Below are 72,089 nucleotides of genomic sequence, written 5' to 3' on the forward strand. Positions count from 1 at the left end.
CATTTCATTTACATAGCAAAAAAAATACAAATCCCAGTGGTGAATAAATACCACCAAAATAAAGCTTTATCTATCTAAAAAAAATGGTAAAAAATTCATTTGGGTACAGTGTTGCATGACCGCGCAATTGTCATTCAAAGTGTGATAGCGCTAAAAGCTGAAAATTGCCCTGGTCAGGAAGGGGGTAAAAGTGTCCGGTCTGGAAGTGGTTAAGCACTGTGTGTGGTGACACATATTGCAGTTGATTGTGCTTGGTCACTTTCACACTTCCATCATTTATGATTGTACCCAAGGACATTTCACATTGAGTGGGGTGGAAAAGGCTGCACTTGGATATACAAGAACATTTTCTGTGATTGACGATAGTTATCACATTCAATGACTTTTGCACCACGTTTTTCTGCACCTGAATTTGAGTTTTTTTGTTGATTTATATAATTGTAGTTATTATTCACGTTGTAAGCGCTGCACTTTTTTAAAACTTATATTTTGGCTTCTTTTTATCGGAATATAGTGCTGACAGCTTTTGTTTCATTTGGACCAGTGCAGATTCTGATGCTACCTGATGCTGAGGAGAACTAACTGCCACTGATATCACCAGTGACATTAATACAGTGATCAGTGATAATATTGGGGCTTTTTTTCAGCTGGAATGTGGGTGAATGTAGTTCTGGCACCTCCAGCACTGAATGTATGTAATGGCAAGGGGTACTGAGGTGTACTGGAGGGTCTATTGGTACTGGTTACTGGGAGGGGTCTTATGTTGCTGCAGGATCAGTTGTTGCTCAGTGGGATCTCCTGTTGTGGGAGGAGTCTATTGTTGCTGGCTGCTGGGAGATCTGTTGCTGCTGCTGGGGTGGTATTTTGTTGTGGGGTATCCATTGTTGCTGGGGGGGGGGTGTCTATTGCGTGGGGGATCAGTTGTTGCTGGTTGCATGGGATCTACTGTATTTTGCTTCTTTTTTTGTTATCATTAACACATTACGTACAAATTACTTAGCACTACAAAATGATACTTAGTTCTGTATTCTCTAGGGGGTGGTACTGGGAGGTGGATAGGAGGTGGAACCAAGGGACGGTGCTTGGAGGTGTGTAGGGGCAAAGACAAGGGGTGACTCAAACGGTGGGGAGCTCCTGCACCTACTCTCTGAGAAAACAAGCCCTGGATAATACTATACACTGTCACTGTACTAATGACACTGGCTGGGAAGGGATTTAACATATAGGACAATCAAGGGGTTAATCGTGCTGCTTTTACTAAAGGTATCTCTTTGAATCTCATCCCTGCTTTGCAAGGATAAGAAACGGAGAGATTTTTCCCTCTGTACAGAACCCTGTGTTGATTGTCCACACAAGGGCTCTGGGCTGTGATTGGACACAGCTGTTCAGCAGGTCCTGGTCATGAATCATTGGCCGGGACCTGCTGACAGACTCCCACTGTGTACAATCACAGTAGGTGTAAGTTAATGGGTGTGCTCTAAACAAGGAAACAGGTACCAGTATGTTGCTTTGCCTGCACAGGCCTCCCTTCTGCAGTACATTGCAAGTGGATAGTCCAGAAGTGGCTAAACACTTTATGTTCTAATGCAAGTGTAATGTTTAAAGTGGGCACACTTTCATGGGATTGTAGCTGCCGCTTTATACCTGTTCTACTAGTTATTAAAAAATATTTTTTGGCATATTCAGTGTTCTTTATAATTTGGTATACTGTCTCTTTAAATTTCTGGAATACCGGGCTGAGGCAAAGAAATTATCCAATAGGAATTATTGGAACTTTCTGGAAGTCTGGAATCCTTATATAAGGATTGGCGGGAACATCATTCTGGCCATTTGGTCAGCTTTCCAAAAGAGCTCTGTCCTTGCTGACCATGAAAACTTTACAGATGAAAGTCCTGAAGAAGGCTGAGAGTAGCGGTGGAGAGAACTGGCTACGGCACTGCTTAGCCCTTGCTTTAGAGGATGAAGCCGGTGCCCGGCGTGTACAGGACAGTGACACTGTGGGAACCATGATGGAGGACTCACCTGACATACAGGCGCCGTTAGCTGCGGCACCAGACCGGACAGCTTACCGCTGCCATCTTCAGCGCAGCCAGCCCCCTGCAGTGGATTTTCATGGTTGGTCCTGAGAAGGATCTTCACCAGCAGGAGGTCAGGCACGATGGCGTCATGGAAGAGGCAGGAACAAGCAGCTGTCAAAGGAAGAAGAGAAGGTCCTTTTCTCCATCACCTGTGAGAAGAGGTAGGTGGGGGCCGCTCCCCCCCCATGGTTACTAAACAAAGGAGTCAAGCTCAAACTCCTGGACAATGGCTGCAGGAGCTGCTCTGTCCCTCCTCTCTGGCCAAGCACTCAGGCTCTGGCTTACTGGCTCCATATGTGTTGCAGCTCAGTCTTCTGAGAGCAGTGCTCAGCCTACAGATCATTCAGGTGCATTACAGCTGCCTCAGGGTGAGTTTGCTGAATTTTCAGTGTTGTCTGAATTAGTTGGCTCTTTGTCAAAATTTGTTCAATAAATGTCTAATCCTCCTGTGAATACTGTTTCCAATTCCAATGCTGTCTTCTCTACAGGGCTGTGCTGTTGTTTCTTTTGATGCTAATGTAACAGGTGTTTCTGCTGCTGTGATTCCTCCGGCATCTGTATCTAATCTTTCCTCTAGACCTAGCATACCTGAAATTTGTTTAAAAGAAACCATGCCCTGTGAAGTTTCTCCGCTAGGTTATCACTTACCTGCTTCCGTGAAAGAAAACATTTGAAGAGGTGATTTCATTAACATGTTATCTCTTCTCTCCTCTGCAAAGGAGTCCACTTCTAGGTTATACAAAAAAATCAAAGGATAAGTCAGAGGATGACAGGTGAAGGCCAATTCCTAGGTCATTTTGTAATTGGCTTCAGGCATATTGCATTTCTTCCAGCGTTTTGACTGAAAAACACCCTGAATTGTGTGTGTGTGTGTGTGGGGGGGGGGTATTTCAACACTTGGAACATATATTGGAGGCTTACAAAAGCTTTGGTGGGTTTGGGTGGTTCCAATATGATGAACCTTTTTGTCAAAAGCTGTCCATTCATTGAAATGGGGTATGAAAGATGTGGGCTCATGGCTTAATTTAATTTCACCTCAGAGACCTGTTTACAGTAGGCAACTTAATATTAATCCAGTTTCTTAAGCATATCATAAGAGTGTTTGTTTTGCTTACAATGATTCCCGATGCAAGTGGAATATATCATGCAAATACTGTATAGGCATGAATGTGCGTTTTGTACTGGTAATCATCCTGTTGACAAATGCTATAAAAAGAATAATTCTGTTCAAAATTGGAAGGATATTTTTCAGAAAAGCCTGCACACCAGTGAGGATGGAAAAAATGCGTCCATGGCTTGATCTGTTCCCCAACAGGGTAATGGCAACTTTACTAATTAATGGTTTTAGCAAAGGTTTTCCGCTCCCTTTGTTTTGCGGAACGGGCTGTGAGCTGGTTGATAACTTAAAATCTGTCATGCAATTTCCTGAAATGGTGAGAGACAAAATTGCTAAGCAAATTTTGGCAGACCATATTGTGGGTCCTTTTATTCACCCCCCCTTTTCCAATTTTAGGATTTCACCTTTGGGTGTGCTACCTAAAAAGGAACTGAATGCATTTAGTATTATACCCCATCTTTCCTTTCCCAGGGGGAGTTCATTGATTGATGTTATAGATGAGTCTTTATGTTCTGTATCTTATTCTACATTTTGCAGATTAAATCTTTTGGCAAAGGGACTTTATTAGCAAAAGCTGATATAAAGTCTGCCTTTTGCCAATTGACCCTTCGGCTTTCAAATTCTTTAGGTTTCTGTTTTGAAGGTTTTTATTTTTTTTGACAAGTGCCTTCCTATGGGCTGTTCTATATCCTGTGCTTATTTTGAAGCTTTTTCTTCATTTTTGAACTGAGTTGTCTGCCATGAGGCTGGTTGGGATGGAATTATTCACTACTTGGGTGATTTTTTTGTTTATAGGCCCACCTGATTCTAGTACTTGTTCTTATTTACTTCATTAGTTTTTTACATTGCTGCCTGCTTCGGCATTCCTTTAGTGGAGGATAAAACAATGTTTCTATCTGTGTGCCTAGAATTTTTAGGCATTCTCTTTGACTCGCCTGTTATGGAGTTCAGATTGCCTTTACAAAAAATTGAGAGATTACAGCATTTGATTGCTCTCTTTTTAAGACGAAAAAAAGTTTTGTTGAAAAAAATGCAATCATTGTTAGGTTTCTTAGCATTCACCTGCAGAGTTATGGGTCATATTTTCTGTAAGAGACTGTAAACATTTTTGAATTCTTCCAATAGTAGGTCCTTTTTTCAGGATGAATTTAAACTCTTTACAGAAGCAGCTGTTGCGTCATTTGGTCTTTTTGTGTTTATATTACAATATTTGGTTAAAAGCTAAAATTTACTCCAGGCAGCTCTAACATTATTGCTGACTCCCTATCTCGATTTCAGATGGATTATTTTCGTCAACATTTTCCCAGTGCGGATGTCAATGGTTAGGTGTCCAATTCACTTATGGGACCTAATCTGATGATTGCTTTACAGACTATCCAGAATTCAGTTTCTTCTCATACTTTAAATTGCATAATCTGACTGAGTATTGCATTTTTAGCTTTTTTAATGCAGCTTCGCCTTTCGCACAGTCATATCATTAAGATGTTGAAGGGAATTTCTTTCCCAGCCTGTTCTAGTTTTTTTGCAGTTAAACAAGCCCTAAAGGGATATAAGGGAGATCGCTTTGTTCCGGATGGTAGAAGGCCTATATCTAGGGATATCGTGGTTCAACTCTGTATTGCTACGACTTCAGTTTGTTTCTCTGCCTATGAAGCTATGTTATTTTGTTTATCATTCGTTATTGCCTTTTTTGGAGTATTACGAATCTCCAAGTTAATTTCTCCAAACGGGAATAGAAAGTCTGGTTTATTCTTCAACAATATTTCTCTTGAGGATTCAGTGCTCCATATTTTTATTCAACAATCTAAGGCTGACCAGTTAGGTAGAGGTTTTTGGATTACCCTTTTGTTAGCCCAGGACTTCAGTGTATGCCCAGTCAGGACCATGTAACAATACCTTTCACTTCGTCCTTACCAAGCAGATCTTTTGTTTCTACATGTTGATGGTTCCCCCTTGACTGTATACCAAATTAATTATGTTTTAAAGAAATGTTTTGCTTGACTTGGGTTGCAGCACTTGAAATGTACATCCCACTCTTGCCGAATTGGTGCTGCCTCTGAGGCTGTAAGACTGGGGATGTCCGCTGAATCTGTCAAAAAGTTGGGTGGGTGAGAATCCAAGTGTTTTCAGGTTTATGGTCGCCCTAACCTTTTTATTTAAATTCACAGGCAATGCATGCTGTATATGGATTGTGGGGCACTCATTTATTTATTAGGTGTGCAAGAGAGGGGCTCATAGAAGATATTCTGAGAATTTGTCAAGGAACCCTGTATCCTTTACTGTGTTCTGGAAAGGTATCAGAAGCCTCTAATGGTTCCAGCTTTATTTTACTTTAGCAAGGTTGTATCATTTTTGGCCTCCCCCGTCAGTCCTGATCATTTACCTTGGCAGTAATGACATTGGTAGGATGAGAACATTGGAGTTATCATTCAGAAATAAGCAGGATTTGTGCTGTTTTAAGTTGTCTTCCCCTAATAAAATGTTGGTATTTTCCAAAATAGTTTCCCATTTATCTTGATTGTGTTCTGCACAATACAAGGCTATGGAGAAGGTTTGTAAGAGAATCAACACAGCAATGGAAAAATGTTTGCCTCTATAGGTGTTTTTTCCTGTCACCACACAGATTTGGAGGGTGGACTTACAGACTTACAGATCTGTATAGAAAAGATGGGATTCACCTTTCTGATGTGGGTATTGATATTTTTAACTTAGGGCTTCAATCGTGCATAGAAATGGCCATGGGTATGAGGTAGGTCGGACTTGTTTCTTTCAAAAAAGTGTCGGCTGGTGGGGACATTTTGCTGAAAATTATGTTTAATTACTGCTCGAGTTCTAATAACTGAGCTGAATTTTGTTTTGTACGTTAATGGATTATTAATTTAAGTGAATAAAGAGATTATTCATGGTGTATTATATGATGATTTGTAAACCAAGAAAGTGCCCTGGCCATTTTCTTGCCATATTTGGTTTCTGTCCAAATATTTAGCTGAATTCGGGGAATAGTAATAATTGCTTGTGAGTGCGTGTGGTCTAAATGCCCATGTTTAAAGTGGGCACAACACTTTGGGCACACTTTCATGGGATTGTGGATGCCTCTTTACACCTGTTCTAGTTATTAAAACATGTTTTTTGGCATAATCAGTGTTCTTTGTAATTTGGTGTACTGTCTCTTTAAATTTCTTGAATACCGGGCTGAGGGAAAGAAATGGTCCAATAGGAATTATTGGAACATTCTGTATGTCAGGGATCCCTATATAAGGATTGGCTGGAACATCATTCCGGGCATTTGGTCAGCTTTCCAAAAGAGCTTCCCTCCCTCCTGCCTTGTCGCGGTTATTTTGTGTGGTTTTTTTATCACCCCAGATTCTGGGGGGGGGGGGCGTTTTGCTCAAAATTATATTTAATTATTGCTCAAGTTATGATAACTGAGCGGAATTTTGATTTGTACTTTAATGGATTATTAATTTAAGTGAATAAAGAGATTATTCATGGTGTATTATATGATAATTTGTAAACCAATAAAGTGCCCTGGCCATTTTCTTGCCATATTTGGTTTCTGTCCAAATATTTAGCTGAATTCGGGGAATAGTAATAATTGCTTGTGAGTGCGTGTGGTCTAAATGCCCATGTTTAAAGTGGGCACAACACTTTGGGCACACTTTCATGGGATTGTGGATGCCTCTTTACACCTGTTCTAGTTATTAAAACATGTTTTTTGGCATAATCAGTGTTCTTTGTAATTTGGTGTACTGTCTCTTTAAATTTCTGGAATTCCGGGCTGAGGGAAAGAAATGGTCCAATAGGAATTATTGGAACGTTCTGTATGTCAGGGATCCCTATATAAGGATTGGCTGGAACATCATTCTGGGCATTTGGTCAGCTTTCCAAAAGAGCTTCCCTCCCTCCTGCCTTGTCGCGGTTATTTTGTGTGGTTTTTTTATCACCCCAGATTCTGGGGGGGGGGGGGCATTTTGCTCAAAATTATATTTAATTATTGCTCAAGTTATGATAACTGAGCGGAATTTTGATTTGTACTTTAATGGATTATTAATTTAAGTGAATAAAGAGATTATTCATGGTTTATTATATGATAGTTTGTAAACCAATAAAGTCCTGAGTCCATTTTCTTGCCATTTTTGGTTTCTGTCTAATTATTTAGCTGAATTCGAGGAATAGTATTAATTGCTTGTGTGAGTGCGTGTGGCCTACAATCCCACGTATTTAGCTAATATAAAAGGAAAGTTCAACTAAAGTCAATTTAAGGCATTGTAAACATTCCTACTTGCACCTTTTGATTTTCACCTGCATAAGATGTGCATTGATCATGTAGTTTCATGGTTTCATTTGTTTCTGTGCATGCACAGCCCATAGAAGAGTAAATGCAAACATTCCTGTATCAGCAGCAGGGGCGGACTGACCATTTTGAAACTCGGGCACTGCCCGAGGGCCCGGGTCAGTAGGGGGGCCCCATGAGATGCCCCTGGTACCTTTTTCACAGGCTTTTTTTGAGTTTGGGCAAGGACACAGGGGCCCCATGATCCCCTATTGCCCGGGGGGCCCCATGAGTTGTCAGTCCGCCCTTGAACAGCAGTTTCTGTTTGTGTAGAAATATGAGGTATTCAGCATGGCTCTGCACAGGTTAGTGCATGACCTCTGTCTGTAGTCTGGGAATTAACATTTCCTGTGAAGAAACAACATATTCCATACTAACTGGGTCTTTCATGCTAGTGCTAGTGTAGATGAGAACTACATAGTAGCTACATTCAGCATGGGCATAAACAGGCAGAGTATTCACCAACACACAGATAGTTTACTTTGCAGCTGGAAGATTTTTTTTTTCTACTTGGCACTCCCACGTTTGTGATGTGACACAGAGCAGATGGCAAGGCATGCATTAGACACTCTGTGACCTGAAAAAGGACGTTATCCTGTCCCTCTGACGAACAGGGACAAACTAGCTGAATCAATACATGGACATGGGGTATCGATCAGACATGACTCTACATACTGCAGTGATCATTTCAAGGTAAGGCAAACAGCAATACAGGCAATATAACAACACTAGGACCTGGATAAAACAATGAAAACATTTGAAAGTGTAGAATACTTTTAAAGCAACCTCGCAGCTGACCTATTTTTCAAATCTTTTTTTCTCAATTTAAATTTTTATATTTTTTTTCATTTTTGTTTTTATTTGTGTTTGTCGTGCAGCAGTAATTTTTGTGACATTGTTAATTAGACGATTGGACAATAGTATTTACTCTCTCTATCTTATATTAAAGTATAAATAAAGGTAAAAATGTTAGGTTTGGATAGAGTGCAGGAGGATAAGAACACCTGTCTGATTTTATTGCTGCCTGTGCCCCCCATTAACTTCTTGCCGACCAGCCACTGTAGAAATACGGTGGCAGGTCAGCACGGCTGGGCAAAAGTACGTTTTAAAACGTGCATTTGCAAACCGGTAGGGGGCGCGCGCCCGCCCTACCCATCCCACCGATCGTGGCAACGGGTGTCCCGCCAATTAGCGGCAATCACTGACAGAGAGCAGGGCTGCAGTAGCTCTGCTTTCTGTCAGTTCCCTGACAGCTCCTGACACGCTGATCTGGAGAGAAGAGTTTATCTCTCCTGATCAGCGTGTCCCCAAGCAGTACACCCCCGTCCACTAGTAAAACACTCCCCTCACACAGTTAACCCTTTCAGTAAATAAAAAAGTTAACCCCTTCCTCCCCAGTGCCATTAGTAGTGTCAGTGTGTTTTTTTTTTTTTGCACTGATCACTGTATTGGTGTCACTGGCGATGTCAGTGACCAAGTCAGTTCCCCCCCCGTGTCAGAATGTCCGCTGCAGTCCCGCAGTCCTGCCATAAGTCGCTGATCGCCGCCATTAGTCGCTGATCGCCGCCATTATTAGTGTAAAAAAAATTAAAAATCCCAGTATCTTTCCCGCCATTTGTAAACGCTATAACTTTCACGTAAACCAATTAATTTACACGTATTGGGTTTTTTTTTTTTAGCAAAGACATGTCGCAGAATACATTTTGGCAGAAATCTATGACTAAATTTGATTTTTACATTTTTTTTTTTTACTGGACATGTTTTATAGCAAAAAGTCCAAAATATTGTTTTTTTTCCTCAAAATTGTCCGCCTTTTTTTTTATAGCACAAAAAATAAAAAGAAAGCACAGGCGATCAAATACCACCGAAAGAAAGCTCAATTTGTGGGAAAAAAGGATGTAAATTTCATTTATGTACCGTATTGCATGACTGTGAAATTGTCCGTTAAACTAGCGCAGCGCTGTATAGCAAAAAAAATGGCGGAAATTGCAGTATCTATACCATAATGAAACAAGTATAAAAAATGCCGCACTCCTCCAAGTGAAAAATATCAAACTAAAAATCAATTCATATTTCCAAAGAAACCATATCATAAACCAAAAATATATCAATATAGAAAAAAACATGTGATCAACAAAATAAGATATGACATCCCATGCTTATCATTTGCAAATAATAATAAGTCTCTGTGAATAAGTGGTGACAAATCCCAGTGATTCAAATCAATAAATAAATCCAAGTGACTTCCTTAGTGAGATTAAGTTGTGCGCTCACCTCCAAGATAGCCTATACTAGGCTAATAACGCTTGTGTTCACTATATGGAACAGTAGTGTGTTGCACCATATGAGGCATGATGGATCCCTCTCAGCCGGCTCTCCGTGTCCTATCCCTGCTTGGATCTTACTCTCTCGCTGCTTCTCCTCTGCTTTCCTCTCTTCTGCATATGCCCTCGGTGGAAAGAGAAAATTCTAGAGATAGTGCTTTATCCTTTATAAAAAACTTTAATAAGGTACCCAATTACACTCACATATAAAAAAGTAAAAAACCGCTTTTGTGTATACAGAGCTGCATCCTCAGCATGCCAAACACCGTATGCCTGATGTGAACCTGTCGTCCTCGAATGGCCAGTGACGTCATAGCCCCTCCCCTACGCGTTATGCCGCTGGTCACGCGGCTTCATCAGGGGGTTGTGATATCACAGGGGGTTGTGAGGAACCCTGCGATTTTGCAAGTTCTCCCACTTAGAAATCATGGAGGGGTCTGAAATTCACATTGTAGGTGCATTCCCACTCTGAGAGACAGAATTTAGCAGGAAAAAAAAAAATTCAGGAAATCACATTGTATGATTTTTAAAGAATTTATTTGTCTTGCACTGCTGAACATAAGTATTCGAACACCTAAGAAACAGAAAGAATTCTGGTTCTCAAAGACCTGTTAGTGTGCCTTTAAAAAGTCCACCTCTACTCCACTCATAAAATCTAACTTAGTAGCACCTGTCTGAGCTCTTTAAAGACACCTGTCCACCCCACAGTCAGTCAGACGCCAACTACTACCATGGACAAGACCAAAGAGCTGTCAAAAGACACCAGAGACAAAATTGTGGACCTCCACAAGGCTGGAAAAGGCTACGGGGCAATTGGAAAATGGAAGAGGCTAAAGACGACTGTCAGGCTCCCTCGGACTGGGGCTCCATGCAAGATCTCACCTCGTGGGATATCACTGGTGATAAGAAAGGTGAGGAATCAGCCCAGAACTACAAGGAAGGAGCTGTTCAATGACATGAAGAGGGCTGGGACCACAATTTCAAAGGTCACTGTCGGTATAACACTACACCGTCATGGTTTCAACTCATGCATTGCACGAAAGGTTCCCCTGCTCAAGTCATTACATGTCCAGGCCTGTCTGAAGTTTGCCAATGACCATCTGGATGATCCAGAGCAGGCATGGGAGAATGTCATGTGGTCAGATGAGACCAAAGTAGAACTTTTTGTCTAAACTTCACTGTCAGGAATGGACTCACCAATGGTGGTGGGACTCAACTGCCTTGTGGGCTGCAGTACCAGGGCTGGTCAGCGGGTGCTCTCAGCAGCCAGAAGCTCACTCCTGCAATCAAGCTATCACCTGAGGATGATTGCAGGAGGTGTATTTAAGGAATGGCCAGGCCTGCAGTCAGGGCCTTGGTGTATTGTTCCCATGAGCCCCTGTACCTGCATCCTGTCTGCTTCCTGCCTGATCCTGACTCTGCTTGATCCTGACTCTGCTTGAACTCTGCCTGCACCGACCTTGGCTACTCCTGACCAATCTTCTGCCTACTCCTTGTACCTTGTCTGCCCGTTAGCTTCCGACCCGGCCCGCCTGACTACGTTGTGCTCCATATTATTATATATATATCAGTTAAGGTTTGGGTTTGTTGTACCTTGTTGTACGTATTTGTGTTAGTTTTGGGTTTGGTTGTTGCACTGCATTTATGTTTGTGTTGCCCTTAATAAATTATATTGTTTTACACGCTATACCTGAAGTCTGTGTTTCCCTGTGTCGGTCCACACACCTCTGGTCATCCCCGGAGCCCTGACATTCACTCATCGTGTTTGGAGGAAAAAGAAGGATGAGTTGCATCAAAAGAACACCATCCCTACTGTGAAGCAAGGGGGTGGTAACATCATGCCTTGGGGGGTGCTTTTCTGCGAAGGGGACAGGGCGACTGCACTGTATTAAGGAGAGGATGAATGGGACCATTTATTGTGAGATTTTGAGCAATAACCTCCTTCCCTCAGTCAGAGCATTGAAGATGGGTCGTGGCTGGGTCTTCCAACATGACAACGACCCGAAGCACACAGCCAGGATAACCAAGGAGTGGCTCCGTAAGAAGCATATCAAGGTTCTAGAGTGGCCAAGCCAGTCTCCAGACCTAAATCCAATAGAACATTTTTGGAGGGAGCTGAAACTCCGTGTTGCTCAGCGACAGCCCCGAAACCTGACAGATCTAGAGGAGATCTGTGTGGAGGAGTGGGCCAAAATCCCTCTTGCAGTGTGTGCAAACCTGGTCAAGAACTACAGGAAACGTTTGACCTCTGTAATTGCAAGCAAAGGCTTCTGTACCAAATATTAACACTGATTTTCTCGGGTGTTCATATACTTATGTTCAGCAGTGCAAGACAAATAAATTCTTTAAAAATCATACAATGTGATTTCCTGAATTTTTTTTTTTTTAATTCTGTCTCTCAGAGTGGGAATGCACCTACAATGTGAATTTCAGACCCCTCCATGATTTCTAAGTGGGAGAACTTGCAAAATAGCAGGGTGTTTAAATACTTCTGTTCCTCACTGTGTATATTAATAGTTTGGGAGAAGGTGTGGCGATGTGACCACCATTTTTGAGGAAGGTTTCCTGTCTGTGGGCCAGACTGGGCTTTATCCCTTTTTGTGTGTAGTTGTGTGTTCCATAAGTCAGTCCTTTTGAACTTAGTTAGGAATACTTCAGTACCTCCTCTCATCATTGACTTTCTTATTGGTCATTCTGGGAATGATTTGATGCCCCTAGTACGTCTTTAGCTGCATACTTTGCAGACCATCGGCTGATTACACACACTTTGATGTTAGCAATTGATGTTATATATGCTTTATACAAAAAAAATCCTAACCAGAAGGTAAAGCCCCCCGGATAGGCAAAGAGGTTACATTACCGGCAAACAAGGCTTTTGAAAAACCTTGTTTGCTGGTAATGTAACTTCTTCGCCTACCCAGGGGGCTTTCACCTCTGGCTAGGACATTTTTTTGTATACTATTTTTGGTTGTTCTGACAACACTGAACAAGTGAGTAGGCTAAACTGATTATAAGTCACCCTCTTTTCTGTTCTCTTTAAATAAATATGTATGCTTTATTAACCACCTTGCTTTGTTCCCCTGTTAAAGATTGTTGATAAAATGAAACTCGTTGGGGCTTATTAATATCCTAACTGTGACTTCATATCTCCATGATATTGTGGAGCATGGTGTTTTTACTGTATTGAAATTGTCATCAGCCAATTGGTGGGGTTTTTTTTGACAGGTTGTCTGATCAGGCTGGATGGGCCCTTTAAAAACTAGCTCCCAGCTGTGTCTGGAGTCACCGGGTTGATGCACTGGGGCTAATAGCAGGGTTTTTTTTTTTCATTGGTGATAGATGTAAATGGTATGTAATAAATTGTATTAACTTACATTATGAGAAAGTAAATATGTTGTATATATTTTTGTGCCATTGTGCTTTTTGTGCTATTTCATCATTGCATTTACATTTGTACTTGTTGTTTATGTTTCATGATACAACTATTGTATTTCCTTTCAATGTTTTTGTTAAAGTCCTAGGCATTTTAGCAAATTTGTGAATATTGGTTTTTGAAACTTTAGAGGTGACGCAGAGTATGGCTAGATCTGGTGGAGTGATAGGGTTACACACAGGGAAGAATTGTGAAACAGGGGCAGAGCAATCTCACCCTATACAAATAAATACCTAAACAGAGAATTTAATGGCAGGATCATCAGCTATTTTTATATTAAAAGCTGCATATATAGAAAGTTCAAAAGGGACACTTGAAACTACCGTATTTTTTGCTCCATAAGACGCACCTGACCATAAGACGCACCTAGGTTTTAGAGGTGAAAAACAAGAAAAAAAATATTCTGAACCAATGAACACATTCTGGACATAGTACAGAAAATGACCATAGACTGCAAACACAGTACAGGAGATGACCAGAGACTGCAGACAGTACAGGGGATGACCAAGAGACTGCGGGCCTTTGGCAAGGGAGGGGGAGTGTGTACCTGAATTTGACAGGTACCTGCTCCCACTTCTGCGGAGTTGTCCTCCCTTTAGTGTGGTCACCCGGCTTACAGCCGGGTGCCCACTGCACATGCGCGAGAATCTCTGTCACAGCCGGGTGCCCACACTAAAGATGCCGGCGTGGGAAGACTGTACAGCGCTGGACCGAGGAACAGGTAAGGTCCTGGTGCAGTGAAGAGCTGAGCGACCGGCCTGGTATTCTGACACAGTGGAAATACCGGACCGGCCACTCCATATTCGCTCCATAAGACGCACTGACATTTTCCCTCCTTTTTTGGGGGGGGGGGGGAAAGTGCGTCTTATGGTGCGAAAAATACGGTAATTAAAAAGATGTCAACACAGAGTGAACAAAAACACTTCAACCACTACCCCATATTAAAGTGAAAAGGCAATTGTTATGCTGAAATTACAGTGTCATATTTTAGACACAATAGGTAGATACTGTATGTAGTGGCTGGAGAGTATGTAGGCACCATAATTGGGCTGCAATGTAAGAGGGAAAGACTAGGTTGGTTTTTATCATGAAAAAAAAAAATTAAGTGCACTATTTCAGAGAAAGCATCCAGAAATATTGTACAGACTTTCTGCCCATTATGTAAGAAATTGGTTGCAATGGAAGAGGGAGACATAAGGCAGGTTTTATTGTAAAATAAATATAAGAGTATGTCTGAGAGAACAGCCATAAATATTGCACAGACTCAATGCACATCATGTAATTGGGTTTACAAGACTACAATGTAAGAGAAGTATACAAGGCTGCTTTTTATTGTGAAATAAATATTAGAGTGTGTTATGTCTGAGACATCAGCCAGAAATATTGCTCAAATTCAGAGCACATCATGCAAATATTTTACGAGGTCGAAATGTAGGAGAGAGATGAGGCAAATTTTATTGTGAAATTAAAATGTGAGTGTATTATTTTGGAAAGAAACTGCAAGAAATATTGCACAAACTTGCTGCACATTATGTAAGAGGTTTTACTAGGCCATAATATGAGAGGGAGAAGCTAGGCAGGGATTGTTATATGTCAGAGACAACAGGCAGAAGTAATACACAGGCTTGCTGCATATCATGAAAGCATTTTAGTAAATCACAATGCAAGAGGGAGAGAAAAGGAAGGTTTTATAGTGAAATACAAAAGTATTATTTCTCAAAACAGTTTAACCACTTGCTGTCCAGTATATATAAACGGCCGGACGATGGCAGTCCAGGGGCGGGTTGCCGTTCATAAACGGTTCTCGCCATTTTGGACTGTGCGTGCTCCCTGGGAGCGCGCAGCACTGCGATCCGGTGCCCGCTGTGTCCTCCGAACACAGTGGAACACCGAATGTCATCCGGGACCTCTGTGCGAGGTCCTGATCATGTGATTACTGATTGGCCAATCAGTGATCACATACAGAGTAGTAAGCAAGATGTCACTTCTGACATCATTGCTTACTTCGTGTGAAATCTGTGAATGATCACAGAGGTCACATGGTACAAGGCTATTCACAACAGCCTTGTACCATGTGACAAGCTGTGACCAATCACAGCTCACACAGTATTTCTCAATGGCTGCAAGAATGCAGCCAGAGAGAAGGAGAAATGATTGCTTTTACAGCTTGTATGGGTGTAAAAGCAATCAGTGTACAAAAAAAAAAAATCTTCATCACCCCCCACAAGTAGTACAGTGTCACCATGGTGTCACTGTACTGCTAGGGTGACATATGTAAAAAAAAAAAAAAAAAAGTAATATTCTAAAAAAATAACTGAATACATTCTGGCCAAGATTTATGATGAAATATTATTTATTTGCAAAATTTTATAAGAAAAACACTTTTTTTTCAAACTTTTTGGACTTTTTCATTTATATAGCAAAAAAATAAAAAATCCCAGTGGTGAATAAATACCACCAAAATAAAGCTTTATCTGTCTCAAAAAAATGCTAAAAAATTCATATGGGTACAGTGTTGCATGACTGCGCAATTGTCATTCAAAGTGTGATAGCACTGAAAGCTGAAAATTGGCCTGGACAGTAAGGGGGTGTCCGGACTTGAAGTGGTTAAAAAAAAAACAATAAATACCTCTACAAAGATTATAAGTAATACAGAGTACACAATAATAATTCAATTCAATAATATTCACAATAATGTAGCATTTTACAGAACAGTATATACTAGGTAATAACCTTCACATTTTGTAGCCGACCACACTAAAATTCATTGTTATTTAGCACAATACAGCCTTGTAAAGCTTTGTATGCACTACTATGTATGAGTGTATAGAAGTAAATCTCTCCCTGAAAAAGCTCAACGTATGGTTGACACAAACGTGAAGTTCACCCCTTCTTATTCAGTATGTACATTTTAACTAGCCTGATGTGTTTGTTATCTAGATTTAAATTAAAGCATACATTTAAAAAAAAAGTAATTATATATCTAGCCCTATCTATAAAGGATACATGAATAACATCTGGATTGTATCTTCAGTAATTTATGTTGGCTTTAACCCAACACTTTTGTGGTTAAATGGATACACAAGGTTTCTAAATAGCTCTCTTTTTGAACTATTATCAGACACACAGTCCTTGATCCCACACCTCTGAGTTTCAAGTTACTAAGGTCATCGGGTGATTTTTCATTATTCACAAGTAATGCATTTCCTTGTTTAAGCAGTTTAGTCAAGTAATGTCGGGCAGAAGGGTCACACATATTCAGAAAGCTGACAGGATTTATAGCCTGAAGACAATTATCACAACATACACACCAGATGCTGTACCTAACCATCAAGATTAATCAAAACCACTGTCAGCAAGCTAAATTATAGTTGATTTTTATTTACATGTATTGTAATGAGTCAGTCTTTTAGTTAGTTCTCAGCCTTGACATTAAAAAAACTATACACTTGTAACTGGATCTGAATCTGCAAGACTTAAAAGATATTAACATAAGCCTATCCTGTCCTGTTGGAAACTATGCCTAGCTGTTGTGTGCTAGATATTTTTTTTAATTTACTCAATTATTACCTTTTTGGATTTAAAAGTCCACATTCCATGCCTGTCAAACATGCTCAACTTGGTGGCTTTCTGATACACATGGGTTCACCATACACATGGTTGCACCTCCATCTCTGATGGTGTCAATGTCCCATAATATCTTGTGCTCACTGTGAACACCAAGATTTAAGTGCTGGTGCATGATGTATCATTAGCTTGGAGTTCACAGGCCGTACACATTTTAGGGTGACAATGTTACTTCTGTTTAGGGAGCTACCAAGGAAATAGCCCTGAAGTCACCAGGTGGTTAATGAACCAAACCTTGCCCTGCCAGAAGACAGGACATGATGAAAGTGTTTTGTTAAGAAGAGGAACAAAAAGGAGACTTTAATTCTTACATGTACTGGCAGGCAGATTAGTTATCTTTTGCCTTACTGGGGACCTGTATGGAGTACCAAATGTCCAACAATATCACCTATCATTGGATGCCTACCCTTTAGAGGAGAAGGGAGTCCCACCACTACTGCTGAGGAGACCCTTTATCGTCCTGGAGGAATACTGTGTTGCTTGATAGGCTCATTGGTCCTGAGGGGCCTGGGCAGGAAGGTGTGGGGGCACCCCAGACACTGAGGATTGGCACGAATTTGCTCACACCTGCATGAGGAGTGTTTTTTCCATTTTATGGACATTTATTTATTATCTGGCTGCCCATGGTGTTTCCGCATATTTTATCCTTTAATACACCTAGTTGCATGCTATTTATTCCTGGCAAGGGATACACACACTGATTGCACTTATTGATCCCTCAATTGAGGATCCTCTTCACAAGGGGTCAGCTCTATGCAAGTGTATATTTTTTTCCTGTTGCACATTGATGTGTTATATCTGTGCTTTTCATGTATATTGTTTTCATTTTGTTTATGTTCTGTAGCGCTGCACTGCACTTATATCATATTGCATCCCCTATTGGTGCCGAGATTGTGGCATTTTAGTGCTAGCTGCTTATTAGCTCGTTATGCATAATAGCGCAGGAGGATTTTTACATTTTTTACCAAGGAAATGTGGTCATCCTAAACCCAAAAGTATGGAGGCTGGCATGATCACAAGGTAAAAAACAAAAATGAAATAAAGAAGATGGAAAGAATGACATTTGGATGGTTGTAGAAACAAGCTCATTATAAAATTTCGTCACAGCTTATATTTAGAAGTTTATTGAAGATGACAGTTCACAGGTGATAAGTAAAGCCAGTGCATTTTGGGGGAAATACCCCCCCCTTTCCTTCATTAGGGCTGTGATGGTAGAAGTGGTCAGAACAGACCTGGAACCAGGAATTGGCTAAGAGTATGGCTTGTTTGGTGCTGTCAGATTGTACCGGCATGGACAACACAGCCCTGATTACGTCTGTCAAACCCAGACCATACACTGGTCCAGCACTATCACACAAACATTCGAATGACACTGCTAGAATGAGTGTAAGGTAAGCTAATATGTTATTGGATTTTAAGGACAAGTTACACTTTGATAAGTATGTGTGAAATGAAAATGAATACTAAACAATAATAATGCAAGGTTTTACACCCTGCAGGTTGGTAATATTGTCTGGTAGCTAAATGCTGCTCATAGAAACTATGTTATAATTACTCCAGAAATCACCTCAAACCCTGGTTCTGTGTGAGCATGGAGGTGGAATCCATCACAGCCCAGACACTCCGGGGTTTATTTACTAAAGCTGGAGAGTCCAAAATCAGACTCCCTTCTGCATAGAAACCAATCAGCTTCTAACCTCAGCTTGTTCAATGAAGCTTTGGCAATGAACCTGGAAGCTGATTGGTTTCTATGCAGAAGGGAGTCTGATTTTGGACTCTCCAGCTTTAGTAAATAAACCCCTCCATGTCCAGGGGCGGACTGACAACTCATGAGGCCCCCGGGCAATATGGGATCATGGGGCCCCTGTGTCCTTGCCCAAACTCAAAAAAGCCTATGAAAAAGGTACTAGGGGCATCTCATGGGGCCCCCTACTGACAGTGGGCCCTCAGGCAGTGCCCGAGTTTCCAAATGGTCAGTCCGCCCCTGGCCATGCCTATGTGCTTATTAGGGTACCATAAGAGAGAAGAGATACCACCCAGTTCCACCTTGAACGGGTATTGAATTTTCCTTGGTATGGCTAGAATAGCTTTACATTTACCATGATCATTTCTTCATTTTGTAGATTTCAAAAATGCTTGTAGAACATTTTCTTTGTTCTCTTCATGGTATTTTGCACTGTGTAAACCCTATTATAATTATATTATAAGTATAATATTTTCACTGGAAGCAGTACTCAAAAGAATATTGTTCTATCCATATTGTTTGGAAACTGCAGTTTGGAGTCCTGCACACTTGTGCACTTTTTATATTTATTATATTTATATATATATATATATATATATATATAGTATATATACTGTATATATATATATATATATACACACACACACACACACACATATACACATACATACTGTACACAGTATATACTGCATATGTTTTTTATTGCTGTCAGTGAACTGGATAAAAAGATTTTTAGTTAAAAATGGGAAAGTATTGCTCAGGTGTAGAATAGGAGTGTACCTACACCATTGAGTGGATTACATCTATATTGATATTGTACATGGTGGACCTATGTTTCCCAAATTCTTAACTTTACATGCACCCAAGCAAGTTCTTAGTGGCAAAGTACTATATCTCTTACAATATTTCACTGCTCTTTGACTTTAGATTTTAATAAATCAAGCTTATTCTTTGTTTCTGTGGTTTCTAGAGATACTAGCTATTACACAAACTGCAAATAAGAATTGAAGGTTACCCCTGTACCGCTACCTCCGCAGGAGCCACTTGTATGATGCCCTGGTTTTCCCTTTCTTTGCCCTGCAGCCAGGCACAGTGTATTTCCGCAGCGTAATACACTCACACACACTTCAGCTCGTTGTCTTCAATGATCAGTCTAGGGAATGTTTTGGTTTTTTGGCTTTTATTGTAACTGGGGATAGGGAATTGTAGTAGGATACTCCAAAATTAGAACTATACACACTGAGGACATCTAGCTGATCTCTTAGTTGAACACTGCAGAAGTGTTGACTGACTGTAGATAACAGACTTCCCTTTGACATAGATAGCAGCAAGTAGTTTAGGAGTGAGCAAAGTCGCTTTAGCAGTAGTAGTAGTTAGTTGAGCTCCTCAACTAATAAGCCAGTTACAACAGACTGCGACAACCCAAAGGTAATGTAGCTAGGTAAAGTCCTTTTGCAGTAGTAGCACTTATACTAATCTCTTCAGGATACTAGCCAGTGTTCCCTTTTTGCAGACCCACACTGACTATCAAACACCAGGGGAGGTAACAAGCACATAACGTTCCCAGATTCCTCAATGTCAGTACTCAGAAGGTTCACAGACAGAATGGTTGCCTCTTACAATCGTCCAGGCAAAGCTTTGGTGGACAGCTCCTCTCAGTCAGCTTCCTGCAGATCAGGGTCTCTCTCTCTCTCTCTGGCTTCAAGCCCTCAGGTCGACCCACCTGAGGCCACATGGCAGCCTGCCTCCAGCCTGGCTAGTGCAATGCACTCCTGGGAAAGACACTGAACTCATGTGCTCTCAAAATATAAATAGCACTCCCAGCACTCAATGGGGCAACCTTCCTTTGTAATTGGCCAGGGCTGTCTCCATATTCATGTTGTTTGTTTGCCTAGCCCAGGGGTCTGCAACCTTTAAGACATAAAGAGCCACTTGGACCCGTTTCCGAGAGGGAAAAAAAGACTGGGAGCCGCAAAACCATTGCAACATTTAAAACAAATCCGACACTGCATATATTGCAAAAAGCGCTCTGGTCATGAAGGGGGTTTAAGGGCCCAGTAAGCAAAGGGTTAATCAGGGCCACAGTGTATCGTCATAATCACAATCATAGCCTTAGGTCAGTGGTGGGCAACCTTTTTTTTCAACTGAGCCAAATCTCACCAAAACCACGATTGAAATTTATTTTGAGAGAAACATTTTTAAAACTAAAAATACATCCCCCATATAGTAATTCATCCCCCATATAGTAATTCATCCCCCATAGTAATTCATCCCCCCTATAGTAATTCATCCCCCATATAGTAATTCATCCCCCATAGTAATTAATCCCCCATATAGTAATTCATCCCCCATATAGTAATTCATCCCCACTATAGTAATTCATCCCCCCTATAATAATTCATCCCCCATATAGTAATTCATCCCCCATAGTAATTCATCCCCCATATAGTAATTCATCCCCCATAGTAATTCATCCCCCATATAGTAATTCATCCCCCATAGTAATTAATCCCCCATATAGTAATTCATCCCCCATATAGTAATTCATCCCCCCTATAGTAATTCATTCCCCATATTGTGTCAATTCACTTACCTTTGCTCCGCGCGTTCCTCTCGCTGTGTTCCCGCGCCGTTCTGGTCTTCAGGGCGGACTGTGAGAGGAGAGGAGTTCGTCACGCTGCCCCGCCTACATCCTGACAGCCAATGTTTGCCAGCGGGCGCCCGGCACACAGAAGAGCTGCATTAAAAGAGCCACGGCTTGCCGACCCTATTGCCTGTCACCTGGTGGGCAGTGTGCTCCGGAGCCGCAGGAAAGGTGAAAAAGAGCCGCATGCGGCTCCGGAGCCACGGGTTGCCGTCACCCGGCCTAGCCCCTTCCCATCTACTGGAAGGCTGTCATCTCTTCCTAAAGGTGGGCAGAACTCAGACAGCACCAGAGCATCATCAGCAGACCTACCTAATTGATCACAGCACTCTGTTAAGCATAATACCACACTGAATTTATCTGATAGCCTCTCTGGTAAGCAGAGAAACACAGCTATGCCTAACCTAACTATACACATCCTAGCACTTAACTAGGAAGGTGCTGCACCCCTATTATGACATAGCTTCAAGAAGAATAACTTGTATATTGATTAGAGCCTTCAGTGAGCAGGTACTGCTGTGGCCCATGTGGCCCATAGTTACAAAAGGAAAGTCAGAAATATGAATCAATATTTTTTTAACTGGGTTATTGTAGTACTACCACCAGTGGAGTCTCTAGTTTGTTTGGGTCCTTATACCCTGTACCTGGACCCGAGTGACAAACACACTTGGAAATTTTGAATGGGCTTTAATGAAAAAGTGAAATTTAGTGATCCCACATAGCAAGGCAGAAAAACAGTCGCCCATGACAGATCTCCGCTGATGGTAGCAATGATGGCAACAACAGCCAAATAAACACACCTGGATGGCCCACAGAACTCTCACCACTCCAGTGTTCTAGTGAAGTTCTCTCAGGGGCTATCCTTTCCTAGATGGTCACTCCCACAGTCAGGATGGAATGGGACTTAAACTTATGTGCAGTTCCTGAGCCATCCTTCTTGTGGTTCTGCAATCTCTGCAGTCAGTCTCTATACAGCAGAACGTCTCATAATACAGCAGAAGCCTCGGTGTCTTGCAGCCTAATCTGCAGCCAGCAGCACCTCATGTGGCCCTAGGCTCATTGCACTCACGGCCCCAGGTGCAGCAGCAGCAGCAAAGTCCTGTGCTCTGTCTCCAGGCTCACTTAGCACCCTTGGGCACCCCTATCAGCTCATGGTTTCTGATCAATCTCCCCTTTGACTCAAGAGCTGTGGCCAGGCTTAACATGCAAGCCTCTTGACTCTGATGGTCAATAGGAATCCTCTCCTGCCCCATTGCAATACTCTGTAGGGGTTCTAAAAGGGGGGACCAACCAGGTGGGGGAGAGGAGGAAAGGGTACACTATTCAATCTAAATTTCTGTTAGAAATGTTCTCTTAAAAATTTTAATACACAAATATAAACATTGCATAGATTTGAATCTGATATTTTTCACATGAAATGAACATTTAACTTTTGAAATCCCTATCATCTCATTACATCATCGAATCATTATTTTATTTCATGAGGCATTATTTTATCATCATTCCACATGTTGCTTTCCTGCTTTCGTCAATAGACACCTCAGAGAAAATCAATGTTATTGCTAGTGTGAAGCTAGTGGCGTTTTAAGGAGCAAAAACTCTTGTGATGTTCATTATAAGTTGATTGTTGTACTGAAAAATAAGAGTTAACAAGTTCAACAAAGTTAAGAAAGTCAGCACTGCTATTTGCAGAAATTTTCTAGCAAGCTGGAAATTTCATGCATATTCAAGCACATGACCTTTTTATTTTTTTTTATTTTTGTTGAAGTAGATGCAACCCTTACTGAATGATGCTTAGCTTGCTACTGCACTGTTAGGGGGATTCAAAATGGCCATAACAACAGTTTTCTAGTGGTAGTTCCCTTAACAACTACATACTTAAGAACTGACACATATACCAAACTCAGGTTGTTCTTACTACCATAGGGACCAGGGGCGGACTGACAACTCATGGGGCCCCCGGGCAATAGGGGATCAAGGGGCCCCTGTGTCCTTGCCTAAACTCAAAAAAGCCTATGAAAAAGGTACCAGGGGTATCTCATGGGGCCCCCTACTGACCCTGGGCCCTCGGGCAGTGCCCGAGTTTCCAAATGGTCAGTCTGCCCCTGATAGGGACATAGAAGAGTGACAGAAGAAAAAAGAACACGTGGTCCATTGAGTCTCCCCATTTTTTTTCTTTGTATATTTTCTTTTTTTTCTTTTTTGCCTAAATATAGATCTTTGCCCCAAGCATGTTTTAACCAATTGTCAACAGTGCTATAGCCGAAAGACAGCTACAGTGTGGCCATCCAGTTCTGGGAGGGCATATATAGATGTCCTCCCAGAATCCCACCCCCTTGGTGCCTCTGGGGCACACTTTGTGATCACTTTGGACACAGCTGATCACAAATCGAAGTAAAGGGCCACTCACAGCGACCCTTTACCATGTGATCAGCTGTATCCAATCACAGCTGTTCACATGTAAACAAATGCCCAGTATCGGCTTTTCCTTTCCTCATCCTGATCATCAGTGTTCATCAATTTTCCTGGTCATCAGTGCCCTGATTAGTGCATCCCCATCAGTGCCAATCTGTGCCCATCAGTGCAACATAATAGTGTATATAAGTGCAGCTTAAGAGTGCCCATCAGTGCTGCCTATCAGTGCTGCCTTATCAGTGCAGTTTCATCAGTGTAGTCTCATCAGTGCCCATCAGTGCCACCTATCAGTGCTAGCCAGTGACGCCTATGAGTGCCAGTCAGTCCCACCTATCAGTGCCACATATCAGTGCCCATCAGTGCCACCTACCAGTGCAGCCTCATCAGCGCACATCAGTGAAAAAAAAATTACTTATTTGCTAAACTTTATAACACTTTTTTTTGTTTAGCAAAAATTAAAAAACCCTGTGGTGATTAAATACCACCAAAAACCTTGTGGTCATTAAATACCACTCTGTCTGTAAAAACACAGGGGGGAGCGCTGTGCACCTAAGCGAGCACAAAACCCTCCCCTCAGGATGATGCCTGCAGCTGCAGGCATCATCCTGGTATCTTTTTTTCCTAGTAGCTAACTAGCTACTAGATAGCTTTGACAAGCAGTGAAAACGGACTTCCCCCCCGCTGTCTTCCATGGTTTTCTTGGGCTCTCCTGTCCCACCGTGGAACCTGAGAATGCAGCTGGAAATTCTGCTGGCTGACCATAGAGCTGATCGGAGACTGAAATGCCTCCAGTCATCTCTATGGTCTAAGGGAATGGAAGCTACAAGCATTTCATCATTTCCGTTTCGCTGAATGCTTGGGAAAGCATCTGATTACACCGATTAGAGATGAGCGAATCGAACCAGGCGAAGTGGAATTCGTTTCGAATTTCAGGAAAAATTCGATTCGTGCCGAATCCGAATATTAGCCAACTTCGGGTGCGCGAATCGGATTTTTCCCGATCAGCCGGCAAAAAGTGTCCCTGCAGAGAGCTCCGCTATTTCTGACAGTTCTCTGACAGTTCCTTCACATTTACAGCGGTTGAAACATTGTATCTATTTGTTTCCATTTAGGATACAGATGTTTTTATTCGGAAACAGATACAATGTTTCAACCGCTGTAAATGTGAAGGAACTGTCAGAGAACTGTCAGAAATAGCGGAGCTCTCTGCAGATACACTTTTTGCTGTACTGGAATACTTCTTCTTTTCATTCTTCTTTTCATTCTTCTCATTCTTCTTTTCATTCTTCTTTTCATTCTTCTTCTCATTCTTCTTTTCATTCTTCTTCTTTTCATTCTTCTTTTCATTCTTCTCATTCTTCTTTTCATTCTTCTTTTCATTCTTCTTCTTTTTCTTTTCATTCTTCTTCTTCTTCTTTTCATTCTTCTTTTCATTCTTCTTCTTCTTCTTTTCATTCTTCTTTTCATTCTTCTTCTTCTTCTTTTCATTCTTCTCATTCTTCTTTTCATTCTTCTTCTTCTTCTTTTCATTCTTCTTCTTCTTCTTTTCATTCTTCTTTTCATTCTTCTTCTTCTTTTCATTCTTCTTCTTTTTCTTTTCATTCTTCTTTTCATTCTTCTTCTTCTTCTTTTCATTCTTCTTCTTCTTCTTTTCATTCTTCTTTTCATTCTTCTTCTTCTTTTCATTCTTCTCATTCTTCTTTTCATTCTTCTTTTCATTCCTCTTCTTCTTCTTCTTCTTCTTTTCATTCTTCTTCTTTTCATTCTTCTTCTTCTTCTTTTCATTCTTCTTTTCATTCTTCTTCTTCTTTTCATTCTTCTTCTTTTCATTCTTCTTTTCATTCTTCTCATTCTTCTTTTCATTCTTCTCATTCTTCTTTTCATTCTTCTTTTCATTCTTCTCATTCTTCTTTTCATTCTTCTTTTCATTCTTCTTCTTCTTCTTTTCATTCTTCTTTTCATTCTTCTTCTTTTCATTCTTCTCATTCTTCTTTTCATTCTTCTTCTTCTTCTTTTCATTCTTCTTTTCATTCTTCTTCTTCTTCTTTTCATTCTTCTCATTCTTCTTTTCATTCTTCTTTTCATTCTTCTTCTTCTTCTTTTCATTCTTCTTCTTCTTTTCATTCTTCTTTTCATTCTTCTTCTTCTTCTTCTTTTCATTCTTCTTTTCATTCTTCTCATTCTTCTTCTCATTCTTCTTTTCATTCTTCTTTTCATTCTTCTTCTTCTTTTCATTCTTCTTTTCATTCTTCTCATTCTTCTTTTCATTCTTCTTCTTCTTCTTTTCATTCTTCTTCTTCTTTTCATTCTTCTTTTCATTCTTCTTCATTCTTCTTTTCATTCTTCTCATTCTTCTTTTCATTCTTCTTCTTCTTCTTTTCATTCTTCTTCTTCTTCTTTTCATTCTTCTTTTCATTCTTCTTCTTCTTCTTTTCATTCTTCTCATTCTTCTTTTCATTCTTCTTTTCATTCTTCTTCTTCTTCTTTTCATTCTTCTTCTTCTTCTTTTCATTCTTCTTTTCATTCTTCTTCTTCTTTTCATTCTTCTTCTTTTCATTCTTCTTTTCATTCTTCTCATTCTTCTTTTCATTCTTCTCATTCTTCTTCTCATTCTTCTTTTCATTCTTCTTCTCATTCTTCTTTTCATTCTTCTTCTTCGTTTCATTCTTCTTTTCATTCTTCTTCTTCTTCTTCTTCTTCTTCTTTTCATTCTTCTTCTTCTTTTCATTCTTCTTTTCATTCTTCTTCTTCTTTTCATTCTTCTCATTCTTCTTTTCATTCTTCTTCTTCTTCTTTTCATTCTTCTTCTTTTCATTCTTCTTTTCATTCTTCTTCTTCTTATTTTCATTCTTCTTCTTTTCATCCTTCTTTTCATTCTTCTTCTTCTTCTTTTCATTCTTCTTCTTCTTCTTTTCATTCTTCTTCTTCTTCTTTTCTTCTTCTTCTTCTTCTGGCAACTCCACCACGCAGCTCATTTTTGTTCCAGTATTACTGTATTTTGCTCCTTCAAAATCCTGAAACTTTCTTTTGGCAGGTGTACAGACTCAGGTACTCAGTGCAGGAATGGTGGGAATCCCTCACAATGGACACAGCAGGTGTACATACAGACCCAGGAATTCAACACAGGGACAGTGGGAACCCCTAATAATGGGTAAAGCAGGTGGGCAGACCCGGAATCTCAGCACATGGATGGTAGGAACCCCTCATAATGGGCACAGCAGGTGTGCATACCCAGAACCTCAGCACAGGGATGGTGGGAACCCCTAGTAATGGGCGCAGCAGGTGTGCAGACCTGGGACCTCAGCACAGGGATGGTAGAAACCCCTCATAATGGGAACAGCAGGTGTACAGACCCAGGAATTTAGCACAGGGATGGTGGGAACTCCTCCTAATGGGCAGAGCAGGTGTACAGACCCAGGAACTCAGCACAGGGATGGTGGGAACTTCTCATAATGGGCGCAGCAGGTGTGCAGACCTGGAACCTCAGCACAGGGATGGTGGGAACCCCTCATAATGGGCACAGCAGGTGTGCATACCCAGAACCTCAGCACAGGGATGGTGGGAACCCCTAGTAATGGGCGCAGCAGGTGTGCAGACCTGGGACCTCAGCACAGGGATGGTAGAAACCCCTCATAATGGGAACAGCAGGTGTAGAGACCCAGGAATTTAGCACAGGGATGGTGGGAACTCCTCCTAATGGGCAGAGCAGGTGTACAGACCCAGGAACTCAGCACAGGGATGGTGGGAACTTCTCATAATGGGCGCAGCAGGTGTGCAGACCTGGAACCTCAGCACAGGGATGGTGGGAACCCCTCATAATGGGCACAGCAGGTGTGCATACCCAGAACCTCAGCACAGGGATGGTGGGAACCCCTCATAATGGGCACAGCAGGTGTTAGGGGGTTTAACTCTCCAGCATCCATTAGAGACTGATATAGTAATATAGTTCATTCTTCTTTTCATTCTTCTTTTCAATCTTCTTCTTCTTTTCATTCTTCTTCTTCTTTTCATTCTTCTTTTCATTCTTCTTCTTCTTTTCATTCTTCTTTTCATTCTTCTTCTTCTTCTTTTCATTCTTCTTCTTCTTTTCATTCTTCTTCTTCTTTTCATTCTTCTTCTTCTTCTTTTCATTCTTCTTTTCATTCTTCTCATTCTTCTTTTCATTCTTCTCATTCTTCTTTTCATTCTTCTCATTCTTCTTCTCATTCTTCTTTTCATTCTTCTTCTCATTCTTCTTTTCATTCTTCTTCTTCTTTTCATTCTTCTTTTCATTCTTCTCATTCTTCTTTTCATTCTTCTTTTCATTCTTCTTCTTCTTCTTTTCACTCTTCTTCTTCTTTCATTCTTCTTTTCATTCTTCTTCTTCTTTTCATTCTTCTCATTCTTCTTTTCATTCTTCTTCTTCTTCTTTTCATTCTTCTTTTCATTCTTCTTCTTCTTCTTTTCATTCTTCTTCTTCTTCTTTTCATTCTTCTTTTCATTCTTCTTCTTCTTCTTTTCATTCTTCTTCTTCTTTTCATTCTTCTTCTTCTTCTTTTCATTCTTCTTCTTCTTCTCAAAAAAGCCTATGAAAAAGGTACCAGGGGTATCTCATGGGGCCCCCTACTGACCCTGGGCCCTCGGGCAGTGCCCGAGTTTCCAAATGGTCAGTCTGCCCCTGATAGGGACATAGAAGAGTGACAGAAGAAAAAAGAACACGTGGTCCATTGAGTCTCCCCATTTTTTTTCTTTGTATATTTTCTTTTTTTTCTTTTTTGCCTAAATATAGATCTTTGCCCCAAGCATGTTTTAACCAATTGTCAACAGTGCTATAGCCGAAAGACAGCTACAGTGTGGCCATCCAGTTCTGGGAGGGCATATATAGATGTCCTCCCAGAATCCCACCCCCTTGGTGCCTCTGGGGCACACTTTGTGATCACTTTGGACACAGCTGATCACAAATCGAAGTAAAGGGCCACTCACAGCGACCCTTTACCATGTGATCAGCTGTATCCAATCACAGCTGTTCACATGTAAACAAATGCCCAGTATCGGCTTTTCCTTTCCTCATCCTGATCATCAGTGTTCATCAATTTTCCTGGTCATCAGTGCCCTGATTAGTGCATCCCCATCAGTGCCAATCTGTGCCCATCAGTGCAACATAATAGTGTATATAAGTGCAGCTTAAGAGTGCCCATCAGTGCTGCCTATCAGTGCTGCCTTATCAGTGCAGTTTCATCAGTGTAGTCTCATCAGTGCCCATCAGTGCCACCTATCAGTGCTAGCCAGTGACGCCTATGAGTGCCAGTCAGTCCCACCTATCAGTGCCACATATCAGTGCCCATCAGTGCCACCTACCAGTGCAGCCTCATCAGCGCACATCAGTGAAAAAAAAATTACTTATTTGCTAAACTTTATAACACTTTTTTTTGTTTAGCAAAAATTAAAAAACCCTGTGGTGATTAAATACCACCAAAAACCTTGTGGTCATTAAATACCACTCTGTCTGTAAAAACACAGGGGGGAGCGCTGTGCACCTAAGCGAGCACAAAACCCTCCCCTCAGGATGATGCCTGCAGCTGCAGGCATCATCCTGGTATCTTTTTTTCCTAGTAGCTAACTAGCTACTAGATAGCTTTGACAAGCAGTGAAAACGGACTTCCCCCCCGCTGTCTTCCATGGTTTTCTTGGGCTCTCCTGTCCCACCGTGGAACCTGAGAATGCAGCTGGAAATTCTGCTGGCTGACCATAGAGCTGATCGGAGACTGAAATGCCTCCAGTCATCTCTATGGTCTAAGGGAATGGAAGCTACAAGCATTTCATCATTTCCGTTTCGCTGAATGCTTGGGAAAGCATCTGATTACACCGATTAGAGATGAGCGAATCGAACCAGGCGAAGTGGAATTCGTTTCGAATTTCAGGAAAAATTCGATTCGTGCCGAATCCGAATATTAGCCAACTTCGGGTGCGCGAATCGGATTTTTCCCGATCAGCCGGCAAAAAGTGTCCCTGCAGAGAGCTCCGCTATTTCTGACAGTTCTCTGACAGTTCCTTCACATTTACAGCGGTTGAAACATTGTATCTATTTGTTTCCATTTAGGATACAGATGTTTTTATTCGGAAACAGATACAATGTTTCAACCGCTGTAAATGTGAAGGAACTGTCAGAGAACTGTCAGAAATAGCGGAGCTCTCTGCAGATACACTTTTTGCTGTACTGGAATACTTCTTCTTTTCATTCTTCTTTTCATTCTTCTCATTCTTCTTTTCATTCTTCTTTTCATTCTTCTTCTCATTCTTCTTTTCATTCTTCTTCTTTTCATTCTTCTTTTCATTCTTCTCATTCTTCTTTTCATTCTTCTTTTCATTCTTCTTCTTTTTCTTTTCATTCTTCTTCTTCTTCTTTTCATTCTTCTTCTTCTTCTTTTCATTCTTCTTTTCATTCTTCTTCTTCTTCTTTTCATTCTTCTCATTCTTCTTTTCATTCTTCTTCTTCTTCTTTTCATTCTTCTTCTTCTTCTTTTCATTCTTCTTTTCATTCTTCTTCTTCTTTTCATTCTTCTTCTTTTTCTTTTCATTCTTCTTTTCATTCTTCTTCTTCTTCTTTTCATTCTTCTTCTTCTTCTTTTCATTCTTCTTTTCATTCTTCTTCTTCTTTTCATTCTTCTCATTCTTCTTTTCATTCTTCTTTTCATTCTTCTTCTTCTTCTTCTTTTCATTCTTCTTCTTTTCATTCTTCTTCTTCTTCTTTTCATTCTTCTTTTCATTCTTCTTCTTCTTTTCATTCTTCTTCTTTTCATTCTTCTTTTCATTCTTCTCATTCTTCTTTTCATTCTTCTCATTCTTCTTTTCATTCTTCTTTTCATTCTTCTCATTCTTCTTTTCATTCTTCTTTTCATTCTTCTTCTTCTTCTTTTCATTCTTCTTTTCATTCTTCTTCTTTTCATTCTTCTCATTCTTCTTTTCATTCTTCTTCTTCTTCTTTTCATTCTTCTTTTCATTCTTCTTCTTCTTCTTTTCATTCTTCTCATTCTTCTTTTCATTCTTCTTTTCATTCTTCTTCTTCTTCTTTTCATTCTTCTTCTTCTTTTCATTCTTCTTTTCATTCTTCTTCTTCTTCTTCTTTTCATTCTTCTTTTCATTCTTCTCATTCTTCTTCTCATTCTTCTTTTCATTCTTCTTTTCATTCTTCTTCTTCTTTTCATTCTTCTTTTCATTCTTCTCATTCTTCTTTTCATTCTTCTTCTTCTTCTTTTCATTCTTCTTCTTCTTTTCATTCTTCTTTTCATTCTTCTTCATTCTTCTTTTCATTCTTCTCATTCTTCTTTTCATTCTTCTTCTTCTTCTTTTCATTCTTCTTCTTCTTCTTTTCATTCTTCTTTTCATTCTTCTTCTTCTTCTTTTCATTCTTCTCATTCTTCTTTTCATTCTTCTTTTCATTCTTCTTCTTCTTCTTTTCATTCTTCTTCTTCTTCTTTTCATTCTTCTTTTCATTCTTCTTCTTCTTTTCATTCTTCTTCTTTTCATTCTTCTTTTCATTCTTCTCATTCTTCTTTTCATTCTTCTCATTCTTCTTCTCATTCTTCTTTTCATTCTTCTTCTCATTCTTCTTTTCATTCTTCTTCTTCGTTTCATTCTTCTTTTCATTCTTCTTCTTCTTCTTCTTCTTCTTTTCATTCTTCTTCTTCTTTTCATTCTTCTTTTCATTCTTCTTCTTCTTTTCATTCTTCTCATTCTTCTTTTCATTCTTCTTCTTCTTCTTTTCATTCTTCTTCTTTTCATTCTTCTTTTCATTCTTCTTCTTCTTATTTTCATTCTTCTTCTTTTCATTCTTCTTTTCATTCTTCTTCTTCTTCTTTTCATTCTTCTTCTTCTTCTTTTCATTCTTCTTCTTCTTCTTTTCTTCTTCTTCTTCTTCTGGCAACTCCACCACGCAGCTCATTTTTGTTCCAGTATTACTGTATTTTGCTCCTTCAAAATCCTGAAACTTTCTTTTGGCAGGTGTACAGACTCAGGTACTCAGTGCAGGAATGGTGGGAATCCCTCACAATGGACACAGCAGGTGTACATACAGACCCAGGAATTCAACACAGGGACAGTGGGAACCCCTAATAATGGGTAAAGCAGGTGGGCAGACCCGGAATCTCAGCACATGGATGGTAGGAACCCCTCATAATGGGCACAGCAGGTGTGCATACCCAGAACCTCAGCACAGGGATGGTGGGAACCCCTAGTAATGGGCGCAGCAGGTGTGCAGACCTGGGACCTCAGCACAGGGATGGTAGAAACCCCTCATAATGGGAACAGCAGGTGTACAGACCCAGGAATTTAGCACAGGGATGGTGGGAACTCCTCCTAATGGGCAGAGCAGGTGTACAGACCCAGGAACTCAGCACAGGGATGGTGGGAACTTCTCATAATGGGCGCAGCAGGTGTGCAGACCTGGAACCTCAGCACAGGGATGGTGGGAACCCCTCATAATGGGCACAGCAGGTGTGCATACCCAGAACCTCAGCACAGGGATGGTGGGAACCCCTAGTAATGGGCGCAGCAGGTGTGCAGACCTGGGACCTCAGCACAGGGATGGTAGAAACCCCTCATAATGGGAACAGCAGGTGTAGAGACCCAGGAATTTAGCACAGGGATGGTGGGAACTCCTCCTAATGGGCAGAGCAGGTGTACAGACCCAGGAACTCAGCACAGGGATGGTGGGAACTTCTCATAATGGGCGCAGCAGGTGTGCAGACCTGGAACCTCAGCACAGGGATGGTGGGAACCCCTCATAATGGGCACAGCAGGTGTGCATACCCAGAACCTCAGCACAGGGATGGTGGGAACCCCTCATAATGGGCACAGCAGGTGTTAGGGGGTTTAACTCTCCAGCATCCATTAGAGACTGATATAGTAATATAGTTCATTCTTCTTTTCATTCTTCTTTTCAATCTTCTTCTTCTTTTCATTCTTCTTCTTCTTTTCATTCTTCTTTTCATTCTTCTTCTTCTTTTCATTCTTCTTTTCATTCTTCTTCTTCTTCTTTTCATTCTTCTTCTTCTTTTCATTCTTCTTCTTCTTTTCATTCTTCTTCTTCTTCTTTTCATTCTTCTTTTCATTCTTCTCATTCTTCTTTTCATTCTTCTCATTCTTCTTTTCATTCTTCTCATTCTTCTTCTCATTCTTCTTTTCATTCTTCTTCTCATTCTTCTTTTCATTCTTCTTCTTCTTTTCATTCTTCTTTTCATTCTTCTCATTCTTCTTTTCATTCTTCTTTTCATTCTTCTTCTTCTTCTTTTCACTCTTCTTCTTCTTTCATTCTTCTTTTCATTCTTCTTCTTCTTTTCATTCTTCTCATTCTTCTTTTCATTCTTCTTCTTCTTCTTTTCATTCTTCTTTTCATTCTTCTTCTTCTTCTTTTCATTCTTCTTCTTCTTCTTTTCATTCTTCTTTTCATTCTTCTTCTTCTTCTTTTCATTCTTCTTCTTCTTTTCATTCTTCTTCTTCTTCTTTTCATTCTTCTTCTTCTTCTTCTTCGTCGTGCCCCGTGACTGCCCAAATGAGTGAAGTGTGCGGTGATTCTAAGATCGACGGCACTCATCTGCATGTCATACTGACTGACAGTATTATTTCTCTTCCCCAGCAGACTCCAAGGGCATTTACAGTTGCAAGAAAAAGTATGTGAACCCCTTGGGATTCCGTGGAGTTTTGCATGAATTGGACATAAAATGTGCTCTGAACGTCACCTAAGTCACAACAATAGAAGAACACAGTCTGCTGAACATAATACTACACAAACATTAGATGTTGCCATGGTTTAATTGCACATAACATGTAAACATTCACAGTGCAGGGAGGAAAAAGTATGTGAACCTTTGGACTTAATAACTGGTTGACCCTCCTTTGGCAGCAATAACCTCAACCAAACGTTTCCTGTAGTTGCAGATCAGACCTGCACAACGATCTGGAGTCATTTTGGACCACTCCTCTTCACAAAACTGTTTCAGTGTAGCAATATTCTTGGGATGTCTGGTGTGAAGCGCTCTCTTAAGGTCATGCCACAGCATTTCAATCGGGTTGAGGTCAGGACTCTGACTGGGCCACTCCAGAAGGCGTATTCTGTGCTGTTGCAGCCATTGTTTTGTTGAATGACTTGTATGCTTTGGGTCATTGTCCTGTTGCATCACCCATCCTCTGCGGAGCTTCAGTTGGCGGACAGATGGTCATACGTTTTCCTGCAAAATGTCTTGATAAACTCTGGAATTCATTTTCCCATCAATGACAACAATCCGTCCAGGCCCTGAGGCAGCAAAGCAGCCCCAAACCATGATGCTCCCTCCGCCATGTTTCACAGTGGGGATGAGGTTTTGATGTTGGTGTGCTGTGCCTTTTTTTCTCCACACATAGTGTTGTGTGTTCTTCCCAAACAACTCAATCTTGGTTTCATCTGTCCACAGTATATTTTGCCAGTAGTGCTGTGGAACATCCAGGTGCTCTTTTGCAAACTTCAAACGTGCTGCAATCTTCTTTTTGGACAGCAATGGCTTCCTCCGTGGTGTCCTCCCATGTACTCCATTCTTGTTTAATGGTTTCCTTATTGTAGATGTGTCAACAAAAATGTTAGCATGTGCCAGAGATTTCTGTAGGTCTTTAGCTGACACTCTGGGATTCTTCTTTACCTCATGCAGCATTCTGCACTGTGCTCTTGCAGTCATTTTTACAGGACGACCACGCCTAGGGAGAGTAGCAACAGTGCTAAACTTTCTCCATTTGTAGACAGTCTGTCTTACCGTGGACACATGAACATCAAGGCTCAAGGAGATACTTTTGTAACCCTTTCCAGCTTCATGCAAGTCAACAATTCTTGATGGTAGGTCTTCTGAGAGCTCTTTTCTGCGAGGCATGGTTCACATCAGACAGTGCTTCTTGAAACCAGTAAACCCAAAACAGGTGTGTGTTTTTTAAGGGCAGGGCAGCTGTCAGCAACACATCCAATATCATCACACTGATTGGAGTCAAGGTTGGCTCACTCCTGGCTCCAATTAGCTCTGGGAGAAGTCATTAAGCTAGGGCCTCACATACTTTTTCCTCCCTGCACTGTGAATGTTTACATGTTATGTGCAATGAAACCACGGCAGCATCTAATGTTTGTGTAGTATTATGTTCAGCAGACCGTGTTCTTCTATTGTTGTGACTTAGATGACGTTCAGAGCACATTTTATGCCCAATTCATGCAAAACTCCACGTAATCCCAAGGGGTTCACATACTTTTTCTTGCAACTGTAAATTAAAGGTACAGTGTTCTGCACTAATATAAAGGCTCTCTGAAGCCTAGAAACCCTTTTAATTAGTTAAATTCGCAGCAAATAAATTCGCATCGAATCGAATTTCTCCCGCAAATTCGGCGAATCAGCCGAATCGAATTTTTGAATAATTCGCTCATCTCTAACACCGATCTTGGGAGGTGACATGGAGGAGGACTGTTAGCAAACAAAACAGTTCTCCTCCCCGTCAGAAATCCTCTGTAATCACCAGGCACCAGCGAGTAATCACTGGCCGGGACCCAGTGATTGACAGCCGCGGCCACGAATGTACGTGATTTTGCATTTCCAGGTAGGGGGCGCACGCGCTCCCTACCCGGAAATGCAAAATCACGTATATATACACATGTGATTTTGCACACCCGTTTCGCCCAGTAGCAGTATTTCTGCTATAGGGCAGTCGGGAAGCGGATGACAAAACCACTCCCATACAGATTCACTCTGCAAATGAACACAGACAAATAAAACATGTTTCTTCAGAACAACAAAAAGTAGGAATCTGCAACAAAGTTTGTTAATATCTTTGCAATGTACATACAGTAGATCTCCCACAGGGAAATATTTTTTTCTCAACAAAAGTGGAGTTATTTGATTTCAGTCGTGTCTCCATTTTCTCTTCTTTCCTCCAGACTAACCTTAATGGCAGAATCACTAGGTATTATTTGTATTTATTTATTACAAATATTTATATACTGTAACTCTGACAATTTACACTATGTTTTACATACTGTACATTTACAGCAATGAAAGAATGCTATAGATTTAAAGGGTTACTCCACTTTCATGAAAAAATAGCAAATAAAAAAGATATATAGCACAAACAATCTATACGCAAGCCATATTCTAATTTAACCCTTTCACTGCCAGAGCTATTTTTGCTTTTTTTGCTTTTTGCACACGTTTAAAAATATCAATTTTAGGCCTGAAGATTATACAAAACCCCCAAACATTATATATTTTCTGAAAGCACATACCCTAGAGAATAAAGTAGTGGTAGTTCCATATTTTTATGTAAGACGATATTATTGCAAAGGTCTAGGAAACTCAAGAATTCAGTAAAAATCACACGAAAGTGACTTTTAGGGCAAACAATCGCAATATATTACCCACATTTTTGGTAAAATACAAAATATGAGGTTGTGCTGAGTAAATAAATACCCAACATGCCAAACCTTAAATTTGTGTATGCCTGTGAAATGGCGACAAACTTCAGTATCCTATATTTTCTATAGGTAACATTTCAAAAGCCTCTACAGGGTAGCATTGTCATGTTGCCATTGTCATATGCCTTTAAGTGTTCTCTATAATTTGTCTCTGCTCCTCCCTTTCCTCTGGTTTAGTTATTGCTGTATAGATAGCCCACCCTTTCCCCCAGAAATGCATTGTGGCTTCCAGCCTCATGTCATGAAGCAGGTCACATTATGATCTTTTGACCTATCAGATGTTCATTGTTGTAAGATTCTCTCAGTTTATGGAATAAACTTCACAAGATCTACAAGATATCGTCTTGATTGAGTCACTGACTGTGGTATCCAACTGAGATTGGAGTTATCGTTATCTCATCACAACTATAAGTTACAGAGATCACACTTTCAATGCTTAGATTGGAGAGACAGAACAAGCATTAAGGATAAGGTCTGGAGGACTGAGGAGGATCTGTATTCATTTGAAAAACTGGTAAACGTAGCTACAGTTGCTAGACGAATTACCTCTAAGATATATAAGATTCTTATGGACATGGAGTGTATTGATCCTCCTCAGTTCTTGGGAAAATGGGAACAGGAGCTTGGAACAGAACTGAATGAACAGCAAATGAATAAAATATTCAAATTAACACATGGCGTGATGAATATGAGCACAGTTGAGATGGATTAAAAATGCTTGGCGAGATGGTATATCACACCGAGTAAGGCACATAAACAAGTAGATGTTTCACCATTGTGTTGGAGAGCTTGTGGGAAAAAGGGAATTATGGGACAAATATGGTGGCACTGCCCGAATATACAGGACTATTGGAAGGGAATAATATAACTCATTCAGGAAATATATGGGACTACGGTTCAGGGAGATCCATGGATGTGTTTGTTTTATAAACCAGACCTTCAATAAACTTGTGCAGTAATAGGGAACTGTATCATTTAGTCAATGCGGCTAAGGGCTTGATCCCCAAATTTTGGCAAGTTTCAGAGCCACCAAGAGTAAAAGACTGGATAAATAATGCGGAAAATATCCATAGGTTGGAGGAGTTACATCATACTGAGGTGGATAAATTAGATAAACTTAGGAAAACATGGAGTAGTTGGTTAAATTTTAAAACATCTAAAAAATATCTGGAATTAATTGCAGTCTAGGTGGAATATATTAGAGGAGGTCTAACTGATTTCCCAAGAGAAAGAAAGGATGTAAGATGGTATAGAAATGGATAGAGAACCATAAGGGAGGAAAATGGAAGTACGAGGATGTAGACAGGGGTATGAGGAGGGTAGGAGGGGGAAGAAGGGTGGGGAAGGGAAAATGTGTTGCAAAGGGAACTTAGGTATTGGGGATGTACTTGTGATGTGTATTTCTGTCTTATTTTGCTTTATGTATTAGATGTTTTTCTTTGTATCAGAAACATTTAATAAATACATTATTTAAAAAAAGATGGTCTGGTGCTAGAATTATTGCTTTTTTTCATTATATAAGGGACACTAAGTCCCCTATGTGATGATTTTTTGGTGACAAGCTCTCTTTATTAGGACACGTAGGGTCTAAAAGACCCTGCATGCCTCCCCTGTGATACATTAGATGTATTCCAATGCAAACTGCATTGCAATACATTTTTCTCCAGCAATTTTAGCCAGGAAAGTGACAGCCGTGACCCGGAATGGTTGCAGACGTTGCCTTCCAAGGCACACAAAGAAGGGAAGGCACCTGCCATGGCACTCCCCAGGCCCGCAGATAGGCAAGCAAGAGCACACCCGGAGCGGGGGGGGCACCGGAATCAGGGGATGTGAAAGCAATAGGCAGCAATGGAGCCATCTGATTGCTTCCGGCTCTCAAGCAGGAGTCTGCCTGTCAAATTTATACAGAATCCTGTTGGCTGCAGCCACTGGATTTGTGTATGAAACCCCCTGCTGTCAGGTTCATATGGTATACGGACCTGGCAGTGAAAGGGTCATGTTTAAAAAAAATACATTTCCTTTAAATATGTAGTCGCTGTAATTTTTTGTAAACTTCAATGCAAATACAGCCTGGAGGCAATACATTTGCTGTTGGTCTACAAATGCCCCCAGAAATGTCATTTCCTGCTTGTGTGATTGGCTCACTAATTTTCCCATGAAGTCTTCACTATGATACAAGCCAACTCTTAGGCATCCTCTGCAAAAATAATTTAAGTTTTGTGAGATACTCCTTAAGGGTTCAATAGTTTTGAAGGGACGCACGCTGTGCAAGTTTCTTAATAAAAACACAAAGAGTGCACTAGGTGATTAAAATGAATCAGGCCCTCCCATTCACAATCAGTCTGTTAAAGGCACGTTGAATCAAATTGCATTTTCTTCAGAAAAAAAAAAGGTAGGACTCTGCAACAAAGTTTATTAGAATCCCTGAAATGTCCATTGACTATCCAGAGGGGATTGTTTTCTTCTCAACAAAAACAGAGTTATACTTTAATAAATTGACATCAAACAAGTTAAAGCATATATGACATTTTAGCTTGGCTTTACATACACATAAAAAACAAATGCTAGAGCTGAGAGCAGAACTCACATTAGCTATAAATATTTAGGAGGATTTATGGTAAGAATGAGGGGAAGGGGGTTGAATTTTATGTTGTAAGAGGAATGTATATGAGAAGCCAAGAGCTAAGTGGTTGATTTGTGAAAGCATGCTAATTAACTACCCATGATATTAAAACACATGGCTCTTTATGTTGGCGCTGCTGGCAGTAATCGATTTCTGCAAAAAAATATTTTGCTTTTGTTTAAGAATTACTTCCCTTTTCTTAGTCTCAGTTTCTTCATTTGTAAAAATTAATGTGCACAACTCAAATTCCAAAATGATATTTAAAAACTGTGTTGATAAATGAATACACAAAATATTTCATTCTTGGTGAATAATATTTGCTGGAGAACAGCTGTAGCAAGAAATTCTCTGCATGAGTTTTATGCAGCACATGAGATGCTATCCTGCCAAATTGTGCATCTTATGGGAGTTGACTACCAGCTATCACTGTTACAAGTTATGTCTTAGTATCCAAGAATAATATTATTGTATTGTATATGAGTAGCATTGAGTCCATGGCAGGAATCATTCATGTAGGCCCTCGCTACTTTTGTAATACAAGTTTTATGGCCTAATTCAATAGAAAATGTGAGTATTTCGTTTATAAAATTATGTTTGCACTGACAAAAAGTACTGACATTAACTTACATTAAAGCTACAGTATGGCCAAAACTATTTTTGTACAGTATTGCTATTTGCCAAGAATAAAGAAAAAATAAGTTAGATCTAATGAAGTGTGACCCATCTCTGGATGCTGCAGTGTTTGGTAAATCCCTCAGCCCGCAGTCTTCTGTCGGCTCTGATTTACCAGCACTAGGACTTTTATTTCCAACTGCAGTACACAGGTCACAGTGGGTCACAAGCTCCATTCAGAAAAAGCCTTGTATTATTATTACAGAATGGAGGAGGTTTAACTGAATGTCATGGTCTCCCCTCCTCTATTTACAGAATGCCCGGCTTTTTATGAATGGAGAAGGTTCTGAGTGAGCAGCTCAGTGAGATCAGTGTATTGCAGCTAGAGCTATATTTCCCAATGCTGAGCAACTGCTGCAAACTGCAGGATGAATAAAAGTAAGAGATTTACCAGCAGCCAGAAATTGGGCATACTTTATTTTTGGACATACTTGAGCTTTATTTTAAAGTTACCCACGCAATGTTTGTAGAGCAAAAAATACAATAGAACAAAATATGTGCAAGATACAGTATATATATTATGGCTTGATGTATTAGTGGTATATTAGATGTACACTAGATGTTAAAGCGGGGTTCCACCCTTTTTTGTTTTTATTATATTAAAAGTCAGCAGCTGCAAAAACTGTAGCTGCTGACTTTTTAATAAACACATACTTACCTGGTCCAGCTGTGTACTCACCCGCGCTGTCCCTTCTCTCCTCCATGGCGCTGGCATCTCAACTGTAGCCACCAGGCTGTCACAGCTTGTGGGTTCACAGCCGGGTACCCACTGCACATGTGCAAGTTACACTGCATATCCTGATTGGTCCAGCAGTCTTCTGGGACCTGTGAAAGTTCCCAGGAGACTGCAGGGGGAAGGAGGGGCTGAATTTCCGGCTCACTTCACCGGAGCCAGAAGTGGGAGTGGGTACTTGTCAAAACCATGTACCCACTTCCCCCCCAAAAGGTGACAAATATGGCAGTGGAGAGGAGGAGGAGGCAAACAAGTGGAGCTTCCACTTTTGGGTGAAACTCTGCTTTAATAAAGTAAAAGTCTGTGCTCACCCTATAAACCTCCTAAATAAATTAAATTATAATTATAGTGCAAATCTCAACAACAATAAATTCATCATTGTACAATCAAAAGTCGAATGTCCTTTAGGGCCAGTTCACACCACAAAAACACTCCCGATGCGTTCCAGATATGTTATGCTTGCTGTTCACACCACAATCCATTCTGGTGCAATTTGCTGTGTTACAGTACAGTTCTGTGCAGAAAAAAATGCAGCATGTTCTACTTTTTTTGTGCTCTGGAAACTGACTGGAGCTGACTGCACTGGTGTGAACTAGGGCCATTGGAATACACAGAAAACACTGCATGCATTTTTGATGCAGAAAAAAAAACGCACTGGACTGCATATGGTGTGAACCAGCCTTTAAAGCCTCCTTATAAGTCCAAAAAAGTGCCAGTGCAATTAAAGTGCCACATTAAAGTGCAAGCATATGTGCCACAAATCTTCTTCAAAGTACAGTGATCCATGCTTGGTGCAAATTAACTCCACTCCTCCAACCTTGTGCAATCACCGTGTCCCCTGCAGGGACCGAACTCATCAGAGGTTGTTGACCTCTTAAGTACATACTAAGGAAAGGTCAATATGCACTTTCACACAGTCCCACTGTGTATAATATCCTTCTTCTTAGAGCCTGGTATCCCAAGTAGAGAGGAGAAGCCGGGAGCGAAGAGGAGCGCCAAGGAGGAGCTGGTCCTGACCCTGCTGGCTGTGCTGGAGGAGGACAAGGCCCTGCAGGAAGAGGTGTGTGCTGTGCTGAGTGGTAGTGACGCCGAGAGGTTGTCATACCCTCAGGTACTATCTTATTGCTATTCTGAAGTGATATTTCTAGGCCACATTATATGGAGTTTGGTGATCGGTCACTGGAGGTTTCTCAACTGACTGGGACAGATAAAACCATATGGAGCCAAGGTGTTCACTAATACATCAATCCATTATAACCACTCTATAATTTGAGGGTATTAACATCTTGTAAGCTGCTTGGCTCTATCACTGTGGTGCAGTATTTGAACATCTCCACGCGTTGGTTGGTGTTGGGACTTATTCTTTATCTTGGATAGAGATTTTCATACTATATGGACTTTCTTTAGTTATTGAGCGCTGCATATGTATATATATCATGTTTTATTTGTGATCAATCAAATTTATGCTGGCTGCTTTTAGGGATTTATCCAATACTCTTATACCATATAAGTAGAGAGGAAGCCAGATAAAACTTTGTAGAGTTTTACTGTTTAATTGAAACTTCAAAGAAAAAAAACAATAATACACTCACGTATTGTGGTGCCTTTTCTGGCACCCAGAACAATCTGCCCAAAGCTTTCTGTGGGGATGCCGCAGCTCCAAGCCGGCATGCGTTCCAAACAGCGGAAGTAACGTGACCGTCCCTACACGTTTCGTCACATTCGGGAAGTCACAGGAGCTTTTTCAACTGATATATTTTCAGAAGCTAGGGTAATTTTTAAGGACAACCTTTTTTTTATAAAAAATACAGTGTTCAAATGTTTAAAGAAGCAACACCAGTTAGAGTTCAACAAAGCAGCAGTGAAGAAAAAGAGGGTGTATACATGCCAAATGAATTAAGTGATGATGGATTGCCTAGAGTAACATGCACCTGAACAGTAGAAGCATACTTCTAGCTGCTGTAAAAAAAAGTTCTACCTAATGTAACAAAAAAAAACAACTGTGATTTCTCCTCACTTTAGAAAGATTTCTTCTCTCTGCATGTTCTGTCATGGCTTAGTATACAGCGTTTTTGTCATGCTGATCCTATAATAGTTTATTAATGTTGTTGAAACACTAGGTTAAGGGAGGGGGCCCGAAAGGCTCTCTGACACTCCTGGAAGTGTCTAATATATTGTAAGAATGCAGCATACTATAGCTCTACTGATCAGAGGCACATCACTGCAGCAGACAGGGATTCCGTAATTCCTGAGCACCAGGTGGTGACAGTTTCTTTTTAATTAATGCTAGTAAGTTCTAGAACTGCAATGTACACGCTATCAAATAATTTGTTGTAAAACAGTTTATTTATGTAATTAACCCCTTTCAAGTGTCCTGTTATATATTTTCCAATTGTAGAAAAAAGTGGCAACCACCCCAACCTATAACTAGCCTTTCTCAGCACACTTACCAGCTAGCCTGCCAAACAACCAACATCTAACAATTTGCATTAGAAATATGGTTTTGCTTGCACACATTTGCAAACATATGCCTAAGCTGCAGTGCCTATGTCAAGGCTCCTCTGTGTACTGCGGTCCTAACTCTATCATTTTCAAAGTCTCCCAAATTGGAGCACATATAGCAGTTGATAGATTAAGGGAAGATTTGCCTGGAGGGCATGCTCCTTGAAGGCACAGGGATCCACACAGGATACACAGCAAGAGCACAATGGCAGCTGAAGGCATCCATGGTGTCCCCACATCACATTTTGCCTAGGCTTCCTCCAGGCAAACTTGTCCTTAATCTAATCCATAGCTGTAAATATGCACAGGGCATAGATTAAAACAGCCCCTGTGAGCGAGGCCTAAGGGCTGATGCACTTATAATTACATATTGTGCCACATTATTATTTTTTAAAGAGGTCATAGTTCTACTCTTAAGCATATTTAATCCCCAAACCAAAACTGTATTATATTGCAGCTTACCAATCATTAGATGTGGTGGCTGCATTCATTTTCTTTTTTTTTTAGGCTTTTTTCCCCTCTGTTTTCACTTGATGATCTTGCCAGTAACACACTTTCAGTAGTATGCCTTCACTTTGGATAAAAGAGCAATAGAGGCACCTTTGGACAGCAGCATTCTCAGTCGGGGGAGGGTAGTGTTAGATGCAATAGTAGATTTAAATACACTAACACACTGAAGCTGAACTCCAGCTCACAATTTATAAGCAGTTACAACAACAGTTTTTTCCTTTTGTGATAAAGGTTTTACATAAATGAATACAGCTGATCATTGTAAGCACCCCTGTTCATAGTAAATGGTTTGTCTCAACGCTCTAAATGCTAAATCTGTAGGACAGCTTATTCTGTTGAAAAACAACAGACTTAATGGTAATGAATGTAGCCATCACATCTAAGAATTTGATAAGCTGCAATATAATAAATGTTTAGGATTATTTAATTTGCTGTACTTTATATTTGTTTTTGATGACTATTTTTTAATTCCCATGTAAAAAAAAAAATAATGAGGCTAACGTGGGACCATTATTTGGGCAAAGGGTCAGAATAAAAAAATTATTTATTTTTAAATAATTAAAAAACACCCAAAAAATCTTAAAGTGGTTCTAAAGGCTCAAGGTTTTTTGACTTCATACATTCTATACATTAGGGTAAAGGTCCCCCTCCCCAGCCTCCCCAAATCCTTACCTGAGCACCCTCTGATCCAGCAATATTCACAATAGCCTCGGCTGTATGGAGACTCTCCCTCCTCATTGGCTGAGACAGTTAATTACAGCCAGTGAGCCAATGAGGAAAGGGAAGGGTGGAGCCAAGCTGCTGCTCTATGTTTCTTATGGACGTATAGAGCAGCTGCTCGGGAAAGAGCACAACAGCAGTGCCCCAGGGAAAGCGGCTTTCTCTAGGTGCACTGCTCGAGGGGAGGAGTCCTGGCTATCAGTACCCCTCAGTTCTGGCTACTAGTGCCTGTCAGTGCTGGCTATCAGTGCCCATCAGTGCTGGCTGTCAATGCCCATAAGTGATGCCTGTCAGTGCCCATCAGTGATGCCTGTCAGTGCCCGTCAGTGCCGCCTATCAGTGCCCATTAGTGCCGCATACAATGCCCATCAGTGCCACCTATCAGTGCTATATATCGGTGCAGCCTCATCAATGCCTCCTCTTCAGTGCAGCCTATCATTGCCCATCAGTGCAGCCTATCAGTGCACATCAGTGAAGAAGAAAAATCACTTATTTACAAAACCTTATAACTAAAGAAACTACAAATTTTTTTCTAATTTTTTTTTGTCTTTTTTCATTTGTTTAGTGAAAAATAAAAACCCTTGTGGTGTTTAAATACCACCAAAAGAAAGCTCTGTTTGTCTAAAAAAAATTATAAAATCTTAGTTTGGGTGCAGTGTTGCATGACCGTGCAATTGTCATTCAAATTGCAACAGTGCTGAAAGCTGAAAATTGGCCTGGTCAGGAAGGGTAAGTGGTTTTCTTCATTGACTCAAATAAATCTTGCCAAAATTGCAGTTTCTTTTTTTTTTATAAGCAGTGTAGAGCAAGCCTATGGACAAAGCTCATAGACAAAGCCTTACCTCGAAAACAACACACTCTCTTAATGGTTTATCTTATAATTAATTCTTGCAACTATGCAACTTCTTCTAGCATATGGCCACAAAATGTTTCTGTATGTCAACTAAATGTGAATTCATACCATTGGGAGCCATATCCTCAACCAAGGTAAAGTGAAAAATAATGGATTTTTCTTTTCCTGAAGAATTTCCTTTTATCATAGGAAGCAGGTTGCATTGATTTAACCACAGTTCTCAGAGTGTTTGTACCATTATCAGAGTTAAATACAGTTAAGATAAAGTTGTTTTTGTGAGCAGAGACATTTTCCTGTACATTACTGACATCCTGTTCAGTAGCCCTTTGAGTGACACTCTAGACAGGAAGGTCTCTGAGTGGTGTGAAGTCTGGCCATGATCACCAATATTTAGCATTGCCGGAACATTTATTTTTTACCTAGTTGACTAAAGTTTGGATGCCTTGCTTTGCATAATATAGTGATTACTCCATTGTGTCCATTGAACAGTAGAACATAGAGCAGTCATTGATTGGTCTTGTTAGAAAATATACAGTATGTAAACTATACCAAGCACCTACTATTTTACTATTTTTTATTATTTGGTACATTACTTGACCAAATGATGATGTAAAGGGCTTAAAATTTCAAGTTCTGAGCTACTAGCCAAGCCTTAAGTGTTACTCGCCATCAGTTGCCCCACCCAACCCTTACCCTGCTACTCCCCTAATTCCGCCCCTAAACACGCCCTCGTAAATTATTTAATGAAATTACACTGTTAAATGTTACCCACATTACATCAGGGTCCCCAGAGTCCCCCCACATTACATCAGGGCCTCCAATGTCCCCCTAAATACTCCATCATACAACCATAACTCCCATAATTTTTCACTTACAAAACCATAACTCTACCAAGCATATCCTACCTACTATCCAACTCAGCAATACCTCAAATGTCCCATACTCTACCACCCATAATAACCACATAATCCTGAACCTGACCAAACCACCCATATATGTAGGTTTACATACAGACACATGTACATACACACACAGAAACAGGGACACGTGTACACACACATAGACATGTACATACACACACACACACAGAAACATTTACACACAAGCACAGAGACACATGTACACAAACACACATACAGACATGTATACACACACAGACACATGTACAGACAAACATACATGTACATACACAGAAATACACAGACACATGTACATACACACAGACACATGTACATACATACACAGACACATGTACATACACACACAGACACATGTACACAAAGACACATGTACGTACATACACACATGTACATGCACACATACATGTACACAGACACATGTACATACATGCAGACACATGTACAAATACACACATGTACATACACACAGACACATGTACATGCATACACAGACACACACACAGATACATGTACATACACACACATACAAATACACACACACAAATACACATACACACATACAAATATGTACACACTTACAAATACACAGACAGACACACACACAAATACACATACACACATACAAATACACACACACACATGTACACACTTACAAATACACAGCCCTATAACAAGTTGCAGTATTTCGTTACCTTCACTCACACAGCTGGGTACTGCACTCTAGGGGGAGGCAGAGAGCACAGCACATACTGCGTCCTTTGCTATTGAGCAGTCTGACGGCTCCCAGTGCGAGTGACAGATCCTGCCCTGAGTTCCAAACCTGCTCAGCAAGATGTTCCTGGGGACACACTCGCCCCCACCATAATTTCCACTTGCCAATGCGAGCTGGTGAGTGGAAATTTCAAGGCCTGGGTTATAATATTAGAGAGTTGTCATATGTTGATTTAAAGACTACGTTCACCTTTTTGTTCTCTAAATTCCAGCTTCCTTATGTACCAATATACCATTTATGTACCTGTTGCAGAAAATAAAAATCTTTTTCTGTATTCTAGGACAGGCATTACCTCAGGCTTCAGTTTCATCTATAGAAAACTCCTCTATGACTTCCCGGTGTCCGTCCTTTAAGACAGAAAAACGTCCATACTTCAGCAGCTGACCTCATTAAAAACACCCTGCACCTGTCCTCCTCCTCCAGGAGATTGCTCCCGCACACCACTGTGGTTCTATGCTTCCCCAAAGCAGGCACTGTCAGTGAACATCATTCTCCCTGACAACACAGCCAGTGTCTTCCTCTGCTTATTGATCATTTTGCATCTTACCTTCTTCTACCTTCATTTAGCAGCATGTACAGGAGCTGAGCAATAACGTACCCACCTATAAGGAGCAGAGCTGTAGTACTGAAAACAGGTGAAGTGTGTCTGTGAAGTCTGTGAAGCTCACCATACACTATACAATGTCATTGTACAATCTTTAGATCTATCATCCACTATGTAATGCAAGGAACTGTCTAACTGGATACAGAGTGATTGGATAGGTCCGTGTGCTGTAATCCAAGATTTAGTTTCGGCTATGGAGAGAGTAGGGCTTTTCCACACATGCCACAATTGTCTGTTTAGCAGCAGTGAGGACATGGATCATAAACTTAAACTGTACCTTGAGCAGGTCAGGGGGCTTTATGTAGAGGAGGCCATATTTACACTTAAGGAAAATATTCTGTCCCATTAGTGTAGTCGGAATGGGAATAAAAAGCTGACCAACTTTCTGAACTAGCAGGCAGGTCCATGATATATGGAAAACAAGTTCCTTGGCCAGTTGTTTTACCATACTTTTCTTTTCTCAAACTGCAGATGTAGCTATGAAAGCTAAGCAGCCTCATCTATCAGTAAGTGTACTGCTATATTTTAGGAGGAATTTCAAACAAAAGGTAAGTTTTTAGGGCAAAAATAACAACTAAATCCACGTTAAATTGGTCACATCTTTTTCAGAAATCAATAATGTACAGTATGTGATATTTCTGAAATACCTTGGCAATGCACTAAACATGTGAAAACATTCTGGGTTTTGTACTCTAACATACATAAAATACATATTTGTGAATGCCATTAGCAGCTCTTTTATCCCTAGACAGTTTTATTTAAAATAAGAATAATATGTAGCCTAGATCTGTTTCCTACCGGAACAGCAGATGCCCTTTCAGGTCTTTAGGATGAGTTATTTCCTTTGCTAAAAAAGGGAAAGCATCCTACTGTCCCATAAGACCAAACTTCCTCCACTAAATATTTATTATTAGAAAGTATTCATGTTGAGTAAAACTGCTCACATCAGTATATCCAAATGTTACTGTATGCATATTTCCCTTATGAGCTATATCAAGCAATATTGTTTGTGGTCTGCTTCAGCTCCAAGTAATCAGTATGGAATTATGTATAACATGTAATCTTTATGGCAGAAAAGTGCATAGAATTATGTTTCTAATGAAATGGTAATCTATGCTGAAAATTAAGGCCAAGTAAAGTGAGCTTTTATTCCTCACTTGAATGGAAGAATATGTTTGAATATTCATAGCTGCTGCATTACAAAACAGTTATAGGAACCAGGCAAACTTCGTTACAACACCATTAATATACAGCCATTCACATGAGAATTAGTAGTCTGGCGGTTTAATGTGCCAAAAGATGTAAACTAAATTTCTGCTGAAATATACAGCCTAGATCTTACATTCATTTGTTATTATATAAAGATGAGCAAATCAAACTACTCTAAACTAGGATTGTTCTGGAGAGAGCGGATTTGTGTCTGATGGATACTCACAAACATTTTTCAGTCTGCTTTTTTAAGATTTTTTGTTCATTTTTCTAGATTTTTTTTTTTTTTAAGTAAATGCATAACCACCTCCCATAACCATAGAACGATATATGTGACCCCCTAGGTTCACAGTAGCTCATAAACCCTTCAGTATGATTCAAGTGCTTCAATATGGGTCCAAGATAGAGCCTTCTTCTCACACACCATTATTTAGGAGAAATTTAAAGAATAATTATGCATTTAAATAACTTATTCATAACCGATCCCCCTCCCCATGCTAACTTTATACCTCCTTCCCTCCCTCCTATATCCAGGAGATGTAGCCTTTGCTGGGTCAAACAAAGCACAGGGTCCTTTTCTCAACTGGTGGCATTGTGCATGCACAGCCTATTCTCTGTAGGTCCCAAGTGAAGAACTGCCTCCTTGCAGTTCTGCATTACGTTCAAGAACAAAAAGGAAAACTAATATATAAAAACAATTATTTTACCTTTAGCCTGCGACCATGAAGCTCCAATCTGAGTGAGTCTCATGAAGATTCATCCTTAGATTCACTGAAGTACAGCATTCTGTGATGTTTCATTCTCCATTTTCCTTTTCGACAACCTTAACTCCTTGCTGTTACAATGTTTTCAGTACGAACACACTGATGTCACATAAAATATCATTCAGACAGGCTGAATTTGTTCATACACTATATTGTCAAAAGTATTGGAATGCCTGCCTTTAATGAAATCTCAGTCCAAGTCCATAAGGTTCAATATTAAGTTTACCTACCCTTTGCACCTATAACAGCTTCAACTCTTTTGGGAAGGGTGTCCACGAGATTTAGAAGTGTGTCTATGGGAATGTTTGACCATTCCTCCAGAAGCACATTTGTGCAGTCAGGCACTGATGTCAGACGAGAAGGCCTGGCTCGCAGTCTCCGCTTTAATTCATCCCAAAGGTGTTCTACTGGGTTGAGGTCAGGCCAGTCAAGTTCCTCCATCCCAAACTCACTCATCCATGTCTTTATGTACTTTGCGTTGTGCACTGGTGCTCAGTCATGTTGGCACAGGAAGGGGCCATCCCTAAACTGTTCCTACAAAGTTGGGAGCATAAAATTGTCCAAAATGTCTTGGTATACTGACACCTTAAGAGTTCCCTTCACTGGAACTAAGGAGCCAAGCCCGACCCCTGAAAAATAACCCCACGCCATAATCCCCCCTCCACCAAACTTTACACTTGGCACAATGCATCCAGGCAAGTACTGTTCTGGCAACTGCCAAACCTCGACACGTCCATCAGATTGCCAGACAGAGAAGCGTGATTCATCACTCCAGAGAACACATCTCCACTGATCTAGAGTCCAGTGGTGACGTGATTTACAACACTGCATCCAACACTTTGCATTGCACTTGGTGATGCTAATCTAAAGGCCACACAAAGTTTGGAGGTCTTCAGCTATTGGCTCTGCAGACATTTGGTGACTTCTGCGCACTGTGAGCTGTCATTTTACGTGGCCTACCACTTTGTGGCTGAGTTGCTGTTGTTTCCAGTTGCTTTCGTTTTGTTATAATACCAGTAACAGTTGACCGTGGAATATTTAGTAGCAAGGAAATTTCATGGAAGGACCTATTGCACAGGTGGCAACCTAAACAGTGCCACACTTGAATTCACTGAGCTCCTGAGAGCAAAACATTATTTCACAAATGTTTGTAGAAGCAGTCTGCATGCCTAGGTGCTTGATTTTATACACCTGTTGCCATGGAGGTGATTGGAACACCTGAATCCAATGATTTGGAGGAGTGTCCCAATACTTTTGGCAATGTAGTGTATGTCTGCTACTGTAGGAGAGCCTTTAATATTTAAAGAGTAACTCCACTTTTGTTGAGAAAAAAAACCCTCTGGGTGATCAATATAAACTGCAATGATTTTAACAAACTATGTTGCAGGGTCTTACCTGTTTCTGCTCTGAAAAAAAGCTGTTGTCTGCAGAGTGAATCTGAATGACAGTGACTTTTCACTATTAATCAGCTGATGCACTTGCAGGGTCCTAGTGAAGAAAGGTGTAGGTTCTGCATCACTTTATAAGTAATTAACCCTGTAGGAGCATCTCACAAAAAATTACATTTTTGTGGCAGAGGATTCCTAAAATCTGACTTGTATGAAACTTAGTGCAGGCTTTAGGGGAAATCAGTGAGCCAATCACACAAGCAGGAAATTAAATTTTTGGGAAAGTTCTGTATACCAACTGTATTCGGAACACCCCCAGGTTGCCACATTGCATTGAAGTTTACAGTAAATTACAGTGCTATTGTCACGTACCTGGTTGGGGAGCCTGATGTGGATAGAAGGTGTCCTCTTATGACTTCCGCTCGGAGCCCCTGATAGTGGGAACAGAGGGCGCAGAGCCAGGAGTCAGAGGCGACCAAGGACCTTCTGCACATGACCCCGGTGAAGCTCGATGGATGCAGAAAAGTTCAGGATGTCATCGAGATACATAATCACGAATATGTCTAGGAAATCCCTGAAGATGTAATTCACTAGATGCTGGAAGGTTGCAGGAGCATTGCATAGTCCGAAGGGCATAACTAAATATTCATACTGCCCAAACCTGGTACGGAAGGCTGTTTTCCACTCACCCCCTTCTCTGATTCTTACGAGGTTGTAGGCCCCTCTTAAATCTAGTTTAGTGAATATAGTCGTGGATCTGAGCCTCTGGAAGAGTTCTGGGACTAGTGGCAGAGGATATCTATTCTTCACCGTGATATTATTTAATTCCCAGTAGTCCACACATGGACGGAAGGAGTGATCCTTTTTTTTTACAAAGAAGATTCCTGCTCCTGCTGGTGAGGTGGAGGGGCAGATGAACCCCTTTTTGAGATTATCTTCAATGTAGTCCTTTAATACCTCCAACTCATGCTCTGATAGCGGGAAGATCCGACCAAAGGGAATCTCAGCTCTAGGTAGAAGGTCGATCGGGCAGTCGTCGGGCCTGTGAGGTGTCTGCACCACATTTACTGAAGACATCTAGGAAGTCATGGTATGCTGCCGGAACCATTTGGCCTACTTCGGTATCATCTTTCATGCACAACAGAGGCCCGGATGGAGCAGGACTTTCGGGAAAGCAGTGCTCATGGCAGTAGGCCGATTGAAAGTCCACTTCACCTGATACCCAATTTACACTGGGATTGTGGGCCTGTAACCATGGGATCCCCAAGATGACTGGAAACAGGGGTGATGCAATAACATCCAGGCATAATAATTCTTTGTGACCAGATGGAGATATTATCACAGGGAGTGGGATCGTTTCCTGTGTGACTGCCCCAGATTTAATGTTACATCCGTCAGCCAGATATACTGTCAGTCTCTGAGTTTTGGCTTTTAAGGGTATCTGGTGTTGCTGAGCGAAGGTTGCATCAATAAAGCAACTGCAGGCCCCAGAATCAATGATAGCGGGTACCGGCAAGGTTCTTCCCTAAAGCTGGAATGAGGCGGAAATGGTGAGATGAGCAGGGTTGACAGTTGGTATTTTATCAGGCAGGGTGATCAGAGACTTACGCGATTTTGCAGGGCAGTTCCGTACATAGTGACACGGTTCTCCACAGTAGAGGCATAGGTTGCCCTGTTGGCGGCGCTGTCGTTCTTCTGGGGTGAGTGAGGTTCGTAGCAAACCGATTTGCATGGGCTCAGATCCGTCAGAGTTGGGCTCAGCGGGACTGGTTGGTGCCGTGCTCGCTGGAGGTGGTACCCTGGGCAGCATCCACGTGGGGTGAACTTGGCCTGCGGACCTTTCCAATCTTCGTTCCCTAAGTCGGCTGTCAATTTGGATAGCCAGATTAATAAGCTGTTCCAATGTATTAGGCACTCCGACTCGAGCTAACTCATCTTTCAGGGGTTCGGCCAGACCTAAGCGAAACTAATATCGTAGGGCAGCATTGTTCCAATCAGTATTGGCGCTCCAACGCCAGAACTCTGTTACATAGTCCTCAGCTGCCCTGCGACCTTGCTGAAGAGAGTGCAGTGCGGCTTCTGCAGATGCAGATCGCTGGGGATCATCAAAGAGCTGCACCATAGCCTCAAAGAAACGATTCAAGGAAGACAGTTTGGCATCTTCCTTCTCCAGCAAATGGTGAGCCCATGCTTGCAGTTCCCCCTGGAGAAGTGAGATCACAAATCCCACCTTGGTTGCCTCTAAGGAAAAGGTGGGGTTGCAATGCAAAATAGAGTTCACAGGCATTGCTGAAGGCCCTGAATTTGTGGCAGTCGTCAGAAAATCTTTCAGGTGTAGGTACTCTAGGCTCAGGGGCCAACATCAACACAGTAGCGCTCGCCATGGCTCCTGGAGCAACAGTTGGAGTGGGTGTCGCTGTGGTGCTAGCAGAGGGTGCAGATAGGGCCTGGAAACGGTCCTCCAGATGCTTGTACCTCTCTTGCAGGCCTTTGACGGCTTGAGTCAATGCCGCAATATGCTGACAGCTTTCCTCCAGAGGAGAGGCCCCTCTCTCAGGCTCTGACATGGTCTTCTGGTACTGTCACATACCTGGTTGGGGAGCCTGATGTGGCGAGAAGGCATCCTCTTACGACTCTTGCTCGGAGCCCCTGATAGTGGGAACAGAGGGCGCAGAGCCAGGAGTGGCATGAGTGCTGGGTAGATCTGGAGCTGGCAGCAGGTAGCTGGGGACCCAGGAGATCCGGATGCAGGCCAGGTGCAGATGCAGGAACGTGGGTGCAGCAGCAGGCAGGTATGGCGGTAATCAGGATGCAGACTGGACTGGACACAGGAGCGGGGATGCGGCAGCAGACAGGTATGGCTGTGACCAGGATGCAGGCCGGATACTGGACCGTGGGTGCAGCAACAGGTAAGTGTGGCAGCCGTCAGGATGCAAGTCAGGTGCAGGTACAGGTAAGTAGGTGCAGCAGAGTCAGACAAGCTGGGTCAGTATTAAGCGAGCAGATCAAGTACAAGGGAGCAGGAAGGCGGATGGTCAGGGATAGCCGAGGTCGGTGCAGGCGGAGTTCTTTCTTAGTCAGGTTAGATCAGGATACAGGCAACAGAATCAGGTAATAAGTGCAGGGAACGTTGTAGACCAGAAGGCATTGATTTTACTGTTCTGCAGGTTTAAATAGCTCATCTAGCGGTGACGTGTACGCTACTGTGCATGCGCGAGCTTCTGCGCCTGCACGCTCCCGCACCTGCGCACTCACACCGCCATGGCCGAGGGGATCCGTCGCACGGATGCACGGTGACAGGATCCCAGACAGCTATAGATTGAAAAGGAAAGCTATTTTTAAATAACATTTACCTACATTACGTCTTGTATAACAATTGTATATCCTATTTTTATTTTTTGACATTTTTTACCTTTTATAATGTATGTAGGAAAATGTTAACATTTATTATTCGATAGCTTAGCTCAGGTTAAAATTATGTGCGAGGGCCTGCCACCATGTGAACCTGGGCCTTCTGCGGTGAGAGACAGTGTTTCTTCTCGCTGAGCCACCTGGAATGCTGGACAACTCCCTTGACAATTCTTTGGATGATCCTGCCTTTGCCCTGTTTTGTCTTGAACCTTGAACTCCTTGCTCCTCCCATGAACTTCCTATAAAAGCCATGTCTCTGCACTTCCTGGTTGCCAGAATATTGTGCCTTACCAGCCAATATCCCGCTCACTGTTCCTGCTGCCGTCTTCCTCTACGTTACCGACCTTTGGCTTGCTACTGACTACGATTCTGCCTCATCCTATCTACTACCATTGGTGACCGACCCTTGACTTGTGACTGACTCCGCTTTTGTTTGATCCCTGAACTGTTTGATCCGCTTTTTGTTTCCAGCCTACTCATTCCCTGGTGGGGTGATCCTGAGATCTGCAACCTGGCATTCACACGCAGCCAAATCCATCTCCACCATTAGGAGCTCTGGGGAAGACCGGTGGATGCTTAGACCCCGCACCTCAGGTGAGCCTGCATCATTCCCAGGGTGGGCCGCTGGTGTACCAATCCTGCTGGTTTCAGGTAAGCCTTACAACTGCTGTAGCAACTGGTCTCTGAACCTGACCCAGATTGTGACAGAATAATCTGGCCAAAACATGGAGGCCGCTATAGCAAATGCCATGGCTCCTGTCATGCAGCAAATTTCAGAGCTGCAAGAGTTTGGTGTTACCTACCAAGAAAAATTTTCTGAACTGCAAGGTATAGTAGAAAGGCAATAGGGAGAGATTCAGGCTCTGCAGAGACAACTGCTGAACCGAGATGATCCTAGCTCACATATGCCCCAACCATCTAAGTTTAATGGAGACCGCCGCCACTACAGGGGTTTCTTTAATCAATGTCGTGTATATTTCCAAATGTACCCTGCTGCGTTTCCTTCAGAGAAAAAGAAGGTAATGTTTATTATTGGGCTTCTGACTGGGGAAGCTCTAGCTTGGGCCTCCCCTTATATTGAGCCTGAACACATAAACTCTATAAGCCAGTCTGTCTCCCCACTGACTTCTGAAGAGAATAAAGTGAACTCACTACTTTCTCACTTTGTTATCCCTATTAAACTTGTATTTGAGGGCCGTGAAATCTCCTGCTCAGCTATGCTGGACTCCGGGGCGGGGGGGAACTTTATGGATATAGAGTTTGCCAACAGCAATAATAATGAAGCGAGAGACACATTTACCCCTATTGATACGGAGACAGTTGATGGGTCACCCTTATCTTCAGGACCTGTTACCCATAAAACGGTCCCCCTGAAACTGTTGTTTGAGGCTGACCATTGTGAGACCATCAGCTTTCAGCTGATTACATCACCCAAGTTTCCCATCATCCTGGGCATTCCTTGGTTCTCCACTCACAATCCTTCCATCAACTGGGGAGCACGGACTATAGATTTTACATCCTCCCACTGTGAAAAACATTGCAAAAAACCTTGCCGACCAAGTTCATCGCCGTCCAAGGAAGCGCAGGGTGATATAGTGGCTACCCAGTCATATGACAACTTGCCCACACATTACCATGAGTTCCGGGATCGAGGAATGGTAAGGCCGATGCCTTATCAAGGATGCTGTCCGAGCCTCCCCTGGAGGGCAACTCCGAATGTTCCATCCTAACACAAAAAAACTTCCTAGGGGCCACAAGTGCAAAGACATTCTTGAGTCTTCTCAAAGAGGGGTATGAGAATGACCCACTTCTCAATGATCCTCCTAGGGATATGAACCTGGTGTACAAAAATGGCTTTTGGATTCAAGGACATCATCCTTATGTACCTGAATCTGTTCGGGTGGAAGCTCTCAAGTTGGTTCATGATTCCAAACTTGCTGGGCATTTTGGAGTTACTAAGACCGAAGAACTGTTGTCACGTTCCTTTTGGTGGCCGGGGTACAAGAAGGATGTCAAACGCTATGTGGCCTCATGCTTGACCTGTGCACGCAATAAAACTCCCCGAGCCTCTCCTTTGGGGTTGCTTCAGCCACTCCCTGTTCCATCGAGACCATGGGGGTCTATTTCTATGGATTTTGTGGTAGATTTACCTCCCTCAAAAGAAATGACCACCATTTTGGTGGTGGTTGACCGTCTCACAAAGATGGCCCATTTTTATCCAGTGAGGGGGGTGCCCACTGCTGAACAGACTGCAGAACTAATGGTTCGAGAAGTATTTAAACTGCATGGAATCCCTGATGATGTGGTGTCTGACAGAGGTGTGCAGTTTACTTCGAAATTTTGGAAAAGCTTTTGCTCAGCCTTGGGTGTTACAATCAATCTGTCCTTTGCTTTTCATCCCCAGTCTAATGGTCAGACTGAGAGAACTAATCAAACAATGGAGCAGTATCTTCGATGCTTTGTCACTTATCTTCAGGATGACTGGGTGGACTGTCTTCCCACTGCAGAGTTTGCATACAACAATTCTAAACATAGTTCCACCTCTCAAAGTCCCTTTTACTTAAACAACGGTTACCATCCAGTTTTTATTCCTGATCTCCCTATCACAACTCCAATTCCTGCTGTTACCAACAGACTAACTATATTGCAGGAGATTCAGGAGAAATTGATTGAGACTTTGAGGGAAGCTCAGGAATATTACAAAAAGGCTGCTGACAGACACCGGAGAGCACTTCCTACGTTTCATGTGGGTGACAAAGTTTGGTTATCAACAAAGAATTTGAAGGTGCATGTGCCATCTGCTAAGTTGGGTCAAAAGTTTGTTGGTCCTTCAGAGAAAAAGAAGGTAATGTTTATTATTGGGCTTCTGACTGGGGAAGCTCTAGCTTGGGCCTCCCCTTATATCGAGCAGAACCATAACATTCTGAATAATTTTGATACCTTTTTGACCGCGATGAATCAGGTTTTTGATGATCCCAACCGTTGTGCTACTGCCGAAGCAAAATTGCATAGTCTGCGGCAGGGTAGACGCTCAGTCACTGAATATACAGCCGAATTCAGAAGTTGGATGGCAGATACCACTTGGAACCCTGCAGCACAAAAGAGCCAGTTCCGCCAAGGGCTTTCTGAACAGGTAAAGGATAAGCTTGCCAGAGTAGATATTCCTAATGATCTTGAGGAATTTATCCAATTGTGTATCCGAATCGATCAAAGGCTTACAGAAAGGAGGAAGGAGAGGTTGGGAATGTTTGGAAATAATAGGGGCATGCATTCCTCTACTAGTCCATTTGTTCAGCAGGATTCAAGAGTCTCTCTGGGTCCTAACACTCCTGAGCCTATGCAGGTTGATGCGATCAAGAGATCCATTTCCATCCAGGAGAAAGAGAGAAGACGTTCAGAGAACTTATGTCTTTATTGTGGGGATTCTGGTCATTATGCAATTAATTGTCCTAACAAGGTTAAAAGAACTATTGCTGTGACTGATGTGATTGAGCCTGAACACATAAACTCTATAAGCCAGTCTGTCTCCCCACTGACTTCTGAAGAGAATAAAGTGAACTCACTACTTTCTCACTTTGTTATCCCTATTAAACTTGTATTTGAGGGCTGTGAAATCTCCTGCTCAGCTATGCTGGACTCCGGGGCGGGGGGGAACTTTATGGATATAGAGTTTGCCAACAGCAATAATATTGAAGCGAGAGACACATTTACCCCTATTGATACGGAGACAGTTGATGGGTCACCCTTATCTTCAGGACCTGTTACCCATAAAACGGTCCCCCTGAAACTGTTGTTTGAGGCTGACCATTGTGAGACCATCAGCTTTCAGCTGATTACATCACCCAAGTTTCCCATCATCCTGGGCATATGACAACTTGCCCACACATTACCATGAGTTCCGGGATCGAGGAATGGTAAGGCCGATGCCTTATCAAGGATCCTGTCCGAGCCTCCCCTGGAGGGCAACTCCGAATGTTCCATCCTAACACAAAAAAACTTCCTAGGGGCCACAAGTGCAAAGACATTCTTGAGTCTTCTCAAAGAGGGGTATGAGAATGACCCACTTCTCAATGATCCTCCTAGGGATATGAACCTGGTGTACAAAAATGGCTTTTGGATTCAAGGACATCATCTTTATGTACCTGAATCTGTTTGGGTGGAAGCTCTCAAGTTGGTTCATGATTCCAAACTTGCTGGGCATTTTGGAGTTACTAAGACCGAAGAACTGTTGTCACGTTCCTTTTGGTGGCCGGGGTACAAGAAGGATGTCAAACGCTATGTGGCCTCATGCTTGACCTGTGCACGCAATAAAACTCCCCGAGCCTCTCCTTTGGGGTTGCTTCAGCCACTCCCTGTTCCATCGAGACCATGGGGGTCTATTTCTATGGATTTTGTGGTAGATTTACCTCCCTCAAAAGAAATGACCACCATTTTGGTGGTGGTTGACCGTCTCACAAAGATGGCCCATTTTTTTCCAGTGAGGGGGGTGCCCACTGCTGAACAGACTGCAGAACTAATGGTTCGAGAAGTATTTAAACTGCATGGAATCCCTGATGATTAGAGATGAGCGAATTATTCAAAAATTCGATTCGACTGATTCGGCGAATTCGTGAAAAAATTTTGATTCGAGTCGAATATATTCGCTGCGAATTTAACTTATAAAAGGGTGTTTCTAGGCTTCAGAGAGCCTTTATATTAGTGCAGAACACTGTACCTTTAATTTAAATGCCCTTGGAGTCTGCTGGGGAAGAGAAATAATACTGACAGTCAGTATGACATGCAGATGAGTGCCGTCGATCTTAGAATCACCGCACACTTCACTCATTTGGGCAGTCACGGGGCAAAAACCAGAGTGTGGAGCCACAGTGTGGCGGTGAAGGCAGCAGCAATGGGAGGCCATACAGCACCCTATGACAAAAATGGAAACCACCAGCAGTGTGAGGAGACCTGAAAGTGGCACATGGCAGAGTGTGGCGATGGAGACAGCAGCAATGGGAGGCCGTACAGGGACCCATGACACACTCTGGACCTGGCAGCAGCATGAGGAGGCGGTACAGGGGCCCATGACAGATTACGGGCCTGGCAGCAGCATGAGGAGTTGGTATGGGGGCCCATGGCAGATTACGGGCCTGGCAGCAGCAATGGGAGGCCGTACAGGGACCCATGACACACTCTGGACCTGGCAGCAGCATGAGGAGGCGGTACAGTGGCCCATGACAGATTACGGGCCTGGCAGCAGCATGAGGAGTCGGTACGGGGGCCCATGACACACTCTGGACCTGGCAGCAGCATGAGGAGGCGGTACAGGGGCGCATGACAGATTACGAGCCTGGCAGCAGCAACTTGGACAGGAGGACGTTCAGCTTCTGCACCGTCGGGTGCGTGCTCGCAAACTGTTGTCTCTTGGAAACGGATTCCAAGAAAGACTGCTGACGGAATCCGTGAAGAGGAGTAGCAGGAGAAGGAGCATCTGAACGAGCGGAATATGCCAACAAGCGACAACAGGGGCCCATGACAGATTACGGGCCTGGCAGCAGCATGAGGAGGCGGTACGGGGGCCCATGGCAGATTAGGGGCCTGGCAGCAGCTATGGGAGGCCCGTAATCTGCCAGCACCCTATGACAAAAAATGGAACACACCAGCAGTGTGAGGAGACCTGAAAGTGGCACGTGGCAGAGTGTGGCGATGGAGACAGCAGCAATGGGAGGCCGTACAGGGACCCATGAGAGACTCCGGACCTGGCAGCAGCATGAGGAGGCGGTATAGGGGCCCATGGCAGATTAGGGGCCTGGCAGCAGCTATGGGAGGCCCGTAATCTGCCAGCACCCTATGACAAAAAATGGAACACACCAGCAGTGTGAGGAGACCTGAAAGTGGCACATGGCATGAGACACTGTGGACCTGGCAGAAGCATGAGGAGGCGGTACAGGGGCCCATGGCAGATTAGGGGCCTGGCAGCAGCTATGGGAGGCCCGTAATCTGCCAGCACCCTATGACAAAAAATGGAACACACCAGCAGTGTGAGGAGACCTGAAAGTGGCACATGGCAGAGTGTGGCGATGGAGACAGCAGCAATGGGAGGCCGTACAGGGACCCATGAGAGACTCTGGACCTGGCAGCAGCATGAGGAGGCGGTATAGGGGCCCATGGCAGATTAGGGGCCTGGCAGCAGCTATAGGAGGCCCGTAATCTGCCAGCACCCTATGACAAAAAATGGAACACACCAGCAGTGTGAGGAAACCTGAAAGTGGCACATGGCAGAGTGTGGCGATGGTGACAGCAGCAATGGGAGGCCGTAAAGGGACCCATGAGAGACTCTGGACCTGGCAGCAGCATGAGGAGGCGGTATAGGGGCCTATGGCAGATTAGGGGCCTAGCAGCAGCTATGGGAGGCCCGTAATCTGCCAGCACCCTATGACAAAAAATGGAACACACCAGCAGTGTGAGGAGACCTGAAAGTGGCACATGGCAGAGTGTGGCGATGGAGACAGCAGCAATGGGAGGCCGTACAGGGACCCATGAGAGACTCTGGACCTGGCAGCAGCATGAGGAGGCGGTATAGGGGCCCATGGCAGATTAGGGGCCTGGCAGCAGCTATAGGAGGCCCGTAATCTGCCAGCACCCTATGACAAAAAATGGAACACACCAGCAGTGTGAGGAGACCTGAAAGTGGCACATGGCAGAGTGTGGCGATGGAGACAGCAGCAATGGGAGGCCGTACAGGGACCCATGAGAGACTCTGGACCTGGCAGCAGCATGAGGAGGCGGTATAGGGGCCCATGGCAGATTAGGGGCCTGGCAGCAGCTATGGGAGGCCCGTAATCTGCCAGCACCCTATGACAAAAAATGGAACACACCAGCAGTGTGAGGAGACCTGAAAGTGGCACATGGCAGAGTGTGGCGATGGAGACAGCAGCAATGGGAGGCCGTACAGGGACCCATGAGAGACTCTGGACCTGGCAGCAGCATGAGGAGGCGGTATAGGGGCCCATGGCAGATTAGGGGCCTGGCAGCAGCTATAGGAGGCCCGTAATCTGCCAGCACCCTATGACAAAAAATGGAACACACCAGCAGTGTGAGGAAACCTGAAAGTGGCACATGGCAGAGTGTGGCGATGGTGACAGCAGCAATGGGAGGCCGTACAGGGACCCATGAGAGACTCTGGACCTGGCAGCAGCATGAAGAGGCGGTATAGGGGCCCATGGCAGATTAGGGGCCTGGCAGCAGCTATGGGAGGCCCGTAATCTGCCAGCACCCTATGACAAAAAATGGAACACACCAGCAGTGTGAGGAGACCTGAAAGTGGCACATGGCATGAGACACTGTGGACCTGGCAGCAGCATGAGGAGGCGGTACAGGGGCCCATGGCAGATTATGGGCCTGGCAGCAGCTATGGGAGGCCCGTAATCTGCCAGCACCCTATGACAAAAAATGGAACACACCAGCAGTGTGAGGAGACCTGAAAGTGGCACATGGCAGAGTGTGGCGATGGAGACAGCAGCAATGGGAGGCCATACAGGGACCCATGAGAGACTGTGGACCTGGCAGCAGCATGAGGAGGCGGTATAGGGGCCCATGGCAGATTAGGGGCCTGGCAGCAGCTATAGGAGGCCCGTAATCTGCCAGCACCCTATGACAAAAAATGGAACACACCAGCAGTGTGAGGAGACCTGAAAGTGGCACATGGCAGAGTGTGGCGATGGAGACAGCAGCAATGGGAGGCCGTACAGGGACCCATGAGAGACTCTAGACCTGGCAGCAACATGAGGAGGCGGTATAGGGGCCTATGGCAGATTAGGGGCCTGCCAGCAGCTATGGGAGGCCCGTAATCTGCCAGCACCCTATGACAAAAAATGGAACACACCAGCAGTGTGAGGAGACCTGAAAGTGGCACATGGCATGAGACACTGTGGACCTGGCAGCAGCATGAGGAGGCGGTACAGGGGCCCATGGCAGATTAGGGGCCTGGCAGCAGCTATGGGAGGCCCGTAATCTGCCAGCACCCTATGACAAAAAATGGAACACACCAGCAGTGTGAGGAGACCTGAAAGTGGCACATGGCAGAGTGTGGCGATGGAGACAGCAGCAATGGGAGGCCGTACAGGGACCCATGAGAGACTCTGGACCTGGCAGCAGCATGAGGAGGCGGTATAGGGGCCCATGGCAGATTAGGGGCCTGGCAGCAGCTATAGGAGGCCCGTAATCTGCCAGCACCCTATGACAAAAAATGGAACACACCAGCAGTGTGAGGAGACCTGAAAGTGGCACATGGCAGAGTGTGGCGATGGAGACAGCAGCAATGGGAGGCCGTACAGGGACCCATGAGAGACTCTGGACCTGGCAGCAGCATGAGGATGCGGAATAGGGGCCCATTGCAGATTAGGGGCCTGGCAGCAGCAATGGGAGGCCCGTAATCTGCCAGCACCCTATGACAAAAAATGGAACACACCAGCAGTGTGTGAGGAGACCTGAAAGTGGCACATGGCATGAGACACTGTGGACCTGGCAGCAGCATGAGGAGGCGGTACAGGGGCCCATGGCAGATTAGGGGCCTGGCAGCAGCTATGAGAGGCCCGTAATCTGCCAGCACCCTATGACAAAAAATGGAACACACCAGCAGTGTGAGGAGACCTGAAAGTGGCACATGGCAGAGTGTGGCGATGGAGACAGCAGCAATGGGAGGCCGTACAGGGACCCATGAGAGACTCTGGACTTGGCAGCAGCATGAGGAGGCGGTATAGGGGCCCATGGCAGATTAGGGGCCTGGCAGCAGCTATAGGAGGCCCGTAATCTGCCAGCACCCTATGGCAAAAAATGGAACACACCAGCAGTGTGAGGAGACCTGAAAGTGGCACATGGCAGAGTGTGGCGATGGAGACAGCAGCAATGGGAGGCCGTACAGGGACCCATGAGAGACTCTGGACTTGGCAGCAGCATGAGGAGGCGGTATAGGGGCCCATGGCAGATTAGGGGCCTGGCAGCAGCTATAGGAGGCCCGTAATCTGCCAGCACCCTATGACAAAAAATGGAACACACCAGCAGTGTGAGGAGACCTGAAAGTGGCACATGGCATGAGACACTGTGGACCTGGCAGCAGCATGAGGAGGCGGTACAGGGGCCCATGGCAGATTAGGGGCCTGGCAGCAGCTATGGGAGGCCCGTAATCTGCCAGCACCCTATGACAAAAAATGGAACACACCAGCAGTGTGAGGAAACCTGAAAGTGGCACATGGCAGAGTGTGGCGATGGTGACAGCAGCAATGGGAGGCCGTACAGGGACCCATGAGAGACTCTGGACCTGGCAGCAGCATGAAGAGGCGGTATAGGGGCCCATGGCAGATTAGGGGCCTGGCAGCAGCTATGGGAGGCCCGTAATCTGCCAGCACCCTATGACAAAAAATGGAACACACCAGCAGTGTGAGGAGACCTGAAAGTGGCACATGGCAGAGTGTGGCGATGGAGACAGCAGCAATGGGAGGCCGTACAGGGACCCATGAGAGACTCTGGACCTGGCAGCAGCATGAGGAGGCGGAATAGGGGCCCATTGCAGATTAGGGGCCTGGCAGCAGCAATGGGAGGCCCGTAATCTGCCAGCACCCTATGACAAAAAATGGAACACACCAGCAGTGTGTGAGGAGACCTGAAAGTGGCACATGGCATGAGACACTGTGGACCTGGCAGCAGCATGAGGAGGCGGTACAGGGGCCCATGGCAGATTAGGGGCCTGGCAGCAGCTATGAGAGGCCCGTAATCTGCCAGCACCCTATGACAAAAAATGGAACACACCAGCAGTGTGAGGAGACCTGAAAGTGGCACATGGCAGAGTGTGGCGATGGAGACAGCAGCAATGGGAGGCCGTACAGGGACCCATGAGAGACTCTGGACTTGGCAGCAGCATGAGGAGGCGGTATAGGGGCCCATGGCAGATTAGGGGCCTGGCAGCAGCTATAGGAGGCCCGTAATCTGCCAGCACCCTATGGCAAAAAATGGAACACACCAGCAGTGTGAGGAGACCTGAAAGTGGCACATGGCAGAGTGTGGCGATGGAGACAGCAGCAATGGGAGGCCGTACAGGGACCCATGAGAGACTCTGGACTTGGCAGCAGCATGAGGAGGCGGTATAGGGGCCCATGGCAGATTAGGGGCCTGGCAGCAGCTATAGGAGGCCCGTAATCTGCCAGCACCCTATGACAAAAAATGGAACACACCAGCAGTGTGAGGAGACCTGAAAGTGGCACATGGCATGAGACACTGTGGACCTGGCAGCAGCATGAGGAGGCGGTACAGGGGCCCATGGCAGATTAGGGGCCTGGCAGCAGCTATGGGAGGCCCGTAATCTGCCAGCACCCTATGACAAAAAATGGAACACACCAGCAGTGTGAGGAAACCTGAAAGTGGCACATGGCAGAGTGTGGCGATGGTGACAGCAGCAATGGGAGGCCGTACAGGGACCCATGAGAGACTCTGGACCTGGCAGCAGCATGAAGAGGCGGTATAGGGGCCCATGGCAGATTAGGGGCCTGGCAGCAGCTATGGGAGGCCCGTAATCTGCCAGCACCCTATGACAAAAAATGGAACACACCAGCAGTGTGAGGAGACCTGAAAGTGGCACATGGCATGAGACACTGTGGACCTGGCAGCAGCATGAGGAGGCGGTACAGGGGCCCATGGCAGATTATGGGCCTGGCAGCAGCTATGGGAGGCCCGTAATCTGCCAGCACCCTATGACAAAAAATGGAACACACCAGCAGTGTGAGGAGACCTGAAAGTGGCACATGGCAGAGTGTGGCGATGGAGACAGCAGCAATGGGAGGCCATACAGGGACCCATGAGAGACTCTGGACCTGGCAGCAGCATGAGGAGGCGGTATAGGGGCCCATGGCAGATTAGGGGCCTGGCAGCAGCTATAGGAGGCCCGTAATCTGCCAGCACCCTATGACAAAAAATGGAACACACCAGCAGTGTGAGGAGACCTGAAAGTGGCACATGGCAGAGTGTGGCGATGGAGACAGCAGCAATGGGAGGCCGTACAGGGACCCATGAGAGACTCTAGACCTGGCAGCAGCATGAGGAGGCGGTATAGGGGCCTATGGCAGATTAGGGGCCTGGCAGCAGCTATGGGAGGCCCGTAATCTGCCAGCACCCTATGACAAAAAATGGAACACACCAGCAGTGTGAGGAGACCTGAAAGTGGCACATGGCATGAGACACTGTGGACCTGGCAGCAGCATGAGGAGGCGGTACAGGGGCCCATGGCAGATTAGGGGCCTGGCAGCAGCTATGGGAGGCCCGTAATCTGCCAGCACCCTATGACAAAAAATGGAACACACCAGCAGTGTGAGGAGACCTGAAAGTGGCACATGGCAGAGTGTGGCGATGGAGACAGCAGCAATGGGAGGCCGTACAGGGACCCATGAGAGACTCTGGACCTGGCAGCAGCATGAGGAGGCGGTATAGGGGCCCATGGCAGATTAGGGGCCTGGCAGCAGCTATAGGAGGCCCATAATCTGCCAGCACCCTATGACAAAAAATGGAACACACCAGCAGTGTGAGGAGACCTGAAAGTGGCACATGGCAGAGTGTGGCGATGGAGACAGCTGCAATGGGAGGCCGTACAGGGACCCATGAGAGACTCTGGACCTGGCAGCAGCATGAGGAGGCGGAATAGGGGCCCATTGCAGATTAGGGGCCTGGCAGCAGCAATGGGAGGCCCGTAATCTGCCAGCACCCTATGACAAAAAATGGAACACACCAGCAGTGTGTGAGGAGACCTGAAAGTGGCACATGGCATGAGACACTGTGGACCTGGCAGCAGCATGAGGAGGCGGTACAGGGGCCCATGGCAGATTAGGGGCCTGGCAGCAGCTATGAGAGGCCCGTAATCTGCCAGCACCCTATGACAAAAAATGGAACACACCAGCAGTGTGAGGAGACCTGAAAGTGGCACATGGCAGAGTGTGGCGATGGAGACAGCAGCAATGGGAGGCCGTACAGGGACCCATGAGAGACTCTGGACTTGGCAGCAGCATGAGGAGGCGGTATAGGGGCCCATGGCAGATTAGGGGCCTGGCAGCAGCTATAGGAGGCCCGTAATCTGCCTGCACCCTATGGCAAAAAATGGAACACACCAGCAGTGTGAGGAGACCTGAAAGTGGCACATGGCAGAGTGTGGCGATGGAGACAGCAGCAATGGGAGGCCGTACAGGGACCCATGAGAGACTCTGGACTTGGCAGCAGCATGAGGAGGCGGTATAGGGGCCCATGGCAGATTAGGGGCCTGGCAGCAGCTATAGGAGGCCCGTAATCTGCCAGCACCCTATGACAAAAAATGGAACACACCAGCAGTGTGAGGAGACCTGAAAGTGGCACATGGCATGAGACACTGTGGACCTGGCAGCAGCATGAGGAGGCGGTACAGGGGCCCATGGCAGATTAGGGGCCTGGCAGCAGCTATGGGAGGCCCGTAATCTGCCAGCACCCTATGACAAAAAATGGAACACAACAGCAGTGTGAGGAGACCTGAAAGTGGCACATGGCAGAGTGTGGCGATGGAGACAGCAGCAATGGGAGGCCGTACAGGGACCCATGAGAGACTCTGGACCTGGCAGCAGCATGAGGAGGCGGTATAGGGGCCCATGGCAGATTAGGGGCCTGGCAGCAGCTATAGGAGGCCCGTAATCTGCCAGCACCCTATGACAAAAAATGGAACACACCAGCAGTGTGAGGAGACCTGAAAGTGGCACATGGCATGAGACACTGTGGACCTGGCAGCAGCATGAGGAGGCGGTACAGGGGCCCATGGCAGATTAGGGGCCTGGCAGCAGCTATGGGAGGCCCGTAATCTGCCAGCACCCTATGACAAAAAATGGAACACACCAGCAGTGTGAGGAGACCTAAAAGTGGCACATGTTTGGGGCATGATTCATGGAGAATTTAGTCAGTTGTGTCAGGAACTGGTGGTTTGAAATCCAGACTAATCCACGCCTGATTCATTTTCACAAACGTGAGTCTCTCCACACTTTGGGTGGACAGTCGTGTCCTCCGCGGAGTTACAATACCTCCTGCCGCACTAAACACGCGCTCCGATGCCACGCTACTGGCCAGGCATGACAGCCTTTCAAGGGCAAATTCAGCTAGTTGGGGCCAAAGGTCAAGTTTCGTTGCCCAGTAGTCAAGGGGATTGTCTACCTCGGTTGGCAGGGTGCTGTCCAAGTAGGCCCAAGCCTGTTGTTTGAGGTCCTGCTCTAGGTCCACCTGATGCTGCTGCTGCTGCTGCGGCTGGTTAGTAGTTTCCTCACTGTGCTGGTGAAGAAAGCTACTCATCATCGACTGCAGACTGAGGCAGCCGCTGCTGGTGGAGCTGCCACTGCTCCTACCACCCCACCCCTCCCCTGCTGCCATGGCAGCGGAACGCGAGCGCACAGGGCCCACAGTGTCTGAGGATGGACGTTGGCGCAGAAAGGCAGAGACCAACTGACTACATAGGTGGTTTTTATAGTACGTTATTTTGGCCTCCCTCTCAGCAGGTGTGAAAAAGGCTACCATTTTTGAACGGTAGCGAGGGTCCAACAAGGTGGACAGCCAAAAGTCATCCCTCTGTCTGATGGTTATTATTCAGCTGTCGCTACGCAAGCAACCGAGCATGCTATGGGCCATTTGTGCCAAGGAATGTGAGGGACTCCCTGCCTCCATCTCCACAGCATACTGCCACGGTGCATCTGGGTTCTCTGTCTCCTCCTCCTCCTCCTCTACCAGATGCTCCTGCTCCTCCACTCCTGTCCGCTGAGTGGAAAAACCACCCATTTCACTCAATAATTCCTGAGCACAAATGTCCTCCTCTACCTCCTCCTCTTCTTCCTGTCCGGCCCCCACAGGGGTCATGTGGCGTTGAGATCTGTGCGCCACGTCTACCGCACCCTGACCAGCCATTGTTAACAGCATTTGTTCCAGGACGTGCAACAGAGGAATGACGTCGTTCATCCCATAGTCCTGCCGACTCACGAATAGCGTGGCCTCCTCAAAGGGCCTGAGCAAGCGGCAGGTGTCACGCATGAGCTGCCAATGGCTGACATCTAAGTTACACGGGGGAGTACCTTTATCCGCTTGTAACACCAGGAAATCGGTGATGGCCTTTCGCTGTTCGTAAAGGCGGTATAACATGTGTAGGGTTGAATTCCACCTTGTTGCAACGTCGCAGATCAGGCGATGCTGTGGAATTCCGTTCTGCCGCTGCAGCTCAAGGAGGGTGTGCTTTGCAGTGTAGGAATGGCTGAAATGCATGCAAAGTTTACGTGACATTTTAAGGATGTCTTGCAGTGGGATGGTGGATTTTAGGAACCGCTTGACAACCAGATTGAACACGTGAGCCATGCATGGCGCATGGCACAACCTTCCTTGAAGCAGAGCAGACACCATGTTCTTTCCGTTGTCGGTCAACATGGTTCCGATTTTAAGTTTGCGCGGAGACAGCCATCTGTCGATTTCTCTGTTCATTACACTGAGAAGTTCCTCCCCTGTGTGACTACGTTCGCCAAGGCATACCAGGTGCAGCACAGCGTGACACCGTTGCGCCCTGCACATGTGATATGCCGGTCGGGTAATGGGACTTGGCACGGGGGTGGCAGCTGAGGACACGGCGGAAGAAGAGGTGGTAGAGGCGGACATCTTTGCCGGACCAAGGACATGCAAACGTGGAGGCAAAAGCGGCGTGACCTGTCCAAGTTGCTGGTGCGGCTGTGACAGCACCACGTTCACCCAGTGGGCCGTAAATGACATGTACTGTCCCTGACCGTAGTTACAGCTCCATACGTCGGCGCTGCCGTGCACTTTGGCAGAGACCGACATGCTCAAAGACTGGCCCACCATCTCTTCTACATGTGAATGCAGGGCTGGCACTGCCTTTTTGGCGAAGAAATGACGGCTTGGCACTCTCCACCGCGTCGCGGCACAAGCCATCATTTCTCGGAAAGGTGCTGAGTCCACCACTTGGAAAGGGAGGGACTGCAGCACCAGCAACTTGGACAGGAGGACGTTCAGCTTTTGCACCGTCGGGTGCGTGCTCGCAAACTGTTGTCTCTTGGAAACGGATTCCAAGAAAGACTGCTGACGGAATCCGTGAAGAGGAGTAGCAGGAGAAGGAGCATCAGAACGAGCGGAAGATGCCAACGAGCGACAACTCCCCTCAGCAGAGGTGTTGGAGCCTTGACTGGCTGATAGAGGGCGATTGACGTCGGGTGACGGAGCAAGTAACGGAGCGGGTGATGGAGCGGGGGCTGGGGCGGGCAGAACCGCCGTATCTTTATCACGGTTTTCCCAGGCCACCAAATGGCGACGCTGCATATGCTGCCGCAATGCTGTAGTCCCAACATGGGCCCCCTGGCCACGCTTGACTTTCTGGCCACATAGTCGACATACGGCTACGTTTACTTCCTCGGGCGGCTTGACAAAAAATTGCCACACCGCCGAGTAGGAAACTTTGCCCCCGATACTCCTCACTGGCTGACTGCTGCTTCCTCCGTGCACACCGGCACCACTACTGGCCGTGGTGGTAGGCTGCAGTGGAGCTGGTGCTGTACTTCATGGCCGTTTGCCTCCACTGACACTGCTGCGACCCTGCTGCCTCCTGGGCAACCCACCGACTGTTTTGCTCGCTGCCAAGCTGCCACCCTCTTCTCCTGATTATGCGGAAGCAATAGCCTGATGACGATGAGGCTGCCAAGTGCGATCAGCCTCATCATCATCAATTAGGGTCTCCGCCTCACTACTAGCCCCCTCGGCTGCGTGTGGGTCAGGAGACAGACCTGTCTCTAGACCGGCTACCGAGCCACTCTCCTCGCCACTACTTCTTCGCCTGGCTGCTGAAGAAGCGGATGTCTCCCCCCGTTCCTGACCGCCCTCTGTTAGCTCTTCCTCACTGTACAGTGGGGCTGAGCCCACAGCATACGATACTTCGCTTGGTGAGGGAACACCAAAGGACAGGGGCAGGTCGAGGACACGTGATTTCAGTGGGCTTGCTCCCGGGCCATGCCAACTAACGGTTGTGTCTGACGTACCCACCGACCGTTGGCTGTAGGTGTCAGAGGTGACCTGGGAAGAGGAAGACGACCGAGCCAACCAATCGATGACGGCAGGGTTGTCGGTGGAGACACGACCTCTGGATGACACCGGGAGCACTGGCCTCTGGCTGCGACTAGTGCTGCCTCGACCCCTTCCTCTGCTGCCACGTCTGCTCGCTCCTAAAACATTGCCTCCTCTGCCACTCCTATGCATGTTGTCTGACATACTCTTTAATTAAACGATTCTGTGTCCCTGAGTAACAATTCTATGTCTGTCCCTGAGTAACAATTCTGTGTCCCTCAGTAACAATTCTGTGTCCCTCAGTAACAATTCTGTGTCCCTCAGTAACAATTCTGTGTCTGTCCCTGAGTAACAATTCTGTGTCTGTCCCTGAGTAACAATTCTGTGTCCCTGAGTAACAATTCTGTGTCCCTGAGTAACAATTCTGTGTCCCTCAGTAAAAATTCTGTGTCCCTCAGTAACAATTCTGTGTCCCTCAGTAACAATTCTGTGTCCCTGAGTAACAATTCTGTGTCTGTCCCTGAGTAACAATTCTGTGTCTGTCCCTGAGTAACAATTCTGTGTCTGTCCCTGAGTAACAATTCTGTGTCCCTCAGTAACAATTCTGTGTCCCTGAGTAACAATTCTGTGTCCCTGAGTAACAATTCTGTGTCTGTCCCTGAGTAACAATTCTGTGTCCCTCAGTAACAATTCTGTGTCCCTCAGTAACAATTCTGTGTCCCTGAGTAACAATTATGTGTCCCTGAGTAACAATTCTGTGTCCCTCAGTAACAATTCTGTGTCCCTCAGTAACAATTCTGTGTCTGTCCCTGAGTAACAATTCTGTGTCTGTCGCTGAGTAACAATTCTGTGTCCCTGAGTAACAATTCTGTGTCCCTCAGTAACAATTCTGTGTCCCTCAGTAACAATTCTGTGTCTGTCCCTGAGTAACAATTCTGTGTCCCTCAGTAACAATTCTGTGTCCCTCAGTAACAATTCTGTGTCTGTCCCTGAGTAACAATTCTGTGTCTGTCCCTCAGTAACAATTCTGTGTCCCTCAGTAACAATTCTGTGTCTGTCCCTGAGTAACAATTCTGTGTCGTCAGTAACAATTCTGTGTCCCTCAGAAACAATTCTGTGTCCCTGAGTAACAATTCTGTGTCCCTCAGTAACAATTCTGTGTCCCTCAGTAACAATTCTGTGTCTGTCCCTGAGTAACAATTCTGTGTCTGTCCCTGAGTAACAATTCTGTGTCCCTCAGTAACAATTCTGTGTCCCTCAGTAACAATTCTGTGTCTGTCCCTGAGTAACAATTCTGTGTCTGTCCCTCAGTAACAATTCTGTGTCCCTCAGTAACAATTCTGTGTCTGTCCCTGAGTAACAATTCTGTGTCGTCAGTAACAATTCTGTGTCCCTGAGTAACAATTCTGTGTCTGTCGCTGAGTAACAATTCTGTGTCCCTCAGTAACAATTCTGTGTCCCTCAGTAACAATTCTGTGTCCCTCAGTAACAATTCTGTGTCTGTCCCTGAGTAACAATTCTGTGTCCCTGAGTAACAATTTTGTGTCCCTCAGTAACAATTCTGTGTCCCTCAGTAACAATTCTGTGTCCCTGAGTAACAATTCTGTGTCCCTCAGTAACAATTCTGTGTCTGTCGCTGAGTAACAATTCTGTGTCCCTCAGTAACAATTCTGTGTCTGTCCCTGAGTAACAATTCTGTGTCTGTCCCTGAGTAACAATTCTGTGTCTGTCGCTGAGTAACAATTCTGTGTCCCTGAGTAACAATTCTGTGTCCCTCAGTAACAATTCTGTGTCCCCCAGTAACAATTCTGTGTCCCTCAGTAACAATTCTGTGTCCCTGAGTAACAATTCTGTGTCTGTCCCTGAGTAACAATTCTGTGTCTGTCCCTGAGTAGCAATTCTGTGTCCCTCAGTAACAATTCTGTGTCCATCAGTAACAATTCTGTGTCCCTGAGTAACAATTCTGTGTCCCTGAGTAACAATTCTGTGTCCCTCAGTAACAATTCTGTGTCCCTCAGTAACAATTCTGTGTCTGTCCCTGAGTAACAATTCTGTGCCTGTCGCTGAGTAACAATTCTGTGTCCCTCAGTAACAATTCTGTGTCCCTCAGTAACAATTCTGTGTCTGTCCCTGAGTAACAATTCTGTGTCTGTCCCTGAGTA

General features: G+C 44.0%; 1 pseudogene; it reads left to right on the forward strand.

The window, feature by feature from the left end:
• Positions 1 to 2,112: 2,112 nt before the first annotated feature.
• Positions 2,113 to 46,858, forward strand: LOC149457744 (uncharacterized; annotated as a pseudogene).
• The last annotated feature ends 25,231 nt before the right edge of the window (positions 46,859 to 72,089 follow it).

The sequence above is a fragment of the Staurois parvus genome, unplaced genomic scaffold, assembly GCF_062004578.1.
Source record: "Staurois parvus isolate SC_StPar_1 unplaced genomic scaffold, SC_StPar_1.0 ptg000303l, whole genome shotgun sequence".
NCBI classification, from domain to species: domain Eukaryota; kingdom Metazoa; phylum Chordata; class Amphibia; order Anura; family Ranidae; genus Staurois; species Staurois parvus.